The sequence below is a fragment of the Castanea sativa genome, chromosome 10, assembly GCF_040712315.1.
Source record: "Castanea sativa cultivar Marrone di Chiusa Pesio chromosome 10, ASM4071231v1".
Taxonomy (NCBI): Eukaryota; Viridiplantae; Streptophyta; class Magnoliopsida; order Fagales; family Fagaceae; genus Castanea; species Castanea sativa.
The window spans coordinates 14,581,553-14,653,641 of record NC_134022.1 but is presented as its reverse complement, the minus strand read 5'-3'; the positions used below and the strand labels follow the sequence as shown (position 1 = coordinate 14,653,641).

Sequence of the window (72,089 nt, the reverse complement as noted above, 5' to 3'; positions counted from 1 at the left end):
AGGAAGCAGAGTCGGTCTGCTATATTTGAGTGGGATGTAGAGGAGAAGGGGTGGTATTGGTATGCTGGTGATTTCCCTACGGGTTGGGAGAAGAGAGTGAAGGTGACAAACCTTTCCACACCCATGAAGAAGGGCTCTGCGTCTCGGTCTACCAAGCCTAAGCCTGCCAAGCCTAAGCCTACCAAGAAAGGTGATGACTTCTCCGAGTCTTGTTATGATATTGTCCCTTTTGAGGGCGGCCTTCCTCCCATAGGTAATATAGTCTTGGAGAGTTCTCCTCCCCTTTTGGCTCGTACCCATTCCAACAGGCACCCTACTGCAAGCAAATCTAGGCCTGCTGCTCCGCGGCCATTCGTTGATGCTCCTCCTTCTAGTAGGACCCAAAGCAACAAAAGGAAGACATCTTCACCCCTTTTGTCCGCTACCACTGAGAGGAGAGTATGTTATCTTTAATTTTGCTTCTTCTCTATTTTTTCTTATTTAGGTTTTTTCTACGACTAACCCCATATGCATGTTTACTTATTTCCTTCCTTTTTTTTGTACCCTTTTTTTTGTAGTCTAAGCATAAGGAGAATACTTCTGTCACCCACCCTATCTTGCTTGACGAGCCCGAGTTGGAGGTATGTCTTTCCCTTTTCTTTTGCATGTGTTCCCATTGCCATGTGTCATCATGTGCCCCGTTTCTTTCTCTCCTTTTTCTTTTTGTATATATATATATATATATATGCATCACCACGTATCATGCTTTCTTTTATTTTTGCCCCGCTTTCTCTTTTATTTTTTTGTGTTTCTCAGGCTGACCTTGAGCTCATCTCCATTTATCACCCCACAACTGAGGAGGTCTCTGCTGCTATGGGCACACCCATGGAGGGTTTCTTTGATGGGGTCGATGTGGTGGCTGAGGCCATGGCCTTTGCTTCCGCTGCTACACAATAGGCTCCTACCAAGACTCTTATCCCTTCTACTGAGCCTAGCCCTACAGAAGAGGGTGCCCAGACCGAGAGGGTCGGTGAGCCTGCTTCCATTCCTACCGAGACCCCTACTCCTTAGAAGGGGCTTACTCTAGTGGCTACTTCTCAGACTGAGAGAGCTTCCCCTGCTATGTCCCTTGTTATCTCAACGAGTGATCTTTTTGTGGCTTTTTCTAGAGATCTGAGGAGGTTCTTGAGGATTCTGATGATGAGCCTACCATGAAGAAGAGGGTCTCAAATTTTGGCGAGGAGGACAGTGGCGAGCACGAGACCAAGGCTATGTGTGCGTACTCCTTGTGCTTGTTAGGCTTTCCCTCCCATTCTTTATTGTTGCCATCTCTTCTCTTTTTTCTTTGTATGTACCTGCGTAACTTTCTGATGCAATCTTTGATTATTCTGCATGTTCATTCTTCTAACCACAAATATTCCTAAAGAGCCTGAGACAACAGTTCCTGTTTCTGCCACACTTACAACACTTGTTTCTGCTGCACTTACAACACCTATTTCTGCCACACCTTTAGCACCTGTTTCTGCTACACCTAAAGCACCTGTTTCTGCCATACCTTTAGCACTTATTTCTGCCACACCTGTAGCCCCTCACTTCTACGGGTCCTGGTATGTTTTCTTCCTTCCATTTCCTTCCTTATCTCTGTCGTGGATTTGTTTCTTCCATTTCATCCATTCCTTATGTCTTATTCCATGTCTCTTTTCAGACCAGATTCTTACTGGTGTGGCTACACCTTCTCAGTTTGAGGTAGGCAACAACTCTACTACAGTCCCTGATTCTGCGAGCGAGGTTGTAGCTTTCTTTACCCTTTTTGACCAGCCCGAGGTTAACGATCTTGATCCAGTGGACTTCTGGGGTGCTGGGTCTCCTTATGTTGATTTCCACAGTTTTAGGGTTCCTAGGGAGTGTGCTTTCCATTTGGATGCAGTATATAAGAGTCGTGGGGACTTCATGCATGGTTTTCTTCTCAATTGCTCTGCAAGGGAACATTTCTAAAAGTTTTTGGGGAGCATGATGAATGACATCAAGCACAACTTCATTGATACTATTTTTTTCCAAGAGGATCTTGCAGTGGAGGGCCATAGTTTAGGAGTTGATCAGAGTGGGCTTTGCAGTGGAGTTCATGCTGGACCATTTGCGAGAGATTGCTCGAGCCTTCTTCTTAAAAAAGGTTCAGCCTGCTATGGAGGCTATAGACACGTGCATCAAGGCATTAAAGAAGGAGGTGGCAAACCTGGAGGGACGTCACGAGTGCCTACTTTCTGGTGCTGCTGGTCCCATTCGCTTTGAAGATCAGACCCTCATTTCTGGACTTTGATGAGATCATGTAGTTCCCCCTTTGTTTCCTTTTCCTTATTTCCCTATCTAGCACACTTTTTATTTCCTACAGTACTTATTTAGCAAGTCTGACATGACTGCTATAGTTTGGGTTTGTAAACTATAATACTACATTTGCTACTGCTTTTGCTATAAGTACTGCTATGACTATGATGCAATGTGCTTTCTTTTGCTAATACTCTGTAGTTTTTTTCATTACATTATGAATAGAAGCATGCTATGATATCTTCTTATGACATGGTCACTTGGAGGAAAGGAAAAATAAGAAAATAAGGAACTAACTAAGAAAAAGAGACAACTACATGATGCTTTTCTTTCTCAAGCATAGTATCGTTTTAGCCATTTGCCCTTGATGGGGTCCATTAGATCTTTGCCATCCATCTGGGCCAAATGATAATACCCACTTGGGTGTGCTTCTCTTATCGTAAGGGGCCCCTCCCATTTTAGTGAGAATTTAGATGGTCCTGTCATATCTCGCCTGACATGGTCTGCTACCTTTAATATAAGTTGCCCTTCTAAAAAAACTCTTTCTCTAGTCATCCTACCATAAGCTTCAGTCATCCCCTGTCTATATCAGCGACTGCATTCTTGAGCCTCTTCCCTTTTTTCATCCAGTCCTTCTAGGTTTTCACACATTTCTACCACAAAAATTTCCTTCTCCTTTTCTTTCTTCCGCATTTGCATGACTCTTAAAGAGGGAGTCATTAATTCAGTTGGGCTCATCACCTCCATACTGTAGACTAAAGAGAAGGGTGAAAACCCTGTGGCTAACTTTGGTGAATTTCGGTAAGCCCAAAGGGTGTCTGGCAAGTGTGTCGCCCATCCCTTAGCATACTCCTGGTTCATCTTGTTGATAATCTTTATGAGGGTCTTATTTGTTGCCTTTGTCTGCCAATTCCCTTGAGGGGAATAGGGTGATGACCGGTGGTGTTTGATCTGTTAGAACCCTACCATCTTTCTCACCTCATTGTTGACAAAGGACATGTCATTGTCACTAATGATCCTGTGAGGTACTCTAAACCTAACAATTATGTTTTCCTTGATAAAATTGGCCACTTCCCCGCCTGTGGCTTTATGGAGCGGTATCACTTCTGCCCACTTGTTAAAATACTCCGTAGCCACCAGGATCCATATGTACCCACGTGATGGTGTGATCATGCTATGCAAGTTCTGTGGGTGAGTGTGAATTAAGTTGGCTTGTACTTGGTAGTTGTGGCATTTTTTCACAAATTTTGCTGTGTCTCTTTTCATGGTTGGCCAATAATAACCCATCTATAGTAGGCCTCTGTACAACTTTTTCTTTCCTTGGTGCTCCTAACATTCTCTTATATGTACCTCCTTTATCATTTCCCTTACTTCTTCGGGACCCAAACATCGTAACGGGGCTTTATCATACCCTTTTCTTGAAAAGGACTTTGTCGTGCAAAAAGTAGCGCATTGCCAACCTTTTAAGCTTATCCCTTTCACCATGTTTTTGCGGCAGGACGCCCTCTGCCAAGTTTTGCATAAACGGGTTCCTCCAATCCTCACTGATGAAAACATCATATCTTTCCTCCCTATCTGCTGCAAGTTGACAAGACTCGCATTAGGTCTGGATTTGGTTAGCATCTCTACCCATACTTGGCCAGTAGAAACCCGCTCTCTAGAGTCTGCGGTAAAGGTTGACTTCTCCACAAAACCCGCAGGTTTTGTCGTGGTCTTCCCTCAACTTTCTTTGGGCTTCCTCTTGCCCTACACATCTCAACAAGATTCCTCCTGACATCCTGCGGTACAATTCTCCTTTCACCAAAGCGTAGTCTTTCAACGCCTTCAATTCTGCCATACCTTCTTCTTTCATCAAGGCTTCCTTTATGGGAATCCTCCAATCCTCTTCGCATCTTTCTTCTTTGAATCTCTCCTTCAGCATTTCAATAATGGACTCCTTCCGTTTACTGACTTCTATCTTGGTGTTGCTTCCTTCCAATGCTATTTGTGACCCCAGTACCGATTTTCACTCCTCAAAGTGTGCTTTATTTTGAATGTTAAGAACTTTTCCTCCATCTTCTGGGCCATTGTCTTGTACGGGGCTAAGCTGGGTTTCTTTAAAGAAAAGCATCATTTGGTCTGGCAGACTACTAGGTTGGAGTCTCCTATCACCTTTAAATGTTTGACCCCCATTTCGAGGGCCGTGGCTAGCTCGGTAAGATAAGCCTCATATTCTGCAGTATTGTTTGAGCAAGGAAATTCCAATTTGAATAAGAGCACTACGGCCTTGTATCCTTCATGATATAGGACTATTCCTATGCCTCCTGAGTGGGCAGTCGAGGATACGTCAAACTTCATTACCCATTACTCCTTGATTATTTCTATCGTGGCTACCTCCCTTGGAACTTTGTCATCTAGCGGGAATTCCTCCTCTCCTGGGAATTGTGCCAATAATTTTGCTTTGGCTTGGCTTTTCATTGCTTTAGGCATTCCTGCCTTCAAATCATACTGTGATAACTGTAACAACCACTAGGATATCCTTCTAGAGAGGATCGGTTGCCGCAGCAGAGCCTTAATTGCATGAGACTTCGTCATTAGCCATACCTCATAGGCTAGGAGGTAATGGAATAGCCTCTGTTAAGCATATACTATTGCCAAGCATGCTCTTTCTACTCTAGGATAACGAGTCTCTGCATGTTTTAGAGTGCGGCTGATATAGTAGACTGGTTGTTCAACACCGCTTCCATCCTCTTAGGCAATCAATGCACCTATGGCATATAAGCTGGTGGCTAAGTAGAGTAGTAGTGGCCTTTTGCGGATCGAGGCTTGCACTGTAGGAAGGTTTGTCATAATCTACTGTAACCTTCTAAAGGCCGTCTGCTGCGCCTCTCCCCACTCGAAGCTTTGTCCCTTCTTGAGTAACTTGGTGAAGGCCGCAGTGATTGACGCCAAACCAAGGATAAATCTTTGAATGTACGAAACTTTCCCCAAGAAACTCTTTAGTTCTTTTACAATGGCAGGCGGCTTTATGGTTGCTATGGCTATGGTTTTGGCTAGGTCCATATCTATTCTCTTGCTGTGAACCAGGAAACCCAAAAATTTCCAAGAAGATACTCCAAAGGTATATTTGAGGGGATTCATTCTTAACTTGAAGGTCTGACACCTTTCTCAATATTCAAACATGATCTTCTTGTCCTTTTTACTTCACAACTATGTCATCCATATAGTCTTCCAGCTCTCGGTGCATCATGTCGTGGAATATGGCCATCATGGTGCACTGGTAGGTTGTGTCCGCATTTTTCAACATGAAATGCATCACAGTATAGTAGAAATTGCCTATGGGTATCCTAAAAGTAGTTTTCTCCATGTCCTTTAGCGCCATTTGAATCTAATTATATCCGCTAAATTCGTCCATGAATGAAAACATGGCGTTTCCTACTACAAAGTCTATCAACAAGTCCATGTTTGGCAATGGGAATTCATCTTTTAGGCAAGCTCTGTTAAGATTTCTGAAATCCACACAACACCTTATCTGCCCATTCTTCTTCTTTACTAGCACAATGTTGGACAACCAAGGTGGATGCTAAATGGGCCAAATAAAACCCGCGGCCATCAACTTTTTCACCTCCTTTCTATTTACCCATTAATGTCAGTGTGGAACACTCTGGTAGGCTGAGCCACTGGCTTAGCCTCGGGATCCACATTTAGCATATGCACCACTAGTCCGGGATCCAACCCAAGCATCTCGCTATAATCCCACGCGAAAACATCCTTGAATTCTTTCAGCAATGATATTAATTCTGACTTTTCTTCCTCTAACAATTTTGCACTAATTGAGATGGGCCTTGGCTCTTATGGAGTAGTTCCCAGGTTAACTTCCTCCACTACTGTTACCTGCGTATCCTTTTCTGCTGTAATTTCCTCCTCTTCCTCCATATTACTCTCTTCTTCTGAACTTTCTTGAGCCACACAGCACACTAAGCTTTTATGCTATGGTCCTTGTACGGGGCCCTCTTACGTATCACATGTGGGCCCTGCACACCTTCATAACATGTAGATGATTCTGCCATCAAGGGCCTAAACCCTAACGCATTGTGGTGCATCGTCTAATTCCAGAGCGGGTGCTTCCTTCCACTTCTTTTTTTGCATTAATAGCCTCCTTAGATCGGGCGCTGGGTCGTCTTCAATGTCTTCCCACCTAGGCACAAAGGTGCCTTGTGGTTTTGACACTAAGCTTTCTCCCAACGACGCCCACTCATCGTAGAACATAGTTTCTACTAGATGAGCCTCTGCTTGCTTGAAGGGCAATGGGTTCACTGCTATTCATATCATCCTACCATTCAACCTTCCTTTTACAAACTGATGATAAATGGATGGGGCCAGTCAGTGCTTATGCAACCATGGTCTTCCCAATAGCACATGGTATGAGACCTTTGTTTTCACCACGTGAAAGCAAGCCGAAGAGGCTATTGGTCCCACTTTCAACCATAGCTGAATGTGGCCTTTGGTATATTCGCCTTTTCTCCCAAATCCTACTACTTCCATTGGGCATCTCTGAATCTTTCTTTCTGAAATTCCTGCTACTTGTAAGGTACTCAGCGAGATGAGGTTTACGGAAGCCCCTGTGTCCACCAAGGCTCTCTTAATAGGTATTTGATTTATGGATGCTGCCAAGTAAAGGGGCCTCATATGATCCGAGTACCCCACTTCTATATCTTCATCACTAAAAGTGATCTCATTTGCCTCCTGTAAGAGGGCCTTGTCATCCGTGACTTCTGTTGTCAAGTATTCTACTCCTGCTCTAAAGGCAATACTCACCAAAGCCTCTATAGCTATCCTTCATTCATTTGTTGTGACTCCCAACTAATTAAACAAGTTCTTGAACCTGGAACTTTTTTGCAAGGTGATAATTGCTGCGGTAGGCAAGGCCGGCCTTTCCTCCTCATCTTCTCCTAGATCTGCGCAAATGACAACTGCTTCTACACCCTTCCCCTTGTGGTTTGGGAGTGGGTTTCTTTAAAATTCTAGTTGGGACAACTCTAGAGTCCCTTCTTTAATTCTTCGATGCACTAGTCTACGGAGTGCCCAGCATTCTGCGGTAGGATGTTGCACAAAATTGTGCAAGCGACAGAAACGCAAGTCTCTCCGCTCTTCTTTGGTGGGCTCTCTGGAAACTTAGTTAGGCTTAAAAAATCCATCTGCTATCCATTTTTCTAGGAGCACATCCAGCTCCTTTGGGGTACGTGGTAGAAATGGAGGAGTATCATACTCCCTCCAGTCAGACTTCCTCTTTCTTTCACCAGTGGATACTACCATAGCTTGTGGAGTGTGTTTCCTGTCAAAACTTGGTCTCACCAATTGAGTGGTCTTTCTGGCTTTCTGCAACAACTGTGCGAACTGGGAGATTTCTAGATTCTCCAAAACAACTTTTTACTCCCTGATCATGTTTCCCATACACATTTCTACTAACGTCTTTTCTTCAAAATGGTCATAGCAATTAAGTGCTATGTCTCTGAACCTTTTGATGTATTCCATCAAATCTTTACCACTTCTTTGCTTGGTTGCTTACAAAGTTACGAGTGTTACTGTTTCTTCTTCGTGAAAGTATTTAATACAATATACGCCCACCATGTCATCCCATGTTAGGATTGACCCTGGTTTCTAACCAGTGTACCAGGTGAATGCACGATCACTCAGTGATTTGAAACATTCTCGAAGACACAGATCCTCGTCTGCAGCATGAGGGCCAAGAATATTAATAAACTTGCTCATATGCTCGATGGCACTTCCCTTTCTGCCACATACTATGTAAAAACGCATGGTTCATACCTCTCAGGGTATGGCCTGCCGAGTATTCTCAGTGGGTAAGGAGGTCTTCTTGCATAAAACCTTTCCTTGGACACTTTGGCTCTTTCTTGCTCTAGGAGTGCTGCAACTTCGGCCACAGTGATAAAATGTTGTTCAGTATTCTACGGAGCACCTCTGATTGGGGTCTTCTCTTTGTTTGCTGCATGCTCTGGGTCATGCTGGCTTCCTTTTTCCTTCATCTTGTCCACCTTCATTTTGATGGATTTCTTCCATCATCTGTTGTTGTGAATGTTTCAATGACTGCAACACCTTGCTAAAACATTGACATTGTCAGTGGGGACCCTTTGCTATTGCTGAGGTTTAGTCCTTGCCCTATTGACACCTTTCGCCTGGTTAGGCTAGTGTTAGTGGGGCATTATTGGCCTTGACTCTGCCTATGAAGGCACAATACTTATGTTTTGTGTTGTTTTTTATCTTAGGGACATAGCTTACAAGAGCTTTTGTCTACTTTCCCTATCTTTTTCTCAACTCTCTAGCGGGGTTGCCAATTTAAATGTGGTGGGCCTTTTTCGCAACCGCAGACTGGGCTGCCTCCTGCCACTCTATGGCCCAATAGTTCTCGGTAGAAGAGTTAGGATCGACTTGACTGCAACACACCCCAAGCTAGCTTGTGCACAAACTATAACCCCTTTGCTAAAACCCTGGTCACATGCCCATGACTGAGAAAACTGTTACAAAAAAGTTAAGGCAGACAAGTGTAGTATAACAACGACGATAAGAATATGTAAACTATTAGCTAGAAAATAGAAAATACTAAGTGATGAGCTTAATAAAGGAATAAGCAATGCGATAATATAAATGCAGCATAAATAAGATGATAACAATAAAGAAAGGAGAGCACACTACCGCTTAATCAATAAAATAAAGGGAAGAATGGTTAGTCTACCATGCTTGATTTCCCTATGGAGTTAAGTCCAGGAAGGGAACCACTCTTTAATGTGGGCTCACAGAAGGATCCTGCCACGAAAATTACCTACTTTGAGAGAATGGGCCTAAATGACTTATTCTCAAATCTCTTAATCCTTCCTAGAGGGTAGGCTTTTAGAGGGAGAGAGGGAAATAGCCTATTGGTGCATGCCTAATATCACACTCTTGTTTTGCTCTCTGTTTTTCTCTCTAATTCCTTTCTTTTTCTAAGTTTTCTGTTCTTTCACTACCTTTCTTACGTTCTTTTCTCTCTGTTCACTCCTGCTTTGTGGTTATGTTATTGTTTCACTATACACAGTTGAGACAACTTTTATATTGCCTGCCATGATTGGATTTTTACTATTTTACCCCTTAACTACTTTTTTCTTGGTGTGGGTGTCCTTCCCAGACCACCTATTGGTCTGTCGACTGCAAAGTCATCACCACTTACCTATGCTAGCTGTGCCACAGCCTATTCCAGACTAAGATTTGCTTACTGTGGCATTCTCATCTGGATAAGAGTGGGCATTCTCTTTCACTATCCCTCATGACATGCACTTAGTGATTCCAACTTATCTTTCCCTCTTTTGGGTGGTATGTCATCCCAGTAGGACATTTCTCCCAAAAGAGTTTGAGTGAGAATCCCTGAATAGGCTTTCCCTTTCTCCCCACCGTCAGACCATACCCTCTCTTACCTCTGACCCATGGCCCACCACTCCTGGATTGGCTGGGTACAAGTTGGTGGTGCTTGAGCCTTGTGCATGCTCCACTTCCATCTATGTCCATGGCTTATCTGTTGTTCATACATTTGTCATGACCTAAAGGCTCGTTTGCACATTTTTCTGCTCATTCTTGTCCTCTTGTGGCGTAAATGAGTCTTTGAGCTTTCATTCTTCATGTCTTACTTCTTTCATGGGCTCGGCCTTGCTTGATTGCAGGCTTTTCCTTTTCTAATCCATCCCTCACTCTTTTTGCAAGTCAGTTAGTACTTCTACCATGCCATTTTGTTATTCCTTCCATGCTATTATTTGACTCGTGCTCGTTGGACCCCTTTTGGGCTTTTTGTATGCTTTCTTTTTACTCAATTCTAATAGCCTAGCATCATCATTGGGTTGATACTCATGCTGTTTTGGGCTCCCTTGGCCCGTTTCATCGCTTCCGAGCTTCCTTGGCCCATTTCATTCTTTTGGGCATCCTCAGCCTATTCCATTTCCTTGGGCATCATCGACCCATTCCAATTCTTCATTCCCATGGGCTTTTGCTAAGTCTTTTGGACTTCCCCGACCCAAATTACCATATCCTTTACCTTCAGATGATGGAAAAATACCTGTTTGTATTGCATACAAAACATACACAGTGAAAAATTAACGGATCTACTTCATTCACAATTGTTAACATGTACTATGCAAATTTCAAAATTCAAGAACAAGAGAGCGTACCTTGGTGTGGTGAAAATCAAAACCAAAATCAAAAGTACTTGGGAACACTTTTAATTTTCACTTTATGTCCAAGAAGTGTGATCTCTCAATCAGTTTCCAAAGGAGAATGATAGAGTGTCTCACTCTCACATACACACCATGTCACAATGATGTCACTCTTTTTCACACATATAAATTATGTATGTTTCTCTCATTATAACTGATTATTTAACTGGGCTAGCCTTTTGGGCCTTTCCAATTAGGTTTTAGTATGTGGCTTGGAGTGGGACCAAAAGGGACCAATAAGACACTAGCTCCAATGGGCCTTGGGCTTTTTTGTCAACTCTTAACAAGTCCAAAGTTACCATTAACTATATTTAATACTACTATATAAATATAGTTGCACTCTAGGCCTTATTTGTAAATTATATCCCAAGACTTTATTATACATGCAACCCCTTCATAAAATATTCATAGTAATTCAAAGTCATGAATGTAGACTGTCACTTTGTAAATTACTACACTTATCCTTGAGTACCCGGTTTAATCTTTTAAAGTTATTCATCATATATTTATGAAATCCAATTTCATAAATATATACTTTAATAACTTCTTACCAAATTGGCTAGGCCTAACTCTCTGAATAATTGAACGCATTAAACTTATCTCAAGGGAATATTTTATATCTCGATTAAGAGACTATGAATTCCATTTTGAGAATATATGTTCCATCAACACTAAATAAGGCTGCCCAACATATTGAGGTTTTGACCGTTATTTTAGATCTCACTCCTGATATATCAAAGTAACCTACATTTCATGATCAGATCTATTATCCTCTCAGGATTAAGAGTTCATGTAAATAGAAGTCGTGAGATTTATTATTCATTTGACAGTCGTTAGGAAAATAATAAATCTCACAGGCTCCAGTTCAATATGTCTTAACTCTTAAAACATATTAACATACCAACTAGAAGTCTCCACTTCCATGATCAAGACAAATCATCTTAGTTGATATATTATAGTCTTTACAGATGAAATGCCCAATTTCATTACCAACTATTATAGTACCCATGGGTTTACTACTTATTTCTTTGGACTCCTTTGGGCCTACTTGCTTTCTTTAAGGCCCTTTTGTTGGTTTTTAGGCTTATGGTGCATTATTCCTGCCATTCAGGATTAATGGTTTTCTTCTCAATTTACTAACTCTCTTTCTCCCATATTGTTGGGCTTCTTCCTGTTATTGGACCTCCTTGCCAAAGTGGGCATCAACAAACACTATAGGGTTTTGTAACCAAGTGCTTCCAGATCTTCATTATTGATAAAATGAAGAACTTTGCAGCCAACAACACCTATTTAAGTTGCTGAAATTAGTCGCGTACTGGGATCCGTGCAAAGGGTTAGTCATAGATTGAAGATTTGTGCATCAAAGGAAAGAAGACTACTACAAGATCAAGTCTAATTGGGTATTGGAATGAAGGTTCAATTGTAGGTTGGTATTTTGAAATAGGCCAAGATAGTTGGTAAGATTCCTTATACTTGCAACTACTTGATTTTTGATTAGTGAATTCTTGGAAGCAATAACCTTAAAATCACCCAGTGGGGTTTTTCTCTTGCGAGAGGTTTATTCCATTTGTCAACAAATCACCATGTCAATTTAATTTCCACTGCATTTAGTTTAATTGTTGATTTGTTGGTGCCTTAATGATTTGCATGCAATTAAACCTAATTAATCAAATTGGGTAATTAAATTAATTAATAGGGTCAAGCTATCTTAACCCAACAAGTCAAACAATAGATTCAAGTGTGGGGCCCTTTATTTTATGGATTGCAAAACAAAAAAAATCATATTTAAATACTTTTACTAAACAAGCCTTATAATCCTTAAGTATAAAATTAAAATAATCGATAGTCTAGAAATGGAGTCGAAACCTAATACATAGTTTAGGCCTTAGGGATAAAAATATTGTTTTGACTGACCATTTACTCATGTTTAGTGCATCTCTCTCCCGTAAAGTTTGCAATGAAATCAAATCAAAGGAAAATGTTCTGGATTTCCCATATGCAGGCGAGGAACAATTATTGATTCCAAGACACGTGCAAAAAATAAGACAAAGATGATAATATATTGTTGGTGAAAACACAATTTTGGTCCCTACATTTTGGAGTCACAGCCAACTTGGTCCCTACATTTTTAGAGCAATCAATTTAGTCCCTACAATTTTCAAGTCATAGTTAATTTAATCATTATCATTTGATAACTAACGGAATCTGCTTATGTCACAAATGGAATGCACATGTGTCACGAATTAAATTAAAATATTATCTAGCCATCCTACATTTCTCAAATGACCCTTCCATGTCAGCTTCCAGCCCTTTTTAGTCCCACATGACCCACAAGTGACCAATTTATCAACCACCCGTCTTCATAGCCACAGCTCATCTCACCAAATCCCCACAATTTTTCTTACGCAAGAACGCATCAGAGCACTTAGTAAAACCCTTTTCATTTTCTCCCCTAAAAAAATAGTTATAAACTTCTTCTTTATCATTATAAAAAATTTATCTAATTTTAAAAATACGGAAATAAAACATTAATTTTTACCCCAGCTAGCAAAGGACAAACATAATGAAAATTTCCCAAAAGCTTAATGCTATGTTTGCAAGTTTTGAGAGAGAGGAGAGTAGTGGAGAACAGAGTAGAGGGGAATGGTTATTCTCCACCTTATTTGGATGTTTTTAAAATTAAGTAAGGGGGAAGGGAATAATTAGTCTTTCATTTGTAATTTTGTTAATATAATAAGGGTAAATTTGATAATTTATTTGGTCAAGCATTTTTATACTCCACTCTTCCTCCAAATCACTCAAATTTGGGGGAATTGAAAATGAGGGATTAGAAGTAGTTCAAAGCCCTCCAAATCCCTCCACCTCCTTCCTTAAAAAATATCCAAACAAGGTAATTTAATTACTCTCCCTCCCTCTACTCTACTCCCCCTCCTTCTCCCAACATCCAAACATAGCATAAGAGGTTTTGGAAGGTTACCCTCCACTACCATTGTTGCACTTGCAGCCAAATCCACAGCCACATTTTCCTCCATAACACAACATTTTTCAAAAGCTAATGATTGATGAAAAAACAATGAAATTTTTCAGAGGGCTAGATAAATCGGACTGCATAATAAGTTCATTAAAGAGCAAAGAGAGCGAGTTGTGGATATGAAGAGTAATAGAGATATTTGTCAATGGGGATTTCGGCTTGGAATTGGCAACAGATCTTGGTTTGACCAGTGGGGATTGGGTTTGATAAGTTGGTCACATGTGGGTCACGTAGGGCTAAAAGAGGCTGAAAGCTGACATGGTACTACCACTTCAGACATGCAGGATGGTTGGTTAATATTTTAATTTAATTCGTGGCATGTGCACTTTCCATCTGCCACATAAGCAAATTTTGTTAGTTATCTAATGGTAGAGATTGCACAGACTATAACTTGAAAATAACAGGGGCTAAATTTGTGATGCCTCAATTTGATTGATTGTGTGATGTGTGTAGGTATGTGATGAGTCTCATATCAAGTATTTAGTAGGTAGATCTGGGGTTTATTAACAACTATAAGGAACCTTAATCATGACTAGTCTTTTTGAAGTATAGCGAAAATGTGGCTAGCACTTTTCCTTGAGTCGTTACATATGGTATTAGAGTCGGCTCCGTGTGAGCTCAGAGATGCTACCCCACAAAGTGGGCCCTATAGAGGACGTTAGGGATTTAAGTGTGGGAGATTATGATGCCCCAATTTGATTGATTGTGTGATGTGTGTGGGTGTGTGATGAATACCACATTAGGTATTTACTGGATAGATCTGGGTTTTATTAACAACTAAAAGGAATCTCAATTGTGACTAGTCCTTTTGAGGTATAGCGCAAATGTGGCTAGCGAGATTCCTTGGGTTATTACACATCGTCTTTGCTTCTTCTTCTTCTTCTTCTCAAAAATATTATGTATCATCTTTAAAAGAAGCCAACAATATTGATTGTATGAGAAAGGTTACATAAAATATTGAGAAAAAAATGTGTTATATTACAATATACTAAAAATGCTTTTTAAATATTTAAATCTTTCCATTTTCCATATCACTAACATGTTTTACGGCTACCACATATGTTAACTTAAGTCTTAATATTCTTAAGTTGTTTTGGCAAAAAGAAAAAAATAATAAAGAAAAGGTTGTCACAAAATGGGAGTTCATGTAAAGTTTTTAGCAAAAGGAAATATATGTTTTGTAAGGGCACCAAACTTGATAATTTGCAAATGATGGAACCACTCACAACAATATTTGAATAGTTATATAGTTCCAGCTCAAGCAATCAAATATACTTTTAGTCTTCAAAAGACACATGTCTATCAGTGGTTAAACGTTCATCTTGGGTAGTTTAAACTTTTCATATAGTTTTACCTTTACATATTCATCTATTTTAATTTAGATTTTAAAAAAAAAAAAAACTTTAATTTAGATATTTATAAGTAAACAATGAAATAATTATTCATGAATAATCACAAACAAAAAAAAATTATCTATACATATTTATCTTGTGCGATTGTAACTTTACATATGATTTTGCATTTATATATTCATCTACTTTAATTTAAATGTTTATAACTTAATAATGAAATCTATAAACAAGGTAATTTAAACAATCATATTTCTACAATTCAAAAAGTTACAATTTTTTTTAAAAGGCCTTTTACATTTCCCTGGAATTATTTTTTTTAATTTTTTTTATATAAAAACTTTGACATACCACTAACCTAACTACTTCATACATTAAAAAAATTTAAGGCTCATTATTACTTCCATTAATATATTATGGATATCTTAATTAATTGAGACCAAACTAGAGAAATACCTTTTTTATTTCCTTGAAAATTTAGAAGAAGAAATACCTTTTACATACCACTAACATAACTACATCTATAACTATTTAAGCCATTCGTGATATCTATTTTTTATTGATAACCATAAAATTTAGAACTAGCAATGTAACATACAAAGTAATAAAGAATAAATGAAGGAAGAAAAAAAGAAATGAAATCAAACATCAATTAATAACTATTATTTGGAAAATAAAATGTGATCAAGAGGAATAAGAAATAAAATAGAGATGACTATACAAAGGACATTAAAAACTTTATAGTACAATAAAATCAACCACTACATTCACTTAAATGAATTGAGTTTTGCTAATACGTGTTTCTCTGAACAAAGGAAGTTTTGCTCTTTCAGCTCTCTTAGATAGTAGAACGATTTGTCCCTTCTTGTGAGGTGTGAGGTCCCTACGGTAACAGTGTTACCTGTAGGTTTTTTGGGGGTTTCTGTATTCTGTTTTTGGGGTTGGGAAACATGAGGGTGAGTGATCTTGATACGTGGCAATGGAAAGTCTTACTAAGCATTGGAGAAACCTCTCTCTCAACGATAGGGAAGGGGGTGGAGTTCGTCTAGTGAAGGAAAAAAGTTCGAGTGAGTGTATTATTGCAGCAAAATTTTTAACAAAATGTGCTCTGAACATGGAGGCAATTATCCGTACTTTTAATCCTCTGTGGAGGTCAAAGAATGGATTTGAAGTCAGAAATGCAGGGGACCATGTGATGTTAATTGTCTTTGACAATAAGGAGGAAGTGGATAAAATCTTTGCAGCGGAACCCTAGAGTTACGATAGACACATAGTGCTTATATAACGCTATGAGAAGAAGCTACCTATACATGAATTGATTTTTAATCAGGTAGCAATATGGGTTCAAATCCACGACATCCTAGCTACCTTCATGACACGTGAGGTTGCCGAAGAGTTGTGTGAAAACGTGGGCGTGGTGGATAGGACTACTAATCTCTTCGACATGGTTGGTGAGAGTTTTATGAGAGTGCAAGTGGTTATCGACGTAGCTCTTCCACTTTGTAGAGGTCGTCTTATAACTACTAATGAAGGGGAGGAAGGGTGGGTTTCTTTCAAGTACAAGAGACTGCCTAACATATGTTATTGGTGTGGATGCTTAAATCATTGTGATAAGGATTGTGACTAGTTGATAACGCCTTAAAATATATACTTGTTATATATTTATGTTGGCATTATCTCCTTATTACTATGCTTAATTTGTATAATTAAGTCATGATTTGCATTAGTCTCTATTATTTATCTTTACATAATTTCTTGAATAAGATGTCATTCATTGTGTGTAATTTTCTACTTTCGGGAAATCATGTGAGAAAGATAAATTTACAAGAATTTGTGAGAGAATGGAGGCCAAACTAAAATTAAGTACAGCTAAAGGAATATGATTAAATGTCTAAGGAGGTGCAGCTGGAGTGCTTGGATCGTCTACCATGATTGGAAGTTTCAAATAAGGAAAGAAATCAAAGAGGCAGAATCTGAAAAGGAAAAATCTTATCTGAGCACCGATCAGTATTTTGGGCATATCTCTCTCCTCAAAAATCCAATTGACACAAGGCTAGATGGGTTAGAACTGTGACTTAATTATCTACAACGTTCCAGTTTTGAGTTTTTCGAAATTCTCAATTTTTGAAGGCCGTAATTAACTCACAAGTTACCGGTGTAAACCTGGTCGGAAATTAAAATAGTAAAAGTTTTATTTTCTTTGGACACTTTTATATTAGGGTTTTGTAGGGAGGCTGGGAGAACGAATTTTGAGCAGAGAAAACTTGTATTTTTCCTTTCTCTAATGGCAGCCTAAACTCTTTTCTAGGGCTAGGGGTTATGTTTCTTCTATACGGTATGAATATTCAATGTGATTCTTTCTAAGATTTTATCAACAACATACTTGATTGTTCAATTAGATTTATTTTGATGTATTAGTTCTTCCGTGCTTTCAATAAGTTCAATCATGTTTATCTCATTGTTTAGATGAATTTCTAATAGTTTCAAATAGAAATCAGATATTAAAGTGAATGGGTTTTTCTGAAAAACTTTTCTAACCGCATTATTAATCGAGGTTATCGTGCGTTCTTGAATTGTCTCAGTTCAACCGAATCATAAGTTTTTAATTGCATAAGAACAATCAATTATGAAATAGATATTTTCTTAGATCACAAAGAATCTCATATCGATATAGGGAAACACTCTGATGCCCTAGTATTTACATTATTGATTTGAATCAGTTTTTATTATTATTCTTGTAAACAGTCACCAAGCAAAATTATTTTTCTTCTTCACCCAAATTATTATTTAATTATATTGTCTTTGAATTTACCCCGCTCCTTGTGGTTCGACCTCGGTACTCCGAGAATTATATTGCTACAATCTCCTGCACTTGGGAGTGAGCAAGCACTAGTGGATTGAGAGCAATGGAAGTTTGAAAGTGGAAGATAGAGAGTATGGGCCATGGATTCAAGCTGCTCCATCATCTCTGAATAAAAAATCAGTTGTTCGAGTCCCTAGGTTTTACGAAACTAGGAAGAAGACGCAGCGGACTTTTCAAATCGTGGGGGCAGGGCTAGGGCGGATTGCATGGTGGAGGGAAGGTCAGGCCGCCAGTCATGGTGGAGGAGACATGAGTGGAGGAGACACGGGTGGAGGAGGAAATGGTTTTTGCAAAGGAATTTAATAAGCGTATTAAATTTGTTGAATTTAATACGGCTCCCCCATGTCAAGAAGTGTATAATCCGATTAAGGAAGGTGACTTCCTGGAGAATCAAATTAAGGATATTGATGAAGAATTAAATAGGTATGAGATAAATGATAGCAATTATTTGGGTAATGTAGAGATTCACAAATGGCTCAGAAGGCAACGGCTAGAGTTGAAATTCTTAATGCTGATCTAGTTAGCAAGGTGAGTGAGATTCGGTCAGATATCCAGGTGCCAAGTCAGATTAATGAGCACGTGACCTCACATGGACCAAAGATGGGAAAAAACCCTAAACAAAAAAGCGTGGACAAGGATTGAATGTGACAAAAAAAAAAAGGGTGCAATGCAAAGATTGCTATGTTGCGTGCAAAAAGAAACATAGTGGAAGATGATGAAGAAAATCATGGTGACCATCATAAAAAACAGAAAGGAGTACTTCATGAGGAAGGGAATAATAAAAGCTTATTGGCGGAGGCTGTTTCCAAGCCCCGCCAAGTCCAATGAGTCTCCTATGCGGGGACTATCGAGGGCTTGGGAACCCGGAGATAGATCAGGAGCTTGGAGATTTAATTCGGGCACAAGATCCCTCAATCATGTTCTTGGCCGAAACATGGCTAAAAAAAGCTAGGCTTGAGGAAATTTGTGCACAGTATAAATTTGGGGGGATGATTTAAGTTTCAGGAGAAGGCAGAGGGGGCAGGGTGGTTCTTTTTTGGAAGAAGGATTGTGATATTTCAGTGGACACGTTTTCACCTAACCATATCGATGCAATCGTTAACAAAGGGAGAGATGAGGAGTGGCAATTTACCGGTTTTTATGGCGAACCGAATACTAGAAATCACCATGTGTCTTGGGCAACTCCTCGGAGGCTAAAGTCTAAGCACTCTCTACCTTGGATTTGTGCTGGAGATTTTAACGAGATTGTTAGAGCACATGAAAAAATGGGAGGAAGGTTATGCCCTTTCAAACAGATGCAAGATTTCAGAGATGTCCTAGATGAATGTGGCTTTAGAGACTTGGGTTTTATGGGAGGAAAATTTACATGGTGTAATGGTCAACAGGATGGATACATTGTTTGGGAAAGGTTAGACAGCGCAGTGGCAACTATTGATTGGCTTGAAAAATTTCCGGACACAAGAGTAGTTCATTTGGAGTGTGGGACTTCAGACCCTAAGCTGATTGTGATCTTCCCTATAGGTATACCCAAAAAAAGCCAAAGACCGTGGAGGTTCAAGCACATGTGGATTGAAGAGGAGGGATGCCGTGCCTCGGGTGGAATCCGCTTGGAACCAAGCTGTCATAGGTTATTCGATGAAGAAGGTGGAGATAAAAATTACAAAATGCCAAGAAAATTTGAAGTGGTGGCGTAGCACGTCCTTTGGGAATGTGACAAAGCAGTTAAAGGAAAAAAAAAAAAAGCTAAGGAGGGCGGAGAAGCTGCGATCAGGGGTGGTATAATGGAGGGAGTGCTGAAATTAAAAAAGGAAATCAATGAGCTATTGGTGAAAGAAGAAAAGATGTGGAAGCAGAGGCCTAAAGCCTTTTGGTTGCATGAAGGAGATAAAAATACTCGTTACTTCCATAGTCGAGCAACTCAAAGATTTCGTCGAAACAAAATCTGTGAGTTGCTAGATTCAGAGGGACAACGCTACACAGAAGAGGGTGATATTGCACAGATCCTAATTAAGTGTTATCAAGGCTTGTTCAATTTGGCCAACCCATGTAGCATTGATCAAGCCGTGGATGACATCCTACTCATTATCACACCTGTGAAGAATATCATGCTCCAAGAGGACTACACACGGGCTGAAGTGAAGATTGCTTTGCACCAAATGGAAGCGCTACAAACGCCAGGCCCCGATGGCTTGCCATCAATATTCTTTCAACACTATTGGCAAATCATTGGGGATGATGTATCAGAGGCGGTGTTAAATTGCTTAAACACAGGATTTATTCTTCCATCCATAAATAATACTTTCATCACTCTTATTCCTAAGGTAAAAAGACTGAATATCGTCCTATATCTCTATGTAATATTCTTTATAAACTTGTATCCAAGGTTATTGCTAATAGGTTTAAAAAAAAATTAGCTGATATTATCTCGGACTCACAAAGTGCTTTTCAGTTAGACAAAGCTATTTTTTATAACATTTTGGTGGCATATGAAACTCTTCACCATATGAAAACTTAGAAGGCGAAAAAATCAAGTTTCATGGCATTGAAGCTTGACATGAGCAAGGCTTATGAACAAGTTGAAAGGAGGTTTCTACAAAAAATCATGGAGAAAATGGGCTTTGGTGCAAGATGGGTGAATTTAGTAATGGGGTGTATTAGTACGGTGTCATACTCAATTTTGGTGAATGGGGAACCCAAGGGCGAGATTATTCCGACTAGAGGAATAAGACAAGGTGACCCTCTCTCACCTTATCTTTTTTTACTATGTTCTGAAGGTTTAAATCGGCTAATTCAGGGAGCAATAAGGGAGGATAAGATAAGGGGATTTTTGTTGTGTAGGAAGGGACCATGAATTCGCCATCTCTTTTTTGCAAATAATACCTTGCTCTTTTGTAGAGCGGAGAGGGGTGATCTCCTTGAACTTCAAGATATTTTGAATTTGTATGAAAAAGCATCCTATCAACAAGTAAATAGAGGGAAGAGGACAATCTTTTTTAGCAAAGTTGTCTCGGTGCAAAAAAGAGAGGAACTATCACACTTTTTGGGGGGTTTTGGAGGTTAAAGAGTATGAGAAATACTTGGGGTTGCCATCTGTGGTGGGAAGAAATAAAAAAGCAAGCCTTAATTACATCAAAGAATGTGTGTGGAATAAACTACAAGGGTGGAAAGAACAACTATTATCTCAAGCGGGTAGAGAGATACTTTTAAAGGCGGTGATTTAAGCCATTCCAACTTTTGCCATGTCTTGTTATAAACTTCCGGTGGGTCTTTACCATGATATTGAGATGCTGATAAGGAAATTTTGGTAGGGGCAGCAAGGAGAACAAAGGAAAATTCATTGGAGAAATTGGGAGGTCATGTGTCAACCAAAGGATCAAGGAGACTTGGGATTCAAAGATTTGGTGAAATTTAATGAGGCAATGCTTGCTAAACAAGTGTGGAGATTACTACATGATCAGAATTCGTTGTTCTACCGTGTGTTCAAAGCAAAATACTTTCCTCATAAAACTGTGTTTGACGCAAAAAAGGCTTTTGGTTCATATGCCTGGCAGAGTATATTGAAGGCTAGATCAGTCATAGCTGATGGTATGATGTGGAGAGTGGGAGATGGCTCAAAAATTAGGGTTTATTGGGACAAGTGGCTGCCTGGTAAGTTCCCTTCCAAGATTGCTTCACCACAACATGCTGCACCAGGTGATATGCGTGTCTCTTCTCTGATTTACTAGGACACGAAGGCATGGGATTATGCAATGATAGATCACTTATTCCTACCTTTCGAAGTATAGAAAATAAAGGCAATACCATTTTGTGTCACAGACCAAGCAGATTGTTTGATCTGGCCAAGAAGCAGGGACGGTGCATACTCTGTAAAAACGGGTTATCAGCTGCTATGTGAAAAGGAGATGATGGACAAAGCTTCGGTATCGGACATGGCAGGAAAAAAAAAAAAAAAAAAAGCTTTTTTGGAAGAGACTTTGGAGGATGAGTGTGCCCAACAAAATAAAAATCTTCCTTTGGCGTACGTGCTCAGAAGCTCTACCAACAAGATCAAATCTGCTCAAGAGAAAGGTAGTGAACGATTCAATCTGTCAGCATTGCGGAAGTGGGCATAAGAATACAATGCATGCTCTATGGTCTTGCCAAAATATCCATACAGTCTGGGAGTCAAGGTTAGGATGGTTGAGGAAGGATTTTCCAACGGTGGCAACATTCTCGGACCTGGTTGCATTAGTTGGAAGGCTGAAAAAGGAATTGGAAATCTTTGCTACTGTCGCATGGCTAATTTGGGGCCGGAGGAATAAATTGAGATGCAATAAGCAATGTCTGCCGCTGGGGAAGATAATGGAATCAGCTGCCTCACTCCTAAGTGATTTTTAGAAACATTACAATCTTGGCGCTAGTGTACCAAGGCACTGAGATGTCAAGTGGAGACCACCTATAGCAGCTATGATGTGGAAAACGAATTTTAATGGGGTTATGTTTTCGGAATCTGAAGAGGCCGGGATAGGGGTGGTGGTTAGGAATCGAGCGGGACAAGTCATGGTAGCGTTATCAAAAAAATAAAAATAAAAACCTGCTTCTGTTGAAATCCTAGAGGCCTTAGCAGCACGGAGGGCAGTCAAATTAATCCTTGAGCTGGGTTTTAATTAGTCAATGTTTGAAGGTGATTCGGAGGTTACTATCAAGGCCCTTGCTTGTGAAGATTTTTCTTTAGCTGTGTTGGACACATTATTAAAGACATTTTGTCTATGTTAGGTTTGTTACAAACCAAGTCTTTCTCTTATATAAGGAGGCAGGGTAATTTAGTGGCCCATGCCTTAGCCTAGAGAGCAAGGTTTTCTTTCCCTGTAGTAGTCTGGATGGAGGATGTTCCACCAGACATTTATCGCTTTGTATCTTCTGATTTGTCAGTTATTTAATAAAATTGCCAACAAGTTTGGCTTCTAAAAAAAAATCAATAATCAACAATTAAATTTAATAATACAAAATTTAAACTTAAAACTAATCAAACTCTAACTAGGAAAATTATATTTCCTATCATAACCAAAAATGAGATGTTCTTTGGTAATTTAGAAATTATATTAGAAATAAAGTTAGAAAATTTTATAATCTCATTTTTTGACATTTCATTTAATCTTTTATATATATAAAATCATAATCTTCATACACTATGACTAAAAAAAATCTAATGAATAGTTCTTCCTCCTATTTAATGTTTATGTTATGTAAATCATCAACCAGTGAATATATGATAATGGTAAAAAACGATATAGACAAGATTATGAAAAATACGATAAAACTTTTTTTTTTTTAAAATTAAAAAAAAAAAAAAAAAAAAAAAAAAAAAAAAAAAAAAACTCTTTATAATGTCTTGGGACTAAAATAGTATTTTACCTAAAAAATTATCATGCGCAACATGCAAGTGATCAGCGTCTAGTATATATATAAAAGTAGAGACCTCATGCAGGAAAGCATGAGGTCTTGCCATGTAGTGCTCTAATATTGCATTAAGCCTCTTTAACCTCTTGTCATTAACTCTTTTTTATTGTTACCCAAAAGATCATGTTTTTTTTTTTTTTTTAACTGTTATCTAAAAGATGGGTTGCTGTTGAAAATTAAACCAAACCTTATGAAAAGCCCAAACACATTTATTCCTTTACATATTATGACCCAGGCATGATCTATTCCCATATGAAGATGAAAGCTAAGACTCTAACCCACTTATGAACTCTCTTTCGCCTCCCTCAAGTATAGATGAAACTTGAAAGTCAAGATCATAACTCACTTAGAAGCTCTCTTCCTCTATAGACTACACACACATTTCAGCTTCTTTAAAAACAAGGCATAAATGCACTTTTAGTCCCTACATTTTGACTTTTTCCATTTTGGTCCCTCCATTTTAATTTTACCACTTTTAGTCCCTAAACTAATTAACGCGTGTTATTTTTGCCCTTTCTGTCAGTCAACCGAAAAAAATAACTGAGATGGCTGCCAGAGGAATTAAAATATTATAAAAAATGCCACATCACCCATGACACATCAGCATATAAATTAAAAAAATTAATTTATTAATTTTAACTAAATAATAAAAATTAAAACAGAATTTAAAAAATCATCTCAAACTCAAACTCAATTCTCTCATCTCAACCAACCCAAACAAAAATTTATCATTAGATCATTTTAGTTTAAAGTGTATTTACTTTTCTTTAAGTGAGCTAGTAAAAAGCATCAAACAAATTTTTTTTTTATTTTTTATCAGACTCTTTTAAACCATGATCTGATTTTAGAGAGAGCTCTACAAAAAAAAAGAGAGAGTTTAGAGAGAGAGGGAGAGAATGAGATGAGGCCGGCAGTTTGGAGCAGATCTAGAGGAAGGGGGCCGACAGTGGTTTAGAGAGAATGGAACTTGATCTCGGCCTTTGTCCTGGTCTCGGCCACCGTCTTGGCCACAATGGAGCTCGTCGATCTCGGCCTTTATCTCGGTCTTAGCCACAATGGAGCTCACTGATCTCGGCCACTGTCTTGGCGTGGGTTTGGTGACTTTATCAGCAGTAGTGGTGGTCATGTTCTGGAATTTTTATGGGTTTTTGAGCTGAAGTTCATGTTATGAAGAAATATTTTTGATCGGCGGGTGGTGATAGCTTGATTGTGTTGGTCATTGGTGGTGGGATATGGGTTTGATTGTGTTGATCTGGGTTTGTTGTGATTCGTTTCTCGATCTGGGTTTAAGCTGGGTTGGTTTGTGCAACTAGGTTTATGGGTTTGATTTGTTGAGAATTCGGTGTTGATTGTGTTAGAATTTGGGGAAGAACATGAAGAATTTGATGATCTTGATTTGTGGTAGACCTGATGGTGTTGGGTTTGATGATCTTTGAGGTGTTGATTTGGGTTTCTTCTTGTTTTCATTTATGTCCTAGTGATATGAATTTGTGTTCTTAGGTTGCTGGGTTTATGTTTTTGTGATGGGTTTGAGTTCTTGGTTGCTGGGTTTGATTTTGGAAGAATATGAAGAACAAGTTGTAAAATGAAGAACAATCTGAAGTACATAAAGAACAATCTTAATTCATGTGAATTTTAGTTTTTAATTTTATTATTTAGTTATAATTAATTAATTAATTTTTTAAATTTATATGCTGACGTGTCATGAGTGATGTGGCATTTTTTTTAATATTTTAATTCCTCTAACAGCTACCTCAGCTATTTCCGTCGGTTTACTGACAGAGAGGACGAAAATAACACGCGTTAATTGGTTTAGGGACTAAAAGTGGTAAAATTAAAATATAGGGACCAATATGGAAAAAGTCAAAATGTAGGGACTAAAAGTGCATTTACGTCCAAAAACAATGGTTTGCGATCCGGATTCAGTGATCACATCCGACAAAACCAACGTTCCTACTCATTTTTCAAGTCTTAATTCAGTCTTCCCGTGTAAATTAATGGTGATATATAGTCAAGGAAAATATAAAATCACTAAAAAAAGGAAATGTACAATCTAACCTCAATAGTCTCACCACTCTATTTTCTCTTCTTCTTCCAAAACTTCTCTGTCTCTCTCTCTCTCTCATTTTTTGAGTGGTATATTAGGATTCCCCAAATTGAAGATAATATTCAATCTTACCAATGCGCCACACATTGTAAGGATTGTCAATGAGTACTTCTCTAACCCATCAAAACTTATCTTCAATACAATCTTACCATATATTAAGGTTAATGAAGTCTTGATCAAAAATCTGGCTTATACTTAGAAGATTTACTCTCAAACCTTCTACATATAATACATTAGCAATGTTAGGCAGTCCCAGCAAGGAGATAATGTCTTTCCCTTTTATCTGTGATTTTCTCCCATCACCGAAAGTACATAGTTTTTCTTTGGTTCAAATGTTTCAAAGAGAGAGCAATCTCCAATAATATGTCTTGAACAACCACTGTCAAGATACCACAAGCAAGTGTCCATCACTTAAAGGGTAGTGTGCATCATGAAACATACTTCATATTTATTTGCCAGATCAAAAGGTATAGTCTTTTCCCTGTAGTTTTTCTTGGATAATCTTAACCAAGCCTTCATCTTTCTTTTAACGTTAGCCATGCGAATGCTCTTTTTGAGATAGTCTAGTCTTCTATGAAGTTTACATTTTTTAATAATCAACTGTTTTGTTACTTGAACTGATCTTAATAATTCATCCACACACAAATCTTTTTCAACCCGTAAGATTATCAGGTTCACAAAAATGTTAGAATTACATGTCTTAAGAAATTGAGAAATATCAAGGTTAGTATAAGAAGAGAGAATAGTATAAAAAGATTTGTTCATGAAATTTATGTCCATGACAGTAGAGGTTAATGGATCACACAGCAAAGATTAAAAACTAATTAGAGTGTGTCTACTCTGATACCACTTGTTGAGTTATAAGTTGACCTTGGTTAATTAATTCAATTACCCAAGTTGATTAATTAGATCAAGTTACATGCAAATAGTGGAGGCACAAACAAATCACCGAATAAACTAATATACAACGAAAATTAAATGACACGGTGATTTGTTGACGAATAGGGAAAATCTCTCGCAAGGAAAAAACCCCACTGGGTGATTTTTAGGTCACCACTCCTAAGAATCCACTAATCAAGAACAAGCGATTATAAGTATAAGGAATCTTACCACTACCCTAGACTATCCCAAATACTAAGACACATTTGGTAAACTGTAACAGTAATTACATAGGAATAAAAAAAGATATTATTACAAATCAAAAAAAAAAAAAAAAAAGATATTACAATGAATACAAAATGCAGTAACGTAATACTTATTACTATTCATTTGTTTGGTGACAACACAATAATAGAACCCTGAAGACAAGAATGAAAGTATTGTAAAACAAACTTAAGATATATTTTAGGAAATATCCTACTCATATAATTATATTTCCTAAAAGATAATATTTTTAAAATTTAAAAGAGAGATTAGTTATTTTTTATAATTTTCTATTTTCATAATTGTTATGTGTATATGGAAAATTTGTTTATTTAGAAATATATTAATTGTAGAAATTAATACACCTACTATGGAATAGCTATTACATCCCTTTTAGAGATGAATAGCTATTCATCATGTTAAAGAATTTCTATTCATAAGGAATAATTATTCCTTATAATAAAAACATAACCAAACGACTAAATAACTAAACCATAGGAATAATTATTGCATTATAGTATCTATTATAGTCTACCAAACATACCCTAACTTACAGGGATGACAATTTTTATCCATATCTATGAACCCACCCATTATCCACCTAATTTGGATAAGTCTTAACCCAACCCATTTGAATATTTGGGTTAAATGGATAAAGACCCATTAGGTTATTTAATTATATGGGTCTTATGGATAAACACACTAATACCCACTAAAACACATCTAAATTTAAATAAAAAACATAAAATCTAAAAAATTACAGCTGTAAGTTTGCTATAACCCACATCAGTCTGTATATAATTGTATAAATTTATAAGTTTGCTATAATAACTGTGTAAATTTATACTAACACTATTCATTTCGCTTTTAATTATATATTCTTTTTTTCTTATATATATCTCAAAAATAAAGAAAGAGAGTAAATGGTAATTGTTATGTGTGACGAAAGAAAAACAATTTTAAATAATTTTTAAAAAAGTAATATTTTAATAAAATATAGTATAAACTAGGCAAAAAAACAAAACTATCACTCTAACTTTCAGCCTTTTTCATTTTAGTCCTCTAACTTTCAATTTTTGTCAATTCGGTATTGTGTTAACCATCTGTTAACTGTCTCCATTAAATGAGCAAAATGATGTTGTTTTGGCACATGTTTTCTTTTTCTTTTTCTTTTTCTTTTTTTTAATTTTCGTAATTAAAAGAAATTAAAAAAACTGTTATTAAAAATAAAAATAAAAACCATTTAGGGGAACGATGTCGTTCCCCTTACCTGAAATCAAAACGACTTCTTCATACACATCGAGAGAGAGAGAGAGAGAGAGAGAGAGAGAGAGAGAGGCTTCAGAGATCTCAGCTTGTTATCGGAAATGGTTACTTTCAGGTTCCACCAGTACCAAGTTGTTGGGCGTGCTTTGCCCACTGAATCCGATGAGCACCCTAAGATTTACAGCATGAAGCTCTGGGCCACGAACGATATTCACGCCAAGTCCAAGTTCTGGTATTTTTTGAGGAAGCTAAAGAAGTTCAAGAAGAGCAATGGGCAAATGCTTGCTATTAATGAGATCTTTAAGAAGAACCCAACCAAGAAAAGTGAATAGAGATAAGACTCTTGCCATTTTCCCAATTAAAAAAAGCTTCTAGTGTAGTGTTTGTATGGATGAGACACTGAGGTGTAATGATTTGAGGTGTATATATGTATAGAGGAAATGGTTGGATATCAGTTTGTTAGAGGAGAAGCGGTTGTGGATGATTAGGCAGGAATTGTGAAGGTGTTGTACATCAAACCTTGTAAGCAAGATACTGATAGAGATTTCACAGGCCATTGATTGACGTAGAGGCTAAGATTTCTAAACCAAGAAGAAGATTCCAGGACTCGATCTCTCTCAAACTTGGCCTAAATGTTTTATATATATATATATAATAAGAGTTTTTTTAATTTATTTTAATTACGAAAAAAAAAAAGAGCCAAAATGATGTTGTTTTGCTCATTTAACGAAGACAGCTAACAAATGGGTAACAAAATATTGAATTGACAATAATTGAAAGTTAGATGACTAAAATAACAAAACTAAAAGTTAGAGAAGTAAAATGAAAAAAACTGAAAGTTAAAGGGTCAATTTTGAATTTTTGCCTATAAAATACTATATAATCTGAAATGGGTATTTTAAAAAGTATATAATATTAAAATATATTTTTTTATGCTAAAATAGAAAATAAAAAAAATTGAACGAGCTTATATAAATGTCAGATGCACAAGTAGTGTATAATATTCCTATTAATCCATTATTTTATGCTTATACGTGGCACATGTGATGAAGTAGGTTCTGTATTTAGATGGAATTTCATTCCGTTGGAACTTGGAATTCTGTCCTGACATTAGCATAGCATTCAAATCTCTACTAACACAACCAAACATGAAGATAAAGGTTCAACTGTTAGTTACAGTTGAACATTTACTTCAATCCCCAATTGGACTTGTTCTTGTAGAAGACTTCTTCCTTTTCATGGTTCTTAATACGTGACTAAGTCCAAGAAATTGATAGATTGTTGTTGGCTAAAAAGTTCTCCACTTCAAAGCACTTTAAAGATCTGGAAGCACTTGGTTACAAAACCGTAAGGCACACAAACGTAGTAGCTTCTTACAAAATGTGTATGAGTTTTCTAATTGAATCTCTGTGTCTTTGATGACTTTAAAATAAACCTTTTTATATGGTCTAGGTTTGTAGAGAGAGAAAACCTAATCATCATGGGCTGAGATTTCCAAAATCATAAGTCTCGATAGATTGAGCTTATGTCGAGCTTCACCATTAATTCTTGACAAATGTTAGTATCGAGCCTAGTGTCGAGAATTACTTAAACTACTTTTCTTCACTTGTTTCTTCAATTAATCTTTATGTCTTTAATGATATCCCTTAGAATGTAGATTTCACATACTTCTTGATACATCAAACCCAACTTAAATCTACCCAATTACAAGTAAAGTACGTTTTGTCAAATGATAAGCTAATGCATAAAAAATATGATCCTAACATAATAGATGGGTTCTTTGTTGGGTATACAATTTGTAGAATAAAATTTGAATGGAATTTACTTTTTATTTTTCCTTGGTTTGTGATTTTTGGATTTTATAAGTATCTTTTAGTGCATAGTGTGAAATTTTGGATTGTGATAAATTAATCTGTTAAATTAAAATTTGGGGTATTTAGTTTAATAGTAGAAAGCCCAAGTTTGTGTTGGTACTGTGTTAAGTTACAACTTACTGCCATCTTGGGCTAGGTGGACTCAAATTATATCATGGTAATTTTGGTCAGTCTTTTGATGGAAGATTGCTTGTTTTTATTTTATTTTAGGTAAAAATAAAACACCTTGCATTTTGGGGTCATAGCTAATTCGGTCCTTAAATTTTGGTAGTAGTCAATTTGGTCTATACTGTTAACTCACTAATGAAAAATGCCAATCAATCAATATATATACATATATAAAAGCAGAGATCTCATGTAGGAGTACATGAGGTCCTGCCATGTGGCACTCTAAGCTTGCAGGTAGCTTTAAAATGGGCTGACATTTAAAAAGCCTCAAGCCCAATTATTGAATTATAACCTAACTACCATGTTACAGCTCTTTCAAATCTTTTCACTCATCTTAAAAGCTGAAACGTTCTACAATCTCTCTCTCTCTCTCTCTCTCTCTCTCTCTCTTGACTGCTACCTGTTTCTCTCTTTTAACTCTTCAATTCCCCTTCAATTTAACGCATACTTTTCTCTCTCTCTCTCTCTCTCTCTCTCTCTCTCTCTCTCAGTTCATTTTTTAGTTCAAGTATTTAGTTTCTAGTCTGCAATGTTTATAGGAACACAGATTTGGGAAAATCAAAGCTTCAACTTTACCGGTTGTGGTACAAAATACTAAACCGAAGGAGGAACAGCCACCATGGAATGAATATCAAAACCTTCATTTGTATCTAAAAGGTACAAAATACTAACTCTGTTTTGTTCATTTTTTTGTTGTTGTTTATTAATGGGTTTTTGCTTAATAAAGTGGGTTGTTTGTGTTGTTTTGATATCTTTATTGATTGAGATATTTTCTATCCCACACCATTTTTATAATTTATAACTTGGTCTTTAGGTTAGTAGTTTAAATATGTTACATGGGGATGTGATTAAGGGAAATTGTCAAATTTGATACTGTATGGATCCTAAGGCTAAGACTGGGTTGATTCAATAATTTGCTTTTGTTGGGCATGTAGAAAGATTTGTGAGGAAGAAGCTTAACTAAAGAATTGAGCTCTTTCATGTCACATGCAATCATAGCGTAGACCCATGTATCTATGTGAATTGGATCAAAGTGCCAGTGGAGGTGAAACTTTTGTAGTGGATTTGAATTGCAAAGAGCCTAAGAGTAGGTATATATTTTATTTTGAATCCATAATGTTTGATAAAATGCTTGAAAGAAATTGATTAATTATATATCTATCTTGATGAATTTATAATTTATTTTCGTTTGTTCAGTATTTTGTTTGGGACTAGAAACAATTAAATTTGGGAAAAGTTGATTGAAAGCACTTACAATTATAGATACATATAGCTTGCGTTCATTGGGTTTTCTTTATTGTTACTCATGCCAATGTTGGTTGTATGATGTATCGGCCTCTAATTGACACAGGTGGAAATAAATTAACTTACCTTTGGATAAGAAAGCAGTTCTTTTTTTTAAAGGTGAATACTTTTTTTTTAACTGTTGAGAGTTAAGGATAATGTAAAGCGAATTTTTAAAACGATTACCATAATCTGCACATATTATATATGTCTTGCTTATTGCAGACTTTTACCATGTAGATGGAAGCAAATTATCTTAAGTCTATGAAATGAGATGTGCTTAGGGTTAACAATTATATTCAAGTTTCTTTAGAAGCCTCTAAAGTGACACCCCATATTATCCAGTAATATTTATTTTAAGCAGAAAATAACTTCCTAGATGGAAATATTTAAGAGTTATGTCCTTCAACCTAAGAATACATGTGACAAATATAAAGTGTGTGCATTAATACTAAGGATGACAAAAACTAAGAGCGATATGGATATGATGATTGTATTTCACTTTGAAGAAAAAGACAATATATTGCAATAATTGTTATATTTAGTTTCACTAATGATTGTTATTAATGATTTCTTTTTCAGGCATAGTGGCTATAAAACTGTATTATCAAAACTTTTGGTTTGGTATTGCTTTACAAGTGCAATCTGTGTAGGATAGTCAAGCTCCTTTGTTTGACTTGCTCTTCCTTTACGTTTAAAAAGGTACTACTGATGCTGTAATACTATATGCCTCTTTTATGCAGCTTAGGTCGTATATAAGGTTTGTTGCAAGAGGATATATTAGTTCCTAAAGCTAGCAAAAATGCTTTTGGCTTTCAGTAAATTTTTGTTGTATCTATAGCAATTCAATATCTTAAATTTTGCCTTTAAAAACCAGGCTTTTCCAAGTGGCACATAGAATTGAAAGACTTTCTACGTTCTTTTAGCCAGTAAGACTTTCTTATTAAGTGCCACATTAGTTTACTCTCTTCAACCTATATTTTAGCATGCTTGAACTGCTACACAATCTCTTCTAACCTCTTGACATTTGCTATTTCTGTCTCCACTTTTTCCCATACATTTGATCATTTTGCTATGAATTCATTTGGCCTTAACTATAGGGTTTGTCTTGGGTGATAACATTTAGGTTCTATTAAACCATTTATTTTGTTTATTTTTCCATAAGGATTATGTCAGTAAGAACAAATGACTATATTTGCCAGGTGTTTAGTTTTCCAATAAGTATTTTATTTTTTAATTCTCATTTGATCTGTCTTCTTTTGTTTCTATACAAATAAATCTCCTGTGGTGGAGCTAAATGCTCTAAAACATTGAAAGAGAATCACAAGTAGCATAAGCAGTCAGTTCTTCCAAAGTTCAACACATTTTTTCTTTCGTTTTACTTTGTGACAAATAGTGATATCTTTATTTAACTTCAATTGAACACTGGTGCTTCTTTTTTTGTTTTATTGGAGTTGTTTGCAATTTGTGGAGCCAAGGATAAATGTTATGTTAATCGAAAATTGTATCGATGCAGCATGTAACTACAATTTTTTTGGTTCAATGACAATTAGTGCTACCCCTATATAACTTCAAGTGAGTTGATGCTTCCTTTTTTTTTATTGAAGTCATCTACAATTTCTGAAGCCAAGGATAGATGTAACGTTTTTGGAAAATTGTATTGATGCAACATGTAACTAATTAGTGAATGCCATTAGTAGATTGAGTGATTCTAATTTACTTATCCCAAAAAAAAAATCTAATTGAAAATTTATCTACAATTATATTTTTGAATGGATAAAAATGTCTTCTTTCATGTTATTACTTTCAAATAAGTTTAACATTTTACTTAACTTTCTTATATAGCATCTTACAACATTATTTACGCATCGCGCGGGTACTCTACTAGTGTAGCTAATGAATTACACAATTAACATATTAAAACTTACATGCTAATAAAATAATAATAAAATATTTTAATTTCTATTTAAAAATGTCACATCAACCTCATAAAAATCCATGTCAAGAAAAAAATTTTAATTTTAAAGAAAAATAGGAATGAATTAAAAAAAAATCAACTTAGCAATTTCCTTTTTCTTTCAATTTCTTGGATGCCAAACACATCTAAAACCACCATGGATGTGTTTGCTCAGATCAAACTTCTCTCAACAAGTGCCCCACTCACCACTGTTCGACCAAAATTTTTTCTGCTCAAATCTGCAAAATTTTCAGATCTGCAATTTTTTCAAATGTCCCAAACTCAAAGCACAAAAGTAATGAACAGCCACCTGATTCTCTCATACGTAATGGCTCGACCACCTTCTCTCAGAGCCAAGTCCAAACCCAGAACCTCGACCTCTGAAATCGACATTGAACAATCAGCCACATTGTCGCCAAAACCACTAATCATCTGATCTATCTTCATCTTCGGCCTAATCCCAAGCCCAAATCAAAGACCACATGCCTCATTTAGCTATCGTGATCTTGATATTGGTACCAAATCCAATGGTATCCATGAGGAAGCAAGAGTTTATGGAATTAAGCACATCAAGAGTAACTTGAACAAGTTGGTTGCTGTGAAGATTCTGACAATTTAGTATCCCAACCCTTCCATCTGGCAAGTTGTAGTGGTTCATCATCGCTTAACTATGAATTTGTTCCATTTCTTATTTCAGATTTTATGTGAGTTAATAGTAGGAACTAAATTAACTACAAGTTAAAAATAACAAGAATCAAAAAGACTGAAAGTTGAAAATAACCATGACTAAATTAACTTTAACCTTAAAATGTTTGGACCAAAATGGTGTTGTACCATGCAATATGTGTAATACCATGCAATATGTTAATTTACTTATTGATATTTTTTTCTCATAGCAAATGGTGTAGCCGGAATTGTGCTTCCTGAATCAGAAGAGAAGGTCCTCGCAATTAAGAAGGGTGATGCTATTGCCCTTCCTTTTGGCGCGGTTACATGGTGATACAATGAAGAGGACAGAGTTAATAGTTCTTTTCTTGGGAAATACTTCGAAAGCTCACAAAGCTGGTGAGTTTACTGATTTTTTCCTGACAGGTTCCAATGGGATCTTCACTGGGTTCTCTACCAAGTTTGAGCCGAGCGTGGGACTTGGATGAGAATGCTGTGAAAACCCTTGTCGGAAAGCAACCAGGCAATTGAATCGTCAAGCTTGATGGGAACTTTAAAATGCCTGAGCCAAAGAAGGAACATCGATTGGGTATGGCATTGAATTGTGAGGAGGCTCCATTAGACGTGAACGTTAATAAAGGTGGAAGGGTTGTGGTCTTGAACATCCTTCCTTTGGTTGGTGAAGTTGGGCTTGGGGCTGACCTTGATAGATTGGATGGAAGTGCCATGTGCTCTCCTGGATATTCTTTTGTCTCGGCATTGCAGGTGACTTATATTGTTAGGGGTAGTGACCGTGTTCAGGTTGTCGATTTTGATGGCCGTAGGGTCTTGGAAAAAACTCTTAAGGCGGGTGATTTGTTCATTGTGCCAAGGTTTTTTGTTGTTTCAGAGGTTGCCTCTACTGAGGGTATGGATGTTGGAGATACTATACAGAGTAATAATGAAAGAACAAAGTTAACACAAAAAACAAATAAAAAATAGATAACTTGGAAGTATAATATCGTTTTCCTTAAACAATATTTGCCCCTCACACTACTGTTGCTAAAGGGTTACCGCATATTTATCCTTAGGATACAACCAATATGTTAAGTTTTACAGATAGCAATTCTAAAAAATGACCACAGGATTTCTTGTGTTTCTCTCTAACTTACTATTTTGTGGAATTAGTTATTTTTCAAGTGAAATAAGCCTTTATATATACCCATAGGGTTATATTTCATCAAAAGGCACGTATGGAGAGTTAAAATGTTTTATAAAACTGTTCACAAGGCTTGAAAACCTCTTCAAACACACTGAACAGTCACCAGAAATTCTTCAGAAAAATCCTGATTTTCAACTTTCGATCAATCAAAATTTACTTTCAATCAATCAAGTGCTCTTTTTGATTGGTTGAACAGGAATCAATCAGCGATCAAGTCATCCGGAAACTTTAAGATTTTTTCTTTACCATTTCGATCGATCGAGCCAAAGCTTGGACCGATCGAAAATGCTTAACTTCGAATTTTCACTTTGAAAATTCCAAAACTTGAATTTTCACTTTAACAACTTTATGAAACAATATTTTCCAAACTCAAACATCTTCATTATTACAACCTATTCTTGTATATACCTATATATACAACAATGGAGTGGTTCTCTATCACCAGCACCCCCAAGTAAAACTTTTTCCACACTCTTAGGCACATTTTCACATTTGTGTTAAGCTACTGCTTGTTTTTAAGTCCTTGGGCGTTCTGGTTATTTAATATTCTAGTGTGGGAGACAATTGACTGTTCATAAAGAACTCAGCAGGATAGGCAATTTAATATTAAATTGTGTGTGATTGTTTCTAGTGAAGTTTTTATGACTCATATGACTTTGTTTTTTCTGTGGCAGTCCAATATTCACTTATTTAGCTGGAAGGACTTCTGTTTGGAAGGCTCTATCTCCTTCAGTGCTCCAGGCTTCATTAGATGTGGATGCTGATACAGAGAAGCTTTTCCAGGACACATACGTGTAAAAAATAAGACAAAGATGGCATGCTAATAATCAATTGTTCATACAAAAGAAATGGTGAAACTCTAACTAGGGAGACTCGGACAATTATCATGACAGCATGCCTAAAAAATTGTACATTTTTTGAGCTAGTGACAAAAGAAAATTGAAGTGAAAAGACGACCAAAAAAATAATATAATCAGCTTAATAATTTGGTCATTTCAAATTGGCAATAGCAAGCTCTTCATATATATATATATATATATATATATATATATATATATATATATATATATATATAATGTTTTTTAAACATATTTTGGTGACAATAATTTGGGGACATATAACAAAACAGAAACAGCAAAAGATGTCATTTCATCGAAGCTTGACAAATGATGGTAGAAACGGCTAGCGGATATTTCAAGTTTTCATTTCTTGTATAAATACCATAGAGTTTTATCTCGTAAGGCATCAACTTAACACTCTTACAGGTGAACAAAGTTCAATACCAATGGCCAAGGCAATGCTACATATTCTTTTGCACACATTATGGCTTGCAGCTCTTCTGATGAGTTGCCATGGCCAGGAAAGGAAGGTACATTGGTTTTCATAGTTTAAATTTAATCTTTTAATGTCCAAAGTAATTCAACATGGTTTCTTTATTAAGGAGTTTGTGTTACGTACAGGTTCACACTGTATACATGGGAGAGAAGCCTCAAGGAGATTTTTCTGTCGCATCAACGCATCATTCCATGCTAGAGAGAGTACTTGGGAAGGTTTTATAACTTTTAGCCTGTCACTACTTAATGTCATAATTTATCACAAGTATTCCAGTTAACACCCTATAATTAGTGTTAGGAGTTATAATAGTTCAAAACTATGGCGATTAAAAGCTATGTACAGTTACTGTAATAACTAATAACCATGCTAGAGCCTAGAAGCTGATATGTGGTAATGCAAAGGCAACTTATATCTATCAAGGTATTATGGTGCATGATAGCGTTATGTTGAGTGAACGAGTATTTATTTTAAGATGTATCAACAGGAACCAAATAGTGATCTTGGACATGATTGAGATTGACACACAAAAACAGTGACAGACAATCTAAACAATTGTTTGGAGAAAAGTTTAGATTGAGCTGCAAAGTGTGAGCAATGTGACATTTTTAGATTATATAATAATCAAGAGACTTCTAGTTCACACTCCAAAACAGAATTACACTTCAAGGACATCGCTTTTATAACTGGAAACCACCCAAAAGGCTTAACTTGTTCATAGTGTAACATGCTTCATTCCTAATATAATTCCTTCCCATAACAGCTTTAACTTTTGAATTATCTCAAGCGTATACCTGTATTTTCAAATTGCAGTACTTCAACCGCCAAAGAGTCACTAATCTACAGTTATGGGAAGAGTTTTAATGGATTTGCAGAAAAATTAACTGATGAAGAAACTGCAAAATTCTTGGGTGAGTGTCAAACTAGTGGCAAGGAATGAAATTTTACTACCGTTTGTGTGCTAAAAGCAGTCGAAATGTGTTGCAGAAATGGAAGTTTCAGTGCTTCCAAACCAAATACTAGAGCTTCACGCTACAAGGTCATGGGACTTCATGGGTTTCCCCTCCAAAGGCAAAGTTGGAAGCCCTCATGAAGGAGATGTCATTATTGGGCTTCTTGACACAGATTATTATATTAAGCACACAATTGTCATCATCTTTCTTTGCATAAAAATCAAGCAAATGCTAAAATTTGCAAATTTTTCGCATCTGTTGTGTTACAGGAATCTGGCCAGAATCCGATAGCTTCAATGATGGACTCAGCTCCCCACCTAGTAGATGGAAGGGTAAATGCCAAGGTGCCAACTTCACCTGTAACAAGTGAGCTCTCTTTTTGCCTCGTACTTATGTGAGCATTGCCATGGGTCTAAACATCATTAGTCATTACTCATTAGATGAATAAGAATTAATGAAATTGAGAAAATTTCAAAGAAAAAAAAAATCGGCCATGTTAGTGACTATCTGAAGGCGTTGACTATTAAGCAGAGATACCATTGTGCAGTTTTTGGTATTAATGGAAAATAACCACCAACTAAAAAAAGGTTGCAATCCTAATTGAAACAAATAAAGATGAGTCGGTACATTTTGAAGATTTTTAATACTTGATACTCAAATCATAAGTGATTGTCTAAGATCCTTTTGGGACAGGGGACACAGGTTACTAATACATAACTTGAGGCACAAACTTAAGACATAAAAACTACATTAATCTTTTAGGCATTCATCTCAGATAGCTACAAATAAATTTTAAAATCACAGCAAGATCATTGGAGCTCGTTACTACAACAGTGAAGGCTTCTATGGCATAACAGACATAAAATCCCCAAGGGAATCCGAGGGTCATGGAACCCATACATCTTCGACAGCTGCAGGGAGGGAGGTAGCTGGAGTAAGCTACTTTGGGCTAGCTGAAGGAACTGCAAGAGGTGGAGTTCCTGGTGCAAGGATTGAAATGTACAAAGTTTGCTGGTCATCTAGATGTTACTCAGCAGACGTCCTAGCAGCATTTGACGATGCAATAGCAATGGAGTCGACATTATTTCAATGTCCCTTGGTTTCATTGGGTTTCCTCCGTACTTCAGACAACCAATTGCTATTGGGTCTTTCCATGCCATGAGAAAAGGCATCTTGACCTCAGCTTCTGCTGGAAACTCTGGGCCTTACCCACAAAGCCTTGCCAATCACGCACCTTAGATATTAACTGTTGCTGTCAGAACCATTGACAGAAAATTGGTTGCCCAAGTTGTGCTTGGCAATGGACAAGTCTATACAGTGAGTTTTCAATTGAACTTATTCTATTCAAAAGATAGCATTTCAATAGAGTAATCTTCACTAATACCATACTAAATCTTTGAATGATCTAATGAAGGGTATCGCCATTAATAGCTTCAACCTCAATGGAACACCACTTCCCTTGATTTGGGGTGGAGATGCCACAAACTACTCTGCAGATGCTGACCCGGATATTTCAAAATATTGCAATGATGGTACCATGAATTCATACAAAGTACAAGGAAAGATTGTTTTCTGTGAAGGTGTCGTCGATGGCTCTGGCATTCTATTAGCCAATGGTGTGGGAATCATTATGGCTCACTCACCCATTACTGATGTTGCTCACAACTTCCCTTTGCCAGCAACAATAATTAGTGTAGAAGATGGCCTCACAATTTTAAACTACATCAGATCAACTGAGTAAATAAATTTCTCTACTGATTATCTTTAAATCAATCGTTATGCATTGCTTACTTTCTTCATTATCGTAATGAAATACTTTGAACCCTTGATAGAACTCTAATTGCCACTTAAGGGGATAAAATTAAGATGGACAATTAGATTTTATAGAAGCGACTTTGGATGGTTGCACTAGGGTGATGGATGAAGAGAGTGGGTAATGCGACGACGTACAGACTAACCTTGATGGACGAACAGGATGATAGACAAACGCTAAAGTGGACGATGGCCAGCGCCATGTGGCACCCACATGGTTTACTTGGTCCTCAAGGAATCTAAAATGGAAATAACTTGGCTCCATGGTCAACCCTAAGCAACAAAATCTTCATATGGAAAGAATCCCATGAAATACGCACATTCATGAAGATCTTCTCTACAAGGAAACATTCCTCTCTGCCAAGGAACCAAGGTCGGTTCCCCACTACTATAAAAAAAGCCAAACCCTTCAGAAAACAGGTACACATAATTCATCCCAACTCTGGCACTCTAAAGTTGTGACAATCTCTTTGATTTAACCTTCGAAGGGTATTAGGCCAGTACCACACCGGTACTCTCTTGAGGTCTTTTTCTTTTTGGTGCTATGCAGGTGTTATTTCGGGCACGTAAGGACTGTGTAGCTTACTGACGATTTTCAGCATCATCAGTTGGCACTGTCTATGGGAAAGAGTAGGTAAGTCGTGCTGCTGTTTTCCCGACAAAAAGGTTGCATGGTGCTTATCCGCTCAATGGCAACCAACACCAACACCTAAGGAGACGAACCACGTACTGCGGTTCTTGAGAAACAAATTCAGACACTGGCAGCGGCAGTCGAACGCCTGACCAAGCAAAACCATGACTTGGAAGAGCAACTGCGCCAAAGGGACACCGAGCCTCAAGACCAAAAGGGGGAGTAGGAAGGCAATAGCCTTCAGCGCAACAACACCAAACAGAATTGAGAATGGCCGGAAGGCAGTAATGTTATGAGCAGGCAGATAGCCACGGACATCGCCCTACCGAACCTGGTCGTAGACATGCAGATGATGAAGGAGCAGATGGACTTGATGATGAACGCCCTCAAAGGGCAGGTGCTAAATGATCTCAACGATCTGGTGCACTGGATAGATTCACCCTTCACCGTACCTGTCACTTCATTTCCTTTACTGCCGAAGTTTCATATGCCGCAGATAAAGGCCTACGACGGGTCGAAGGACCCGTTAGACCACCTAGAGACGTTCAAGACCCTCATGCATCTGCAGGGCATAGCAGGCGAAATCATGTGCAAGGCCTTTCCCACTACACTTAGGGGTCCTGCGAGGGTGTGGTTTAGCAGGCTAACGCCAAACTCCATTAGTACCTTCAAGAAATTAAGCGCCCAGTTTGTCTCACACTTTATTAGGGGACACAGATACAAAAAGGCAACCACATGCCTAATGAACATTAAGCAGTGAGAGGATGAGATGCTAAGGTCTTACATCACCCGTTTTAACAAAGAGGCCCTCTCGATTGATGAAGCCGATGTCAAGATACTTGTGGTAGCATTCACCAATGGACTACGGAAGGGTAAGTTTTTGTTTTCTTTAAACAAGAACGATCTAAAGACTATGTCGGATGTGCTTTACAAGGCTACCAAATACATGAATGCGAAAGACGCGCTACTTACGCGAGAAGAAAAGCTTAGAAAGAGAGAAAGGCAGGAAGAGTCAAGATAGGAGAGAGGACAAAAGGCCATGAGGATGGGTGACAGGCGAAAAGATAGACTTTCCAAGACCCTTTCGGCGAGATTCACAAATTTCACTCCGCTGAACATTCCGATCGACCAGGTGCTAATGCAAATAAAGGATGAAGGATCGTTGACGTTTCTTGGCAAGTTGAATGGTGATCCCAACAAGAGGTCCAAGGATAAGTATTGTCACTTCCATCGCGACCATGGCCACGATACTTCCAAATGTTACGATTTGAAGCAGCAGATAAAAGCCCTAATCAGGCTGGGGAAATTGTAGAGGTTCAGAAGCAAAGAGAAGACGGACTAGCCACAAGAGCAGGGCCCCTAGAGGGAAAACAAGCGCCCCAAACCACTCGTCGAAGATATAAGAATGATTGTAGGGAGCATAGCAACTTCCTGTACAACTAAGAGGGCGCGCAAGACCTACCTTCGATTGGTTCAGAACATCCAGCTAACAAGTTTGGTCCCGCATGGATGACTCAGTGATTAGGTTCTCGAAAGAAGACACTCGACGTCTCCATCACCCATATGACAACGCACTTGTCATGAGTATATGGATTGATTACTACAACACTCATAGGGTCCTGGTCGATAACGGCAACTCCGCCGATATACTCTACTACCCAACATTCTAGCAAATGAGGATTGGGAGAGAACGACTGATTCTGACTAACGCACCACTCGTTGGGTTTGAAGGAACAAGGGTGTACCCACTAGGCACAGTCACCTTGCCCGTCACAGTTGGCGATTACCCCCAGCAGATCACCAAGGATGTTACGTTCCTGGTAGTAGACTGCTCATCTGCTTACAATGCCATCTTAGGCCACCCTACTCTCAATTCATGGAAGGCTGGAACCTCCACTTACCACCTAATGATCAAGTTCCTGACCGAGTACGAAGTAGGAGAGGTACGGGGTGATCAAGTAGCGGCGCGCGAATCCTATATCGCCATGCTAGAAATGGACGACCACTTACCGGCAATATGTATAGAGGAACAATGAACGGTGCCGAATACAATAGAAGAAATAGAAGAGGTCCCCCTTGACAACTCTAAACCCGAGAAAATGACCAAAATAGGGCCCTCTTATCTCTTCCTTCTCCAAGCTCGGGTTATAGAAGAAGGAATTGAGAAGAAAGTATCAGCAACAACTAGTTTTATTATGGAACAGCTCATGATGTTCATATCGATCTATTATGCGCCTCTGCATCTAGCATTGGATAGACCTCATACAATAACTTTCCTAGCTCTACCGTATCTTTTGTTTCATCTCTTACTAGCCTAGCAATCCACCAGGCCTTAATATCATTTCTAAAAGAAAACCAATACGTATTTGCCTGGAGCCACGAAGACATGCCCAGAATTGACCCTTCAGTCATTGTTTACCAGCTGAACGTATCGCCCTCTTTCCCTCCCGTCAGCCAAAAGAAGCAAGTGTTCACTCAAGAACAGGACCTAGCCATAGCAGAGGAGGTTCACAAGTTGCAGGAGGTAAGATTCATACAGGAAGTGTACTACCCCGACTGGCTAGCCAATGTGGTAATGGTTAAGAAAGCCAACGGAAAGTGGAAGATATGCGTGGACTTCACAGACACAGGGCATGCATAAAGACAGCGACCCACTCCCAAGGATTGATTTCTTGGTGGATTCAACAGCAAGACACCAGCTACTAAGCTTCATGGATGCATTTTTTGGGTACAACCAAATAAAGCTGGACGAAGCTGACCAGGAGAAGACTTCTTTCATCACAAGCCAGGGGCTTTTCTGTTATAAGGTGATGTTGTTTGGCCTTAAGAATGCAGGCGCGACGTATCAGAGGCTTATGAACAAGATGTTTATGCACTAGATTGGAAGGAACGTCGAAGTGTACGTAGACGACATACTAATAAAAAGCGTACGAGAGGATGACCACCTCGACGACCTAAAGGTGACATTCAAGATGCTCAGGCACTATAACATGAAGCTAAATCCAAACAAGTGTACGTTCGGGGTGACAACTAGGAAGTTCCTGGGATTCATGGTGACCTAAAGGGGTATCAAAGTCAACCCGGACAAGTCGGGCTATCATGGAGTTGGCACCACCAAAAACCATCAAGGAGGTACATAGTTTGAACGGTAAGATTGCAATGTTAAATAGATTCGTTTCAAGAGCGATGGATAAGTGTCTCCCCTTCTTCCGTATATTAAAAAAGGCTTTTGAATGGATAACCGAGTGTCAACGGGCATTCGAGGATCTAAAGGCATACCTTTCTTCCCCACCTTTTCTAAGCCCACCCAGACCAGGAAAGGAGCTCTTCCTTTACTTGGTCGTCTCCTCAACTGCTATCAATGCGGCTCTAGTCAAGGAAGAGGACGGGGCCCAAAAACCCGTATACTTCACAAGCCAAGCATTATAAAAGGCAGAAGAAAGGTACCCACCTATAGAAAAGCTCGCCCTAACGTTGGTAACTGCAACGCGTAAGCTCAACCCATACTTCCAAGCCCACATTGTAGTCGTCTTGGCAGAAAAACCGTTGCGAAGAGCAATGAGCAGTCCGGAGGTGGCTGGACAAATGGCGCTATAGACGATCGAGCTAAGTGAGTTTGATATACAGTATCATCCACGTACAGCCACAAAAGGGCAAGTTATCGCTGATCATTGCTAAATTCACCCACATGAATGAGCAAGGGGCAAAAAGGAACCCCCGATGGGTGATATACACAGACAGGTCGGCGATTAAACATGCAGGAGAAGCCAGTATAATGCTTCTCAGCCCTGAAGGAGACGAGGTCTAGTGCATGAGACTTGATTTCCCCATAACGAACAATGAGACTAAGGTGGAGTTTGGATACAGCTTATCTACGTTTGCGTCTGCTGCTGCTGCATTTTTTTTTTTTTTTTTCCTCCTGATGCACGGGTCAGGGGGGACAGAGGCTACTGTTCATGCTACTGTGCATGCTACTGTGCATGAACAGGAGCCGCATTTGCTCACTTTTCAGCCCATCTGTGGGTCCCGTGTACTGTTCACGGGACCCACAAACTTCACTTTACAAAATTTTTTTTATTAAAAATGGGTCCCACGGTACTATTCACACATTTAAAAATTATTTTGGTACAGTGTTTTCAGTTTTCAGTTTTCAGTTTTCAGCAATAAGCTCTATCCAAACGGACCCTAAGTACAAAGCTCTGATAGCATGACTAGATCTCGCGCAAGCAGCAAGGGCAACGGATGTGATAGTACGTTGCGACTCCCAAGTGGTCACTAGTCAGTTTACCGGCGGTTACGAATGCAGAAGAGAACGAATGAACGAGTACCTCGAAAAGGTGAATAATCGGATGTGCAACATCAATGCAGAATTCGTTCAAATCCCAAGGGAGGAGAACGAACAAGCAGATTGTCTTGCCAAGGCGGCGTCAGCAGATAACATGCCTTCCCCAAGCCAGGTACTTTTCTTTGTTCAGAACTCACCAATAATAAATGTAGTCAACATGCAGGAGATAGAAATCGAGGAAAATTGGACAACGCCAATTATTTCCTACCTAAAGGACAATTTGTTTCCCGATGATAAGGGAACCGCAAGGAAATTGAGAGTCTACATTGTACGATTCATACTGATTAAAGATGTCTTATACAAAAGAGTTTTCTCCCGCCCCTACCTGAGGTGCCTTGTCCCCGAAGAAGCAAACTACGTCATGAAGGAAGTCCACGAAGGAGTATGCGGGAACCACTCGGGGTCACGATCCTTAGTCCATAAGCTGATTAGGGCCGGATAATACTGGCCCACTATGCAGAATGATGCTCAAGCGTACATTAGGAAATGTGACAAATGTCAGAGGTTTGGCAACCTCATAAGGCAACCGATGGAGGAACTCATTCCAATGACAACCCTATGGCCCTTTGCTCAATGGGGGTTTGACATCATGGGACCGTTTCCTACAGTAGTCAGGCAACTAAAATTCCTACTAGTCGGCATAGACTACTTCACCAAGTGGGTAGAGGCCAAAGCCATAGCCACCATCATGGAGAAGAATGTACGCAATTTCGTATAGAGAAACATAGTTTGCAAATACGAAATACCTAGGGTCCTAGTCTTAAACAACGAGAAATAGTTCGATAACAAGGCATTCAGGGACTTCTGCTCACAGCTTGGGATCAAGAACCATTATTCGTTGCCTAAACACCCTTAGACCAAAGGATAGGTTGAGGTCATGAACCAATCCTTGCTGAAAATCATAAAGACTCAGCTCAAGGGGGCAAAGGGTATCTGGCCGAAAGAGTTACCGAGTGTACTATGGGCATACAAGAAGACGACAAGAACACCTACAGGAGAGACACCGTTTTGACTTGCATATGGTAGCGAGGCGGTCCTCCTAGCTGAGGAAGGTCTCAATAGTTATAGGGTAGAAAACCACAATGAGGAGAAGAATGACAAGGCGATGTGTCTACAGCTCAATTTAGTAGATGAGATCAAAGCGGCGGCTAAATAAAGGTTAGCACGATACCAAAGCCTTATGGCCAGACACTATAACTCCCGGGTGAAACACAGGGACTTCAAGGAAGGAGACATCGCCTTGAGGAAGGTAACGGGTGCCACCAAGGACCCCTCTCATGGGAAGTTAGGACCCAACTTGGAAGGACCGTATAAGGTCGCATCATGGCATAGGAAGGGCACATACTATCTTGAGACATTGGATGGAAAAAAGCTACAGCATCCCTAGAATGCAGAACACCTAAAAAGATACTACCAGTAGATAGGGGCGCAACTGCCGACACTCTTCATTTCCAGTTTATTTTTTCAAGTGATAGCTTTAGTTTTTATTATTATCTATGGTACTTTTAGAGCCCAAAGGGAAATTTTCTTGTTTTTCATAAACAATATTCTACTTGCATATCTATCATAATAAGAGAAGTTTATTCAAAACACATTGAATGTTTTTCGATGAAATTTATTCACCAAGTCCATAAACTGGACGAATCATCCTAAGAAGGATGAAGTTTATTCACCGAATCCATAAACTAGAAAAATCATCCTAAAAAGGGTGAAATTAAGTTAGTGAGTACTAAGAATGAAGTTTACTCCGTAAAGTGGATGGATCATCCTGCGTAGGATGAAGTTTATTCCTAAAAGGATGAGCTCTATTCACAAAATCCACAAAAGTGGACAGACCCATCTAGAAGGATGGGCTACATTCACCAAGTCCATAAAATGGACGGACAATTCTAAAAGGCTATCACCAAAACCACTAGAGTAGACGAACTCATCCAGGATGATGGGCTTCATTCACTAAGTCCATAAAGTGGACGGACAATCCTAAAAGGATTCCCACAAAGTTCACAGGAGTGGACAAATTCATCCAGAAGGATGGGCTACATTCACTGTACCTAAAAAGATGTGATACATTCACTAAGTCCATAAGATGGACGGATTCAACCATTGAGCATAAAAAGGACGAGTATATGGCAAACATATATATGATCAATAGCACCAATGCATTATAAAAAGCCCAATGAAAGGCGAAATGTCAACATGATCCCGCCTAAAAATAGGCGACAGTCAAATAAAGATTGTCTTACAAGAAATTTTTGCAAAGAAAACTAAAGAAAATCTAAATTTAACATAGTTTAATCTCCTACATCCTTGGCTTTCGGGTCATCGACAGGAGTTTTTTGGGCTGTAGAAGACAACCCTTCCTCGCTAGTAACGATGTCATCATTGAAAAGCTCCTTGGGACTCTCGAAGTAGATGGGCTGGGCTGGCATCTAGGCTTGAGGATTTATAGAGATGTAATTGAGGTCCAAATTCGAATAGAATGCCTTCACTTGATGTAAATAGTTATCAAATCCGTCAGCAAATGAGCTTCCAAGCTCCGCTAAGAGGGCGTCGAAGTCACGGTACTCTTATGCCGCATCCTCCTTAGCCTAACGGAGCTGGTCTTTGGAGTTCGTGATTTCCTTCTCCTTGTCCTCCAAGACCTTCTTCAACACCTCCGTCTGTTTCTCTATTTCACCCCTCACTTGCTCAGACAAAGCAAGCTTCTTCTCTTGGACCACTTTCCATGCCTGCAGCTCTTCCAGTTCTGCTGCCGTCTTCTTTGCCCATGTCCTACCCATTCCAAGGTTGTCTCATGGGAGAGGCAACAGTCCATTAGACCCTTCATCATCACCAAGCCCTGCAGAGCAATGGAAGGGTTAAAAAGGAGACGAACATATGTTGACAAACACAAAGAGACGGAAGGAAAAAAAAAATTTACTTCCATAGCGCTGAAGAGCCCTGTCTCCCCCATCGCCTCCATCGCATGATTGCCTAAATCCTCATAGTCGTCTCCCTTGATAATGGATGACAACTGTTCATGGGCATACTGGGAGTCTTCGCGGAGAAGGAAGGGTGGCTTTGGGGCATCCGGAACCTGACCCTTCATTAAGCCCTTGCCTTTTCCCGAGCCAAGAAGCATGGCCATCTCCTCAGCTTCGGTCTTTGTCCCGACAGTTGGCTCTGTTATTTTAGGCTTCTTCGGGGGACAATCAGATTTTTTCGACAGCCTCTTCTTAGACGGAGAAATCTGAGCGACGGGTTTAAGGGGCTAATCACCCTTGATGAAGGCCCTCCGTCTGCTGTCTTCCATTTCTACATGGACGGAAAGAACGAGTTAGTCGAATTGCGATTTGGTAAAAAAATATGATTAAGGGAGACGGTCTTACGCTTACCTTGATCGTTGTAGCGACAGGCAACTTTGGTCAGTTGGGGACCGTCGCAGTACCAGTGGATTGTGTTCAAGGTGACGAGCTTGGCCCAAGTCCTTCTCTTTAACTTAATCACAAATATTTTTTCCAAAAAACTCCATTGCTCCAAGGTCACTAATGGACGGTCTTGGGCTGCAAAAAAGCGAGGACAGTTAGACAGAGATGGCAAATAAAAAGATGGAATTCAAAGAGGACGGATCCTTACCAAACGGAGGCATTATGCCCCAAGTTTTGTCCACAAGCATAAACTCCTGATCGTCAGGAAGACACATCCAGTTGTCACCCTGCATGAAGAAGTAACGACTCTTCCAGTTCTTGTTGGAGTCTGGAGTGTCGCATGCCAACCTAAGTACAGGCTTCCTTGGTAGGAAGATGTACATACCTCTGGATTGAACAATTTCGGACGGACGATAACAATGAAAGAACTCCTCCACCATCATCATTCGCACCCCGTCACTGAAAACTTCGTAGACGACTTCAACACCTATGAAGACCCTCCAAGCATTTGGGGAGATCTGGGTGATGGCAACTCCGAGGTATTGGAGAAGGCAATAGTGTAGAGCACTAAGAGGGAATCAGAATCCAGCCTTGAACATTTGCTCGTATACACCAACATCTCTAACCTCGTCGTAGTAACATTTCTCGGACTTTCGAGGTAGACGGATGGGAATGTTGGCTAGGATCTAATACCTATCCCTAAAGGTTTCAAACTGCCTTTCCTTGACGAATGAGTTAAAATCGTTCACCGTTTACAAAGGGAGGATAATGAATTCCCTGAGGCCGTTTGGGCCTATCACAGATTGGACAGGAGGATCAACATAAATGACATTATAACTGGTTGAACCACCACTTGAGCCTCCCTCTGAACCTACCACATCCACATCTTTATCCTCCTCTATAGGAGAATTGGCAGACGGATCCCTTTCATCATAAGAAATGCTAGGGTCGTCATGACCAGACGGGTACACTTTATCATAGCCTGCTCCATCGCGGACCCACGATTGATCACTCAATGGACTAGACATCTGTCACCTACACGTGACGGGTAAACCCTAAGACTCCTTATAGGTCTATGAAGACAACGAGCTAACAAGCTAAAAAACAAAAATTAAAAATTAAAATGATAAAGGGCAACGGGTGCTTACCTGTTGAAGATTATATGGAAGAGACGGATGTCATATAGCTGACGAGTAAAACTGGTAGATGGCCTCTAAGAAACAATAGAAAAAGTACAATAGATGGTAACGCTCTGGCTCTCAAATTTTACGGAAAGTAAAAATGAGAAGGGCAAGCCGTAGATATATATAGACGGAACGGCACGGAAGACGAAGGGACACATCGATTCAAGCGATTAACTAATAGGAACGTGCCATGTGCCCCTATTTCATTAAATGCACTAGTCTAGCCTGTCCAATCAAGACGCGTCTCCTAAAAAGCTGTGTTGAACTGTCACTCTAAGGGTCCATCTAGGAAACATAGAAACGGACCCATAGAGTGGGGGGCAGCTGAAGGGGATAAAATTAAGATGGACGATTAGATTTTACAAAAGCGATTTTGGATGGTTACACTAAGGTGATGGATGAAGAGAGTGGGTAACACGACGACGTACGGACTAACCATGATGGACGGACAGGATGGTAGACGGACGCTAACGTGGACGATGGCTAGCACCACGTGGCACCCACATGGTTTACTTGGTCCTCAAGGAACTTCAAATGGAAATAACTTACGCTTCACGATTAACCCTAAGCAACAGAATCTTCATATGGAAAGAATCCCATGAAATATGCACATTCATGAAGATCTTCTCTACAAGGAAACATTCCCCTCCACCAAGGAACCAAGGTCAGTTCTCACTACTATAAAAAGGCCAAACCCTTCAAAAAACAGGCACACATAACTCATCCCAACTCTGGCACTCTAGAGTTGTGACAATCTCTCTAACTTAACCTTTGGAAGGTATTAGGCCACTACCACACCGGTACTCTCTTGAGGTCTTTTTCTTTTTGGTGTTGTGCAGGTGTTGTTTCAGGCATGTGAGGACTGTGCAGCTTACTAACGATTTTTAGCATTATCAGCCACTATTCTGGTTTGTGAGACATGGAAGGATGTCATGGCACCTAATGTTGTATCATTTTCATCCAGGGGACCCAACCCTATTGCCCTAGACATTCTCAAGGTGATATAGAAAATTAGTACATAGTTTACAAAATTGTTTCCATCTATAATATTTGTTTTAGTTTTAGAACATGGCTTAATATGTTATAATTATGTTTGGTTGATATATATGCAGCCTGATCTCACAGCCCCTAGAGTAGATATTCTTGCTGCTTGGCCTCTTGTGGCTCCAACTTCCATGGACCAAGATGACACTAGGAGTGTCAAATTCAACATAATTTCTGGGACATCAATGTCATGCCCTCACACTAGTGGTGCAGCTGCCTATGTTAAGGCTGCCCATCCAAACTAGTCACCTGCTGCCATTAAATCTGCCTTTATGACCACAAGTGAAGTAACAAACTTGACTTCTAGAACATGATTATGTTCAAGACTATTGCCTTACTGAAAATGTTAAATTCCCCTAATTTTACTATAAAATTGACATGAAAATCCCAAGAAAATGGAATAAAGATTAATTAAACATGCCTTGCTATCTACTATTTTGTTGGAAGCATTGAACCTTATAGATTATGAAAGAAATTAGCCACACTGATATGAAAAACATTATAAATCATTGTCTACTCTCTCTCAATGACCTAACCTTTGTCATGAATAGCTTATATTGTGGACCCAAAGAAACATGAAGACCTTGAATTTTGCTTATGGATCCGGTCACATCAACCCATTGCAAGCAGTAAACCCTAGGCTCGTCTATGATGCATATAAGGCAGACTACATAAACTTTCTATGCATGCATGGCTACAATACCACCATGTTAAGACTCATCACAGGAGACAACAACAGCTTTTACACTACCTCAAAGCCTGGAAGAGCATGGAACCTTAACTATCCTTCATTCTTTGTTGCCATGGAAGATGGCCAGCAGATTATGGCTATATTCACTAGGACAGTCACCAATGTTGGCCCACCAAACTCAACCTACACTCTTAGTACATATATACAAGCCTCTATTAATGTTACTATGGAACCGTCTATGTTGTCATTCTCTGCCATTGGAGAGAAAAAATCATTTATAATGCAGGTTTATGGTCCAAAGATTGCACTATTAGGTTCTAAGTACTTAGGAACTAATGTATTAGAACTCTAATGTGTATTGTTGGCAAACCATGATCAAAATAGGTGTTTAGTCTTATTTTAGACTTGCTCAAAGCATGTCATTCATGTAAAGTTGGAATCGAGTTAACTGTAGAAGTTACTGTGCATTTCTTCCTGACTCGATCGATCGAGAATTAGACTTGACCGATCGAAAGTCATCAAGATTTTTTTTTCCTGCAGATTTTTCAACTCTGCCCTAAGCCCATATGACGTGCAGGGTTTTATCCCTAGGTATAAAAGGAAAACCCTAGCCACGTTTTTGAGGTTACTCATATTACTGTTTGTGTGAATCTCTTGTGAGATCTGAGAGGTGCTTGCCTTCACACAAGTTTAGGATTATCAAGAAGGAGATTTCTTCAAGAACTTGATGATCATTTAGTTGCTGCCATAAGAGCTTAACGATACACAAGCGGGAGTGCTTGTACTTGCTAGAGAATCCAAGAAAGAACGAGTCCGTGGTCTCGGAGCTTGCACGTGGTTGTGTCAATAAGTTTTCTACTGGTGGGTAGTAATAGGATGTTAGTAGTCTATGTCGCTATTGTACAAACTTCGATTCTTTCATAGTGGATTCAGGTTTACTTTGAGGATAGCTAGGTTAAATCCTCCCCAAGTTTTTTACCGGTTTGGTTTTCCTAGGTCATCATATCTTTGTGTTTTCTATATTCCGCACTTTACATTGATATGATCATGTGATTGTGTTAACCTAGATCTAGAATTTGGACTAAGTAATAACTTGGCTTGTTAACTAGGTTAATTCATTTATGTTTTAAGGGGTCTAAATAACTCTACAAGTGGTATCAGAGCGGGTAGCTCTTGTGTGTAGATCTTTTGATCTCAGAGCTGATCCTTGACCCCTGTTGTCATGAAACACGGACACTCTCTTATTATTCCTCCTCACTTTGATGGGAATAATTATGCTTACTGGAAAGTTAGGATGAAAACTTTCCTGAAATCCATTGATGAAAGAGTCTGGAACTCCGTTGAATACAGATGGGAGAAGCCCATTACTCTTGTGAGTGAGTGGTAAACTTCTCAAAAAGAAGCAGCAGCCTTCAATAGCAAAGCTATGAATGCTATCTTTAATGCTGTTTCTATGGAGGAATTTAAGAGATTCTCTAATGTTGAGCTTGCTCACACTACTTGGAATATCCTCCAGACTGTGCATGAAGGCACAAAGGCAATTAAGATCAATAAATTGTAACAATTAACAACCAGATTCGAAAGCATTAGGATGTCTGATGATGAATCTTTTGATGAATTCTATGCTAAACTAAATGACATTGTTAATTCTGCATACAACTTAGGTGAAATCTATGATCAACCTAAAATTGTTAGGAAGATTATTAGATCTTTAACTAAAGATTTTAGACCCAAAGTGACTGCCATCACTGAGAGCAAGGATGTGGACTCCATCCCTGTTGACGAACTTGTAGGATCTCTTTAGTCCTATGAGTTGAACCTACCCAAAACTAGCAAATCCAAATCAATGGCTCTTAAGTCTGTTGATGATGTTGATACTGGTGGATTTGATGATGAACTCTCTACTTCAGAGATAGCTTACCTTGCCAAGAACTTTAGGAATTTCCTTAGAAATAGAAATAGAATGGCAAGAGGTAAAAACACTGATGAACCTAGAAATTTTAGGAAGAATGATCCCACTTAACAAAATTGAAAAACCTAGAGAAAAAGTAGGTCAATCTTCTAATAATTCTATGGGTCCTCAATGTTTTGGATGTTAAGGGTATGGTCACATGAAATCTGAATGTCCAACATTCTTGAGGTCTAAGGGTAAGGCTATGGCTGTAACCCTAAGTGATGATGAAGTTTTTGATGATGAGTCTGGTTGTGATGAGGATGGAAACTTCATTGCTATCACTGCTACTGCTGTAGTCAATGAAAGTATGATTGTTGAAGAGAACCCTTCTGATGGGAAACTCTCTGAGGATGCAACTCTTCAAGAAACCTACAATAAACTTTGCAAAGTTGCTGCAAAGGATGTCATGAGTGTTGAATTAGGCTTAAAGAAAATTGCATCTCTTGAGCTTGATAAGAAAAATTTGCTTGTGAATTTGTTTGATGCTATTGAACTTTTGAATAATGTGAAGACTAAGAATATGCTTTTGCTTGATAAAGTCAAATCTTTGGAACATGAACTATCCGTTGCTAGAGAACAAACTAAACTTGATCAGATGTTGAGTGTTCAAAAGTCTCCTTCCGAAAAAACTGGTTTAGGTTTTGTAGAAAGCATCAATGTGTCTGCACCAAATTCCACAATTTTTGTTCCTTCATCTTCTTCTGAACCCCCTGTGAGTGAGGTTGTGAGTGAGGTTGTCAAATCCCTTGTGCGTGAGGTTGTCAAACCTATAGAAGCTTCACCTCTCAAGAAGATTAGGGTTGATCTGAAAAAATCTAAACCTAAGAAGTCTACCCTTTCTAAGAACAAGTCACATGATAAGCCTGCATCGGTTTGTCATTTCTGTGGCAAGTCTAGGCACATTCGTCCAAACTGTTACAAGCTTCAAGCTATTAAGAGAGCAAACAAACCAAAAGTACATGTGCCTCAAGCACAAGATCCTATGGTACTTATTGGTGAGTTGGTAAAGGCTCTAAACCTTTATTCCAATTCTGGAGTTGGAAATCATTCTAATATGAATAAGAACTTCAATGCTTGAGGTGCATCTAAAAGGCTTTGGATGCAAAAGGCTTAATCTAATTGAGTCTTTCTGACATGGTCCTTGTGCTTCATTGCTCTACTCTTTGTGACCATCTTTTTTGTTTTTTTTTTGTTCTCTTTGTTTTTCTAGGATTTGCATTGCATAACATTCACGCATTTTATTCTAGGATTATCTTTGTTTTTTTATATAAAAAATAAAAATAAAAGGGAAAAGGGAAGCAATATGCGTTTTGCATTTATTTTCTTAGTTTTGAAAACAAGGTTGATCAATTTATTTTCACACAATATGTCTATGTACTTTGTTTAGCTTGGATGAGCTTATTTCTTGCACTTTACTAGTTAAAGTTTTGTAGTGCATGTTGTGTGGGAAGATGTTTGTAATTTTTTATTACTTTGTCTTGATCTTGAAGTCACATGTCTTTCACTGTCGAACTTGATCCTTTTGAGAAAAGCATAAATAACCACCTCACCACTGTTCACTAGCCAATCATGAACACCTTAGTGCATATCATAAGATTTTGTACTTGAGAAAGTGTAGCACATGCACAAAAAGAACATAAGGTGTAGTCTCAATTTAATTGCTTAAAATTGGTGTGTACATTATTGGACTTCATGCTAAATCAAATAAATAAAATTTGTGTGTGCGTTATGAGGCAAAATCAAGAAACTTACATGATTGTAAGCTTATGATCTAGGAGATGTGGGAGTTATATGATGTAACTCTTTAGGTGATAATCTCTTTCAAATTCTTTGTGATGAATTTTGTAGACTTTGTGGTTGATTTCCACTTACATATCACCACACATGTATCTCAAGTTTTTGCTAGTTGCACACACTACACAAGTTGCCCTTTGCTAAACTTTGTACATGTTATTGTGTGTGTTTTTGGTCTGACCAACCAAGTTTGAAAATGCCTTGAGTTTTATGCAAAATAGATTTGATGCTTGAGAATTCAAAGAAAATGTTTGAAAATCTTAATTTTGGGAAAACTAAGTTCAAAACATGTGTTTTTGAAAAGTATTTCATCTTATACTCATGCATTTTATACATAACATTCAATGTTTTGAGGAGTTTTTGCATCAATTGCTCTATTCTTTCAAAAATTGTGTTTTCCATAATTTCAACCGGTCGAACCTGTTTTTCGATTGATCGAAATTGCAATTAAATTTTTTTTGGTCAACCTCTGTCTGTTTCGATCGGTGCTCGATTGGTTTTCGATCAATCGAAGTATTTTCGACCGATCGAATTTGTTTTTCGATCGATCGAAAATCGTGTAGAGACTTTTTTAAAAGGATTCTTTTTCATGCGTTATTTTAACTTTTCAAAAGATTTTCGACTTTTTCTCTCTCTATACGATCCGATCAAGGCTTCAATCCAAATTTTTGTTGTTTTCCTCCGTTCTTTTTGCAAGGTTTTTCTCTCCCAAGGCTGGTAAGACCTTTATACCCTTTCTTTTGCATTTTATTTCATGTTTCATGCATATATTCATGCACTTAAGGGAGATTTTTGGAACTCAGAATATTTTGGGGTTTTCGATGTTTCAAGCCATATTTTCTAAAATTGATCAATGGGTTTTTGTGTTACAATGTTATCATCATGATCTATGGTGTTTAATTTGATCAAATTGGTGTTTTGTGAAGAATTGAAAATTCTAGGGCTTGTATTTTATCCAAATTGGGGATTTTGTTCAAATTGAGTTTGATTGATGAAATTGTCTTGTTGGTTTGATATTTTTTATCATTATAAACTGTTACCTAACTTGTGTGATGATCAATTGGTCAATTGAGTAAAATTTCTACAAGTGGTTTTTCAAAATTTTGGAGTTTATGTTTTAAACTCTATGCTCAAGCCAATTTTGTGATTCTAAACTTAAAAATTGAACTTGTTGTCACTACATTAGAGCATGCATCATGACATTTATCTGTTCATGCATCATATAGATTTTTTATATATTTTTGTTATGCTAACTTGCAGTCTGCCCTTGTGTTTTGTGTTGCTCTTTCTCTTGTGTCTCTGTCCCTACTCTAGCACCATGCCTAGGAAGACTAGAGCCAATAGGTCATCCACCTTCACTTCTGACCCTTCCTTTGAGAGTGACAAATTCTTGAGTGCGAAGCACCAAGAGATCTTTGAGACCCTTAACCTTAAGAGAAAGATTTGGGCTGAGAGTAGGGTTTTGTTAGATGAGCTTGATCCTGCCATTAGGGCTAACTTTGAGCATCAAGGCTGGTTGCCTCTTCTGGATTTTTATTCCCCGCCTCCAGTCATCTTGATTAGAGAGTTCTATTCGAACCTCTCTATTCACCCCTATGATTCCGGCACTCTTGTGAGGAGTTGGATTCGTGGTGATGAGTACACCATTGTTCGCGTAAAATAATCTGCAAGCGCATAGAATCGTAACAAGTAGTAAAGTATTTTTAGAAAACGAATGTCGAACCCACAGGGAATAACTATGTTATTGAATACTGAAATTCACTAAATTAATTACTATTTGAAAAATCGAAAATAAATGGAATGTTCTACTATCTAAATTAAATTAAACTATTCAATAAAAATAAATCTACGAATAAAAGATTAACAAAATGCAAAAATCTAAAAGTGTAAAAATATGATAAGAATGGATCTAGAGCAGTTGATTTCACTTAACAAATCCCACACAACTTATTCTTCCTAATTATTAAATTCTAATAATCTCCCGTTGATGATTAAAAATTCCTATTCAATATCTTCCCTCGAATAATATCAAAAATATATTCAACTAACAATTCCATATCTCTATGTGAATTTAATTAATTAGAGACTCATTACGTACTTTGAATTTTCTGAAAAATCACACTAATCACGGTAAAGCATCTCTACTTTCGCTCAACTAATGATGTTTAATTCTAGAACTAAAATAACAAATCACCTCTTGGTCTCATTGTAATTCAATTGATCAAACAATAATTCGTAAAAAATTAGTAAGCATTAAGAATAAGAATTAAACACTCAATCATGGAAATATTATAAATAAAATAACTCAAAATATAAATTGTGTGTTCATTGCTAGACTACATCAACGCTCTAGAAAATAAATTTGGTTCATAATAAAATTGAAAAGAAAACAAATAAAACTTATGTTTTTCATCTGAATCGGTTGATCAACATGAAGCTCTCGCCTTTGTCCTCAGATCCTCCTCTTCATAATGACTCCCAAAACAAGTTCTTCTATGCGGCACCCCCTTTTCCTCTCTGGTTTTCTTTCTTTTTTTCCTAAAGAGCCTTTAAATAGGTCAAGGAATCCTATTCTCGTTTAGAGAAAATCTCAAATTTTTAGGCTTCACTTAACCGACGATTTTGGCCCATTTAACGTCAGAATTTGGACTTTTGGTAAACTACAAAGTTGTAGCCCTTTAAGTTAAATTTCCATCCCAATTTGAATCATCTCTATTGGATATCTGATTCGAAAGTTATGCCAAAAATACTACTGATGTCCATGTTGGAATCCTAATCCGAATTGGACTTGGATTTGGTGCAAATTTCCTTTGATTCCTTGCTCCACTTGGACTTGAATTTAATTGGGTTGGTCTTCTCTTGAATTCATGTTTGGCTAGATGAAAGTTGGCTTGATTCAATTGGCTTAGCCCCACTTTGCATGTAAAAGCTCTTGTTACCTACAACACAAAGATATTATATAATCAGTAACAAAATAACATAAAAGTAAGGCTAAATATGTAGATATGTAAGGAATTTATTGTATATATTTCATGCTCATCAACCATTATCCCTTCTGTAGTGGCTAATGCTCTTGAGGTGCCTCTTGTTCAGCATCCTGTTTACCCCTACGATGTGTCTCCTCCCCTAGACGACATCATGTCATACATCACTAGTACTTCTATCCGGTGGGGTTCTAATCCTTGGATCTCTTCTGCTGAGCTCACTAAGTCTACCTATCTTATCTTTAGGATAGCGTGTCATTCCTTGTGGCCTATTTCGCATCTGCCACCATTTCTTTGGAGCGATGTGCATTTTTGTATGCTCTAGTTACCGATGCTCCTATTAGTTTTTCTCATCTATTTCTTCGTTCCTTGAACGAAGTTTATAGGAGTTCCTTTATGGCTCATGCTCTTTTTCATCCTATTTTCATTCATAGGATTTTGTTGTTTTTAGGTTTGTCTGACTTCCCCGCTTCTGAGCCCGTACGCGTTATTGCTCCCATAGGTGCCACTTTTCTTAGGCAGAGAGCTACTCAGATGAGAGAGTGCTCTAAACGTCCTAGAGTTGAGCCTTCTAGTACTGCACCCCCTTCTTCTTCTACAGGTGTTCCTTCTGGTAAGGAGTTTGCTGATCCTGTAAGTGATGCTGCTACTGCTGACCCTCCACCATCTACTTCGGATGACTTTGACATTCGTCGTACTTTGAAGTCTGTCGTGACCGTCCAGGTGGCTCATGGTCAGATTTTGGTGAACATCCTTGATAAGATTCGTGCTTTGTGAGCAGATTTGGCAGTTCCTAGACGTTTGTCTTCACCACCTCCTTTTGATGATGGTTTCTGATTTGCCCTTTGGCATTCAGTCACAAAAAGGGGAGTAGATTAGATTGTATCTAGTCAGGGGGAGTTTTGGAGAGTTTTTTTTGTGAGTCTGTGGAGATTAGATTGTATCTAGGTGCCTCACTTTGTATTTACTTTTTTGGCTCTTGATGTATTCTTATTAGGGGGAGATACATTCATTTTTTTATATGTTTCTTGTTTCACTACTTATTGACTTATGTCTATGAGTTTGTCATTGTTATATGTCTTTATTTTGTGTTTTGTGAATTCAAGATTTTATTTTATTTACTTGTATTTTCCACACATATGTTTATGCATTTTGTTTAGTGTTTCAGAAAATATACAGGTCAATTCAATTGAGCTGCTGTCTACACTTGCAACTGATGGATAGTAGTTAGGATTGAATTTGGTATTATGGGCATTTTTTTGTAAAGGGCTTTTCTTTGTAAACTTTGAGCTGTTAGTTGTGTTTTGTCACGGATTTCCAAAGGGGGAGTAGGGGAGTTTGTTAGGTTCTAAGTACTTAGGAACTAATGTATTAGAACTCTAATGTGTATTGTTGGCAAACCATGATCAAAACAGGTGTTTAGTCTTGTTTTAGACTTACTCAAAGTATATCATTCATGTAAAGTTGGAATCGAGTTAACTACAAAAGTTACTGTGCATTTCTGCCTGACTTAATCAATCGAGAATTTGACTCGACCGATCGAAATTCGTGCAGATTTTTTTTTCTACAGATTTTCCAACTCAGCCCTAAGCCCATATGATGTGCAGGGTTTTATGTTTTGCCCTATGTATAAAAGGAAAACCCTAGCCATGTTTTTTAGGCTGCTCATATTGCTGTTTGTGTGAATCTCTTGTGAGATCTGAAATGTGCTTGCCTTCACACAAGTTTAGGATTATCAAGAAGGAGATTTCTTCAAGAACTTAATGATCATTCAGTTGCTACCATAAGAGCTTAACAATACACAAGCGGGAGTGCTTGTACTTGCTGGAGAATCCAAGAAAGAAAGAGTTCGTGGTCTCGGAGCTTGCACGTGGTCGTGTCAGTAACTTTTCTACTAGTGAGTAGCAATAGGATGTTAGTGGTCTAAGTCGCTATTGTAAAAACTTCGATTCTTTCATAGTGGATTCAGGTTTACCTTAAGGATAGCTAGGTTAAATCCTCCTCAGGTTTTTTACCAGTTTGGTTTTCCTGGGTTATCATATCTTTGTGTTTTTTATATTCTGCACTTTACATTGATATGATCATATGATTGTGTTAACCTAGATCTGGAATTTGGACTAAGTAATAACTTGGCTTGTTAACTAGGCTAATCCATTTGTGTTTTAAGGGGTCTAAATAACTCTACATGCACAACAGCCAATCATATCTGGAGCAATCATTTTGAAATATGGGCATTATACGGTCAAAATCCCGCTTGTAGTATACATAATTCTCCCTGGTACTCTTTACCCTTCCGCCTCAATGTCTCAAAAGAAAGCAAATTTCCAAGGGTCTTCCATGTATCACAAGAATGGGATCCTCAAACACAAATATTGACAATAAGTCTAGGGGCCCAAATTTTCATACCATTTTTTTTCCACAATTGTTTGAGGTCACAAGTTACATTAACAGTAAACAATAAATTTACATGGCCAAATTGTGACCTGTTAGCATATAAGTAAGTATTGTAACGAAGTGACTCTTGCTCACCCGACATGATTATGGTTGTGTAAGTGGTGGACTTATGAAATAACAACTTTTCAATGCAACAATTGTGAAATATGTTGTGAAAGAAATTGTTTTAACATCACTAGTATTGAGATTTGTATCTGCAGTTGGGAAAGCATGTCAAATTTGTATTGTCTTTACAAGTTGAACTAGAATTGAAATAACAAAACTGAATGTCGAAGGCACCTCTCTTAGTCTCTATGCCCTTCTCTTGTCCCTATCATTGGCATTGTTGATCTATGAATGTGTTTGGATTCAAGGCTGCGTTTTGCGTTTTGCGTTTCAAGTTTTTTTTTTTTTTTTTTTTTTTTCAAGCCGCAGATGTTGACCAGTCTTCCGTGAACAGTGTATCCGTGCACTGTTCACGGACCCACAAATTTCACTTTTCAGCCACTTTTTCATTAAAAATGGGTCCCGCGGTACTATTCACACATTTTAAAATTATTTTGCTACAGTGTTTTCAGTTTTCAGTTTTCAGCAATAAGTTCTATCCAAACGGACCCTATATATCTCTAAATAAATATTTATATCTATCTTACACAAAATGGAAAACATGAAAAGTTTAAATATCATTCTAGCATAACTTTACAATCTACTAAAAATAAAGAAAAATTCAATTTTATAAAAAGCAAAATGTTGCTTTCGACACAGGTTACCAATTACAAGCCAATTTTGTTAACATTCATGCTTGTTGCTACCCAATGTTTAAAGGTCACCTAGGCCTAGAGTAAATGACAAGCCCAATAGATATGGGTCACCTGAACAATTGCAAGAACCCACAAGCTTGCAAAGAAACCCACAAAAGAGTACAATAGGGCCCATGAATGGATGCAAAAGCCCAGTAATGGGTGCAAAAGGCTATAAATGAAAAGGCTCACAAAGAGCTCGAGAATGGATGCAAAAGGAACCCATGAGTAGGTATTAAAAAGATGCATAGGACAAAGACCTCTTCTTCTCTCCAAGAGGGAATTTCAATACCAGAGAAGAGGGGCATGAATGTGATATACACATCCCAACCAAAGGTATCATAAAAGGACACCATGCAAAGCAAAGACAAGGATCCAACACCCAAAAGCTAATTATCAACATCTCATTCTCTTAGCATAAGAAAAGCATCCTACCATGGAATAGGCATCACCCATACACTATACTCATTCCTAAATCCCACATTTTATAGGCATCAGGGTAAAAATTATAAGATTGTGGATGTTTAGGCCAAAGACTTGTGATCCATCCCTTGCAAATAATCTGTAATTATTTTGGCTAAATATAACTAAGTATTATTGTTGTTTCTCTTGGTGGTTCTTTTGGACAGTGTACATGTTAGTTCAATAAAACAAAACAGACTCATTTTTTGTGGAGGAACCAAACCTAACTCCCCTCAAAACCCTCTAGGCCTTGAAAGCTCAAGATTTTTAGAGGGTCTATGTTTAGCCATTGGACTTGGTGCTGACAAGTCAAAAAAAAGGCCCACAATGTTTTAGGGGTTGTTTGGTACAAAGATTTTTGTTTTTGTTTTCAAAATAGTTTAAAAACAATTTTCAAAAAATTGAAATTGAAACTAGTTTTCATATAATAATTTTTCTATTATATGTGTTTGGTTCCTACTTTTAAGAACAACTAGTAAGTTGCCCATACAATGCACAGATAATTTTGTGATATATTATGTAAGACAATTTTAGATAATGTTGTACATATATTATAAAGGAAAAATAAACTAAATTAGAGTAAAGAAACATATACATTTTGAGATATTAAAAATTAGTTTAGTAATTTCGTTGCATATTTGTAGTATTCTTAAGGTAAGATTAGTTTTTTTTTTTAATTAATCATGAAACCAAAAATAAATACAAAAGAGTAACGAAACCATGAAAATCAACTAATTTGTGTTGTATTCACATATTTTATACCATGAAATGAAAGTATGTCCAACTCTCTACTCATAGATATTGTGACATTAAGGCATGGTGTGGACAAGTGTGTATGCATGTGTCTTATAAATAATTTAAAACTAAACCATGGTAGAATATGGCTTTACATTGTGCATCAAATATTCTCTCTACATATATACCCAAAACAAAAACTATCCAACAAAATTACCTAAACGTAAATAATATTTAAGCCCCTAATTTAAAAAGAAAAAAGGAAAAAAATTTATCCGTAGGAGTTTCGACTCTTAATAGTGGTAAGAGGCCAATATAACGAAGGTGGTGACCCTTCAAATTCCTCTTTCTCTCTCTTTTAAATGTTTTGTTAGTCTCAGATCTTATATTTAGGTAATATATAGTAAAATAATACGTTTTATTTAACAATCCACAACATTTTTGTATCTCTCTCCAGGGCCTTATTTGGTTAGTTATTACTATTAGTCCATATTTATTTATTTTATTTTTGCTTTTTTAAAAAATACTAAAATAGTGGGTATGCTAAAAGACAAAGAATAGAGAAATGTGTGATGTAAGCTTAGGCAATTAATAAGATATTAATGAGATAACAGTAAAATAAATTAGTGTTAACTTTTGGGTAAAAGTAAAGAAAACTTAGTGAAAGAGGTAAAAGAAGACTAAATGTAAAATTAGAGCGTCACTTTGTAGGACCTGATGCACTTCCGCATGAGGTCTCTGCTTTTATTTATAATATATATATATATATATATATATATATATATATATATATATATATTAATTTTCAAAATACTAAAAAAAGTTGTTAGGTAGACTATTTCTATATTTCAGATTTTTTTTCATAAAAAAAAGTACAAAAAGTAACCTATAGAATCTATAGATAACATTTTTTTTTTTGTGGATAATGATAAAAGAATAGAGTTCATGTTACTTTCCTTTTTATAATGATAAGTTTCAAATTTGAAATGTGAGAATTCTTTTTATGATAAAGATAAACTCCTTAATTTATGATATAGAAGAGTTTAGACAAATATGTATAAGTTTCAAATTTGAAATGTGATAATTCTTTTTATGATAAAGATAAACTCCTTAATTTATAATATAGAAGAGTTTTGACAAATATATGGAGTCCACTGATTTCAATTTATTTACAACTATGCCATTAAAAATATTTTTGGTAAACATCCTCTCAGTCGCATTCAAAATCCTATTTTGAACAAGAAAAATAAAATACAATTTTCTAAAAACTGTGTTTAGAGAATGTCAGTCAAAAAATAGATTCAAATGTAGGACCTACCATTTTATGGATTGCAAAATAAAAAAATTTATATTTAAATACTCTTACCAAAGAGGCTCTTAAAATCTTTAAGCATAGAATTAAAATAATCTATCTAGTCTAGAAATGGAATCGGAATCTAATACATAGATTCGGGATAAAAATATTGTTTTGACCGACCGTTTAGTGCATCTCCCGTAAAGTTTGCAATGAAATCAAATCAAGGGAAAGTGTTCCGGATTTCCCATATGCAGGCGAGGGACAGTCATCGATTCCAGGACACATACATGCATGCAAAAAATAAGACAAAGATAATAATATATTGTTATTACAAAAAGAAATAGTGAGAATCGGACAATTATCTTGATAGCACGCCTAAATAATTGTACATAATTTTTGAGCTAGTGACAAAATAAATTTGAAGTGATTAGACGACTAAACCAATAATTTAACCAGCTTATTTATTTGGTCACTTTGGAATTGGCAGTAGCATGCTCTTCAGATAATGTTTTTTTTTTCTTTAACATAATTTAGTGACAATAATTTGGTGACAATAATTTTGTGACAATAGCAAAACAGAAACAACAAAAGATGCCATTTTGCCAGTGAAGCTTGACAAATCATGGTGCAAACGGTGATTATTTCAAGTTTTAATTTCTTGTATAAATACCTTAGACTTTTATCTCGTAAGGCATTAACTTAAGTAGAACAAAGTTCAATACCAATGGCCAAGGCAGTGTTACATATTCTTTTGCACACATTATTGCTTGCAGCTCTTCTGATGAGTTGCCATGGCCAGGAAAGGAAGGTACATTGGTTTTCATAGTTTAAATTTAGTATTTTTAATGTCCAAAAGTAATTCAACATGGTTTCTTTGTTAAGGAGTTTGTGTTACGTACAGGTTCACATTGTATACATGGGAGAGAAGCCTCAAGGAGATTTTTCTGTCGCATCAATGCATCATTCCATGCTAGAGAGAGTACTTGGAAGGTGTCATAACTTTTAGCCTGTCACTACTTAATGTCATAATTTATCACAGGTCTTCTAGTTAAGTTAATACCCCCATAGCCTGCATTAGCTTCACCATTTAATTTTTACTAGTAGCAGATCCATACAATATGTGAAAATAGATAATTTTATATTAGTTAAGGTATAATATATCATTTATTTTATAAATTTTGCGAAAAATAATTTGTTCTCCCAAAAATTTAAACAATTTTTAAAATTATTTTTCATTTATCTATCTCAAAAAATATATTATCATTTTATTATTTGAATTTATTTAATTGATATTATTCATTTTTTAGGCGGTCTATATTTTGATAAATTATGTTGTCGTGTTTTATATGTTCCTAATTTGTTTTTCTTGTACAACTAAACTGTTTGAGTTTCAAATATATTATTCAAAATTTTCATTCTCTTAAAAAGATATTATTATATTTATAATTTTTCTTATCGTATGAGTAGTTTCAAATTATTGATTAAATTTTGTTTACTAATATAGATACATGAGATTAGAACTACATATTTCTTAGAAATTCCTAAGAGATTATACCATATTATAAATTTAATACTTAAAATAATATGTAGGGAAAAAGTAGACTTTATATCTATTATTGAACACTTCATATATCGAAATGAAAGAAAATAAACTTTATAAAACCATAAAGAGAACATGATTTATTTTTTTTTACTACGTACACTTTTATTTATTAATATTCAATTTCCTTTAACTGAATCTTCATATCGCATTTTTGTTACTACGTTTTTGTTGAGCCTTCTCATCTGTCACGTCATTGGCCACATCATTATTCTTTTTATTATTTACTTTTTACTTTTGATTTTTTGATTATATTAAATATATAAATATATTGGCTTTACAAATTCATCTTAAGTAGTTTTAACTTTACAAATTCATTTACTTTAATTTTAATAGTTGATAGACACATTCAAATACATAGCCAACATTGTATTTTGATATAAATTCAAAATCTCACTTTCAAAATAACTAAGTATTATGTCCAAAAAAAAAATTCAAACAAAAGCTAAAAAAGGGAGAGTGAAGACTTGTGACAGAAAACTTAAAAATCAAACACACTACCAAATCGTATTAACCCAAAATAGTATTATATACAAAAATGCAATGATTCATCAAAAAAGAATAAATTATATATATATATATATATATATATATAGAGAGAGAGAGAGAGAGAGAGAGAGAAGCTATGGTTGGAAGTAGTGGAAAGAAGTAGATAATCATGTGACCGCTGATATGGTTCAACTGGAACATAGTAATAATAAATGCTACGCTTCAGCTTTTAGATATATATATAGATATAAATATACAGCTTTTTAAAATCTAACTTTTTTCCGCATTTTCTCACTTTTTCAGAATTCAAGTATATTTTAGTACATTTTTAGTAAAACGATAGATAAACTATTTTCAAACCGACACTTAGTATTACGAGTTCTTTTTTGAGATAGTGTTAGGAGTTCTAATAGTTCAGAATTGTGGCAATTAAAAGCCACTTACAGTTAGTGTAATCATGTGATGCACTTTTTGAAAAAAAAATTTGAGTATTTCAATTTTTTTGAATTTAAATTTATAAATTTCAAAATCATTTAATCAATTTAAAAAATAAAGTTTACAATTAATATAATATGTTAACCTTCTATAAATGTCAAAAATCTTCAAATTTTAGATTAGTAGAGCAATTCCACGTAATATTTGGAAACCAATTCTATGACAATTATACATACATACATACATATATATATATATATATATATATATATGTGTGTGTGTGTATATATATATATATATATATATATATTACATAGTAAAATGAATATTACAAATAGGTGTTAAGAAATATAAAAATTAGGATTCTACCTTTCAAATGAATTTGCAAGGTAGCGGGAAAGTATCTAGTAGCTAATAACCATGCTAGAGCCTAGAATGCGGCATTTTTAGCTTGTATAATAATCACCGTATTATGGTGAATCCTAATGTTATGCAGAATGAATGAGTAGTTATTTAAAGACGTGTCAACAGGAACCAAATAGTGATCTTGGACATGATTGAGATTGACACACGAAAACAACGACGGACAATCTACAAAATAGTTTGGAGAAAATTTTAGATTGAGAGGCGAAATGTGAGCCATATGACTGTTTTAGCTTGTATGATAATCAAGAGACTAACTATAGAAGTTCTTCATATGTAATATGCTTCATTCCTAATATAAATACCTTCCCCTAACTGCTTTAACTTCTGAATTATCTCAAAGTTTTTTTTTCCAATTGCAGTACTTCAACAGCCAAAGAGTCGCTAATCTATAGTTATGGGAAGAGTTTTAATGGATTTGCAGCTAAATTAACTGATGAAGAAGTTGCAAAATTCTCAGGTGAGTACAAACTAGTGTCAAGAAATGAATTTTTACTACTGTTTGTGTGCTAAAAGCAGTTGAAATGTGTCGCAGAAATGGAAGGTGTAATTTCAGTGCTTCCAAACCACATGCTAAAGCTTCACACTACAAGGTCATGGGACTTCATGGGATTCCCCTCAATTGGCAAACTTGGAAGCCCTCAAGAAGGAGACATTATTATTGGGCTTCTTGACACAGGTCACCATTTTGCTTCGCATAAAAGACAAAGCAAATGCTCGAATTTGAGTTTTTCACATCTGTTGTGTTGCAGGAATCTGGCCAGAATCGGATAGCTTCAATGATGAAGGGCTCAGCTCTCCACCTAGTAAATGGAAGGGTAAATGCCAAGGCGCCAACTTCACCTGTAACAAGTGAGCTCTCTTTCTGCCTGGAACTTATGTGAGCATTGCCATGCGTAAGAATGAATGAGATTGAGAAAATTTAAGAAGAAATAAAATGGGTCATGTTAGTGACTGTCTGAAGGAATAGATTATTAATAAGAAGAGATAAGAGTTTGTTTTATTGATGGCAAATAACCAACAACTAAAAAGGTCAAAATCATGATTAGCACAAATAAAGATGAGTCACTACATTTTGAAGATTTTTCCATACTAGGGACACAAAATCATTAGTAATTCTTGCAACTTTTGGGACGGGACACAGGTAACTATTACATAACTTGAGACACAAACTTAAGACAAAATAAATGACATTCATCTTTTAGGCATTCATCTTTGATAGCAACTCACAGAAATTCTAAAATCACAGCAAGATCATTGGAGCCCGTTACTACAACAGTCATCGCAAATATGACATCACAGACATCAAATCCCCAAGAGACTCTGAAGGTCATGGAACGCATACATCCTCAATAGCCGCAGGGAGGGAGCTAGCTGGAGCGAGCTACTTTGGGCTAGCAGAAGGAACTGCAAGAGGTGGAGTTCCTGGTGCAAGGATTGCAATGTACAAAGTTTGCTGGTCATCTGGATGTTACTCAGCAGACATCCTAGCTGCATTTGACGATGCAATAGCAGATGGAGTGGACATTATTTCAGTGTCCCTTGGTTTCAGTGGGTTTCGTCCATACTTCGAAGAACCAGTTGCTATTGGGTCTTTCCATGCCATGAGAAAAGGCATCTTGACCTCATGTTCTGCTGGAAACTCAGGGCCTGTCCCGTTAAGCATCAGCAATCATGCACCTTGGATATTAAGTGTTGCTGCCAGCACCATTGACAGGAAATTTGTTGCTCAAGTTGTGCTTGGCAATGGACAAGCCTACACTGTTGAGTTTTTTATTGAAGTTATTCTATTTAAAATAAAGCATTTCAATATAGTAATCTTCACTAATACCATACTAATTCTTTGAATGATCTAATGAAGGGCCTCTCCATTAATAGCTTCAACCTCAATGGAACATCATTTCCCTTGATTTGGGGTGGAGATGCTGCAAACTACTCTGCAGGTGCTGACCCGGATATTTCAAAAGGTTGCTTTGATGGTGTCCTGAATTCATACAAAGTACAAGGAAAGATTGTTTTCTGTGAAACAGCCGTCGATGGCACTGGCATCCTATTAGCCAATGGTGTGGGAACCATTATGGCTGACTCATCATTTACTGATGTTGCTTTCAGCTTCCCGTTGCCAGCAACAGTAATTAGTGTAGAAGATGGCCTCAAAATTTTAAACTACATCAGATCAACAGAGTAAATAAATTGCTATACTAATTATCTTTACATAAATCATTGATGGCACAAATTGCTTACTTTCTACAATATCCTAATGAAATACTTCAAACCTTGATAGAGAACCAATTGCCACTATTCTGGTTGGTGAGACATGGAAGGACGTCAAGGCACCTTATGTTGTATCATTTTCATCTAGGGGACCCAACCCTATCGCCCCAGACATTCTCAAGGTGATATAGAAAATGAGTACTTTGTTTACAAAACTGTATTCATCTATAATTTTAGTTTCAGTTTTAGAACATGGCTCGATATGTTAAAATTATTTGGATGATATATATGCAGCCTGATCTCACAGCCCCTGGAGTAGATATTCTTGCTGCTTGGTCTCCTGTGTCTCCACCTTCCGAGGGCCAGGACGACACTAGGAGTGTCAAATTCAACATAATTTCTGGGACATCAATGTCTTGCCCTCACTCTAGTGGTGCAGCTGCCTATGTTAAGGCTGCCCATCCGAACTGGTCACCTGCTGCCATTAAATCTGCCCTCATGACCACAGGTGAACTAATAAACTTGACTTCTAGAACATGACTTTGTTCAGGTAAATTTGGTTATAGAAAATGTTAAAATTTCCACCAATATAACTATAAAAGGTTCACAAATTAGCGTGACAAAACCTGAGAAAATGGCAAAATGATGCAACATGCCTTACTTTCTACTGTTTTGTTGGAAAAATTGGATTCATAGACTATTAAAGCCACTCTGATATGGACACACATTATAAAGCATAGTTTACTCTCTCTCACCGACCTAACTTTTGTCAAGAATAGCTTATATTATGGACCCAAAGAAGCATGAAGACCTTGAATTTGCTTATGGATCTGGTCACATCAACCCATTGCAAGCAGTAGACCCTGGGCTTGTCTATGATGCATATGAGGCAGATTACGTAGACTTCCTTTGCATGCAAGGCTACAATACCACCACGTTAAGACTCATCATCGGAGACAACAGCAGCTTTTGCAATACCTCAAAGCCTGGAAGAGCGTGGAACCTTAACTATCCCTCATTCTCTGTTGCCGTGGAAGATGGCCAGCAGATTAAGGCTGTATTCACTAGGACGGCCACCAACGTTGGCCCACCAAACTCAACCTACACTCTTAGTACATACATGCCAGCCTCTATTACTGTTACTGTGGAACCGTCTGTGTTGTCATTCTCTACCATTGGAGAGAGAAAATCGTTTACTGTGCAGGTCTATGGTCCAAAGATTGCACAGCAGCCAATTATATCTGGTGCGATCATGTGGAAATATGGAGATTATATGGTGAGAAGCCCACTTGTGGTTTACACAATTCTCCCAGATTCTCAATACGGATACCCTTCCTTCTCAACGTCTCAGGAAAAACCAGACTCCAAAGGTTCTTCCATGTATCACAAGAACGGGATCCTCAAACACAAATATTGACAAGAAGTCTATCACGCAAATTTTCTTACAACTTTATGAGGTTGCAAGTTATTAATAATAAACAATAAAGTTACTTAGCCAAAGTTTGGGGCTCTTACTCTCCCAACATGATCATGGTTGTCAGTGGTGTACTTACATGAAAACCAATAACAACTTTTCAACTTCGCAGTTGTAAAAAAAAAAAAAAAAAAAAAAAGTGTTTTTTAGTATTACTAGCATTGAGGTTTGTACGTGCATTTGAGATGACGTCATATTTGTACCCTTAATTTTGATTTTTAAAATTCTTAAACATATCCTAAATACAACTTAATTTTGATTTTTAAAAAAGCATAGAAATTCACTTCTTCTGTTTTCTTTTTTTGATAATCGCATAGAAATTCACTTAGAAGTTAGAATCAAGTTAATAAAAACGGAACTCCTAAAATTACGAAAATTACATAAAAATATATTTGAAAAATTAACGAACATAAAAGTTGACCCTCAATACCACCAGGCTAATGCAGACTACATAGACTTCCTCTGCGAGCAAAGCAAGGCTACAATACCACCAGGCTAATTAAGACTCATCACTAGAGACAACAGCAGCTTTTGCAACACCTTGAAGCCTGGAAGAGCTTAGGACCTTAGCTATCCCTCATTCTGCCTTGCCATGGAAGATGGCCACCGAATCAAAGTTGTATTCAATAGAACATTCGCCGACGTTGGCTGACCAAACTCAGCCGACACTCTCAGTATGCACATGCCCGCCTCTATTGCTGTCACCATAAAGCCATCTTTCTCGTCGTTCTCTGCCCTTGGAGAGAAAAATCGTTTACAGTGCAGGTCTATGGCCCAAATATAACACAGCAGCCAAATATATCTGGAACAATCATGTGGAGTGTGGTGAGACGGTTTACACATTTCTCCCCGGTTCTCTACACTCTTCCTTCTCCATGTCCCAGATTTTAAAGATTCGTCCATGTATCACACAAGGGTGGAGGATACAAAAGAATGTAATCCTCGGACACTGACATTGAGGTCTTTGTGCATTTGAGACGGCATGTCAATTGAGCCAACCTATGTTTTTTAATATTTTTTCAATGACTTTCAAATATTTAATTTTCTCTGTTCGATCATTATACTTCCACACTAGAACTAGAGGTGAGGAGATTTCTGGAACAACAACAAAGTTCGGAAAAGCTTGGAATCAGGAATGGTTTACTACTGATTCACATGCCTATCTACCTCTCTCAAGGTAGACAGCCCTGGACTTCCAAAATAACATTCTCATGCCTTGGAAAGATGAAATCTTTCAAAGACCAGACTGCAGTGGTAAAGAAACCAGTACTTTTAGAATCAATAAGATTTGAACATTAGTTTATCACAAATAAGATTTGAACATTATTAGTCTTACCACCAGGCACTAGCAATCTTGTCTATAGGTAACAATCTAATCCCATTTTACAACTGAGCTTAGACCCAAAGAGAGGGAAATATTACGAATTCAAAGGCAACTAATTCATGCAACAAAAATAACAGGATCCTTGGCCCTGGGCAGCTAACTTGTGTTGCGTGCCCCTGCTGCATGTCTCAAGAACTTTTTTGGTTTAAATGTTGTATCTTTACCCCCATAACATACCAAAACATGATACCTTTGTCTTGTCCAATTAAAATCCTATAGTATTGTGATTTGTTGATTATTACAACAGGCTACAAAATTAGGGAAGAAAAAAGCAACTACTTACACTAAGAATTAGAAATTGCATGACAGAGATTGAAGATCTAATACTTAAGCAATTAAGCTCAACCAAAAAGCAGCTGTCATACATCATAAACAAAAACAGGTCACCAATGAAGTATTTAATCTACCACATTCCCAATTTAATTGCAAATGCTAAACATCAGAAAAATCCCAATTCTCAAATATAAAGCAGTTTTAGCCATACAATACAGAGAAATAAATACATAAACATTATAAGAATGTAGAACTAGAAATATCACTTCCAATCAATTTATTCATCACCAATTGGATACAAATATGACATTCAAATACAAATAGGGCAATCAAGAGTGTTGTGTGGGAAGAAGGGGAACTCATATGATGGGAGCTCTTATCAAACCCCACAAGAACAAAATAAAAGAAATAGCAGGGGAAGTGAAAAATTCGAACCTAAAAGTATTACGCTCCAGCAGTCTTCTTATTTGGTTGAAATACATTCTTAATGAGTGATTCCTTGATGGACAAGAGTTCAGGGAATTCCTGCTTCAATTTTGTGGCATCAAGCTCATTGTTGCTTCTAGGGGCAACGATCACCTTAGCTTGCTCCTCAAGAGTAAAGTTCTTCCATGTGAAGTTGGGGTCAATGTATTCCCTGTACATCTCTAGTATCTCATTGTGGCTGACCACTCCAGGGTTCGTGAAGTTCCAGATTCCAGTGAGATTTCTCTTTGCCATTTCAATCGAGATTGGGAGTAGTTCATCTAAGATCGTCATTGAGTTTGGAATGTTAACAACCTTCTCATATCGTGTTATCTTTGTGATGAAGTTGCGAGGGTTGGATAAATCAGATGAGATAGGCATTCTAACACGCAAGGTACAGACATTTTCATAATTCTTGAGCAGATCTTCAACCTTTCAAAATATCAAATAAGGAGCCAGAGTCAGAATACCATACATACAATCTATACATCGGAACAGTCATCAACTATTCATTTTGCTCTATTTTACCACATATGAATGCGCATGCAAGAGGATGTTTGTGTGCATAGTTAAGGTGTATTAAAGTAT

The 72,089-nt window shown here is 37.3% G+C and overlaps 2 protein-coding genes and 2 pseudogenes across 2 annotated transcripts in view; 3 read left to right on the top strand and 1 right to left on the bottom strand.

Annotated features, from left to right (window-relative positions):
* Positions 1 to 27,837: 27,837 nt before the first annotated feature.
* LOC142612088 (11S globulin subunit beta-like) lies at positions 27,838 to 35,684 on the top strand (annotated as a pseudogene).
* A 487-nt stretch (positions 35,685 to 36,171) lies between these two features.
* On the top strand, positions 36,172 to 59,393 carry LOC142612087 (subtilisin-like protease SBT4.3; annotated as a pseudogene).
* A 4,075-nt stretch (positions 59,394 to 63,468) lies between these two features.
* Positions 63,469 to 69,622, top strand: LOC142612086 (cucumisin-like). The gene is made up of 10 exons (XM_075784216.1): positions 63,469 to 63,552; positions 63,646 to 63,734; positions 66,054 to 66,151; positions 66,227 to 66,370; positions 66,444 to 66,543; positions 66,941 to 67,454; positions 67,553 to 67,875; positions 67,976 to 68,087; positions 68,200 to 68,413; positions 68,685 to 69,622. Exons 1-10 carry the CDS (start codon positions 63,469 to 63,471, stop codon positions 69,320 to 69,322), a joined length of 2,316 nt encoding a protein of 771 aa, XP_075640331.1. The 3' UTR covers positions 69,323 to 69,622.
* A 1,580-nt stretch (positions 69,623 to 71,202) lies between these two features.
* LOC142613918 (bifunctional dTDP-4-dehydrorhamnose 3,5-epimerase/dTDP-4-dehydrorhamnose reductase) overlaps positions 71,203 to 72,089 on the bottom strand; it is a 2,149-nt gene continuing 1,262 nt past the window's right edge. Inside the window, exon 2 of the mRNA XM_075786436.1 lies at positions 71,203 to 71,933. Within this exon, the coding sequence (XP_075642551.1) occupies positions 71,481 to 71,933 (453 nt within the window). The 3' untranslated portion in view covers positions 71,203 to 71,480. The remainder of the gene's footprint in view (positions 71,934 to 72,089) is intronic.

Coding starts and splice junctions, on each gene's coding strand:
- LOC142612086 (XM_075784216.1), top strand. CDS start 63,469: ATGGCCAAGGCAGTGTTACATATTCTTTTGCACACATTATTGCTTGCA. Junction 67,876..67,975: donor AACTACATCAGATCAACAGA/GTAAATAAATTG, acceptor AAACCTTGATAG/AGAACCAATTGCCACTATTC. Junction 68,414..68,684: donor ATCTGCCCTCATGACCACAG/GTGAACTAATAA, acceptor TGTCAAGAATAG/CTTATATTATGGACCCAAAG.